This window comes from Mesoplodon densirostris, chromosome 8 (genome assembly GCF_025265405.1).
Source record: "Mesoplodon densirostris isolate mMesDen1 chromosome 8, mMesDen1 primary haplotype, whole genome shotgun sequence".
NCBI classification, from domain to species: Eukaryota; Metazoa; Chordata; class Mammalia; order Artiodactyla; family Ziphiidae; genus Mesoplodon; species Mesoplodon densirostris.
In genome coordinates this window covers 91,993,694-92,065,782 of record NC_082668.1, presented here as the reverse complement: position 1 = coordinate 92,065,782, position 72,089 = coordinate 91,993,694, and the positions used below count along the sequence as shown (strand labels likewise).

At 43.5% G+C, this 72,089-nt stretch overlaps 1 long non-coding RNA gene and 1 pseudogene across 2 annotated transcripts; both read left to right on the top strand.

Annotated features, from left to right (window-relative positions):
- Nucleotides 1–25,505: 25,505 nt before the first annotated feature.
- Nucleotides 25,506–48,412, top strand: LOC132495392 (uncharacterized). 2 transcript variants are annotated; one of them, XR_009533237.1, is made up of 4 exons: nucleotides 25,506–25,555; nucleotides 34,549–34,631; nucleotides 46,952–47,042; nucleotides 48,050–48,412. It is a non-coding gene; the product is annotated as an uncharacterized LOC132495392 (long non-coding RNA). The 2 variants fall into 2 exon arrangements; XR_009533236.1 differs by lacking the exons at nucleotides 25,506–25,555; nucleotides 34,549–34,631 and adding an exon at nucleotides 44,669–45,065.
- Nucleotides 48,413–51,716: 3,304 nt separating this feature from the next.
- LOC132494757 (DNA replication complex GINS protein PSF2-like) lies at nucleotides 51,717–62,231 on the top strand (annotated as a pseudogene).
- Nucleotides 62,232–72,089: the final 9,858 nt, after the last annotated feature.

The following is a 72,089-nucleotide window of genomic DNA, read 5'->3' as shown; positions in this document are numbered from 1 at the left end:
ATTTAAGGGCCTGATTTCTGACTTAATTTTGCTATTGCTCCTCTTTAGGGTTGGAATCTTACCTTGAGAGTAGGATGGGACAAGAGCATGGGGCTGGGTGGGGTAGGGGGAGTGGAATTGAGAATTTATCCTCACGTGTTGATTTATTTATAGAGAAGATGTTGAAACCCATATTCCAGCCCCAATGAAATATTCTCTAGAATCATTCCCAGAAAACACACACACATAGACACACACACGTTGAGTTGTGCCCAAGGGGCAAACTCTTTAAAGGTATAAAGGATACAACTTGGGGCAAAAAAACACATTCTAAACTTTAGCCCTAAGACTGGACCCAAAATGAACATCCCTTCCCCCTAAAAGAGTAAACAAAAAAAGTCCCCCCAGGGGCTTCCCTGGTGGCGCAGTGGTTGAGAGTCCGCCTGCCGATGCAGGGGATACGGGTTCGTGCCCCGGTCTGGGAAGATCCCACGTGCCGCGGAGAGGCTGGGCCCGTGAGCCAAGGCCGCTGGGCCTGTGCGTCCGGAGCCTGTGCTCCGCAATGGGGGAGGCCACAACAGTGAGAGGCCCGCGTACAGCAAAAAAAAAAAAAAAAAAAAAAAAAAAAAGTCCCCCCAAAACATCAAATCAACAAAACAGGCTCACAAACAACTGGCAGGTTCATAGACTCATTTTTGCAGCTAATGATACAAATACCAACCAAATCTGACTGAATCTTGAGCCATTCATTTGGATGCAGAAAATTCTCTACAGTGTGAGAGAAACTGACGATAAAAGAGCCACCAAATTATTTGAAGAGAAAATGAGCGAAACGCCCAACCAAACAAACAAAAAAATATGGAAAAGAAATGGCTGAATACACTGAGTTATGTAAGAGTCAGAGAAAGAATTCATAGGGTTTCTGGAAACACAATTTCATCAAGAGCTGAAGGAAAATGAAAAGGAAGACAGCAGGCGTGATTGCCATGAGCAATCGTTTCCTGCTGAGACAGAAGAGCTTTACCATCAGCTCTGTGAGAATACATCCAGGCAAATACAGAAAACATGGAAATAAATACTTCTCATAAAATCAGGATGGGAGGACAAAAGGGTACCCAGAGACATTCCATGTGTAGCAGAAAAGAGAGTGGGCAAAGGCCAGATAAGGTGATAATAGAAAAAGAGAAGTGAGACAATTACATCTCTGTGGGCATCATTAGGGTGAATGAAGGAAAGCAGGCAAATGGAAGACGCTTAAAATGTAACAGAGCAAAGCATCCGGAACGCCACAGGTCAAATCCTGTTAGAGCAAACGGTGTCACAAAGAAAATCCCTTTACAACAAAAGCGGGGGGGAGTGTAAGCTTGGGAGGGAAAGGGGCAGCTAGAAGTCAGGAGAATTGGGTCGGGATTCTGGTGCTTTCCCTGCCTGGCCCCATTTCTGTGGGTCCACTTGCTAACCTTTCTGGTCTGTAACATCAAGGACTTAGCCCCGAGAAGCGATCTGTAACCTTTTGGCAACCTGACCCCTTTAAGAATCTGATGAAATGTATGTCTTCTTCCGAGACAGGTTTACATGGGCTTATACTAGATATTTCATGCCATTTCCAGAGGGTCGTGTATATTTTGAAAGGAGACACTGGACGTTAAGTTTAGTATTGTAACCTTGACTGGTCTCTTATAGCTCTTCCAGCTTGGAAAACCTATGTTCTATGATTTCCAGGTGGCTAAGGGTCTGCTATTTGGAATAGTATTTAACTTAGCACAAGTCCAGCACAAGGCAGGTAGTTGGAGCTTGTGTAAAGAGTCCTACTATTCAGCGTGAAATGCAGATGAGGAAGGCACTGGGGGGGTTATTAAGTTGGTTTACAATGCTTCCTCCTTTCTTCCTTAGCAGCACCGGATTTTCTAATCCACTATTTCAGCGAAATTTAACCTCAGGGCGTGTCTTGGCTCAATCCTTTGTATTTTGATTTTCTCCTGTTCTTTGCCTTGCCCCATCCTCTCGCTTTCCTTTCTCTGAACTTCTCTCCTCATCCTCCTTTCTTTGACTTTTTTTATGAAGGGATGTGGTGATTAAAGCTAGTGCCTGGAAGGTGGACTTTAGAAAGAACTTTCCATGTGCCAGGGGTGGTGCGCGTCAGAGAGAACTGTAAAGAAATGAGACAATTCCTGCTCTCAAGGAATTTTTTTTAATAAAGTTATGTGTTTTATTTATTTATTTTTGGCTGCGTTGGGTCTTCGTTGCTGTGCACGGGCTTTCTCTATTTGCGGCGAGCGGGGGCTACTCTTCGCTGTGGTGCGTGGGCTTCTCACTGCAGTGGCTTCTCTTGTTGCGGAGCATGGACTCTAGGCACGCAGGCTTCAGTAGTTGTGGCACGTGGGCTCAGTAGTTGTGGCTCGTGGGCTCTAGAGCGCAGGCTCAGTAGTTGTGGTGCACGGGCTTAGTTGCTCTGCGGCATTTGGGATCTTCCTGGCTCAAACCCACGTCCCCTGCATTGGCAGGTGGATTCTTAACCACTGCGCCACCAGGGAAGTCCCAAGGAATTTTTTAATGTAGTTGGGAAGATATGAAGACACGAAAAGTGGAATAGTCATAAATTGTGAGATTATACGAGAGAAAATGACAGTGCAAGAAGTGTCTTCAAAAAGTATGCCTGTCATGTGGAGGAACCTCGTGGGTCATTCATGCTATAGGTTTAAAGGAAGGTGAGTCAGTGGGGCTGGGAAGGCTTCATGGAAGAGGTCCATCTTGGTGTTGGGCAGGGGCCAGGTCTGGAAGGTTATGTATGGTTAGGGTGGTTGGGAAAGTTCAGTGGAGAAGGAGGTGAGAGCTATAACAAAATACCACAGGCTGCGTGGTTTATAAACAACACAAATTTCTTTCTCACAGTTCTAGAGTCTGGAAAGTCCAAGATAGAGGTGCTGGCAGATTCAGTGTCTGGTGAGAGCTAGCTTCCTGGATCATAGACCACTGTGTCCTCATGTAGTGGAAGGGGTGAGGGAGCTCTCTGGGGTCTTTTTCACAAGACCCTGTAGTGATAGGTATCCCTCGGTAACCACGGGGGGATTGGTTCCAGGAGTCCCCTCTGATATGAAAATCTGCAGATGCTCAAGTCCCTTACATAAAAATAGCACAGTACAGTTGGGCCTATGTATCCCTGTTCTTGAGAGCTCCACCCTTCTGACCTAATCACCGCCTGAAGGCCCCTTCTCCAAATATCATCCCATTGGGGATTAGGTTTCAGCATATGAATTTTAAAGGGACACAGACATTTAGACTAGAGCATTCTTATTCAAATTCATCTTGGTTCTGTCTTTTCCAGGGCCCTGGCTGGAAGCACTGCCTCCCAGTCTGTAACTCAAATTACAGTTTAGAAGACAGTGAACATGGTAGACCACATAAAATGGAGCCAACCTTTGGAGTGAGGAAAAGAGCACTTTTTCTGCATCTACTAGGAAATGAAAGAAAAACTGGAGTGCCTACTTTTTAAAAAACCCATTCATTCATTCATTCATTCAGTATTCATTTAGCACCTACTATGTGTCAGGCGCTGTGCTACACTGTGGGGATACAGCAGTAAACAAAACAGAGGTGGCTTGACCTCTTGGAGCTTAGTGAAGGAAAGCCAGACACCAACTTCTGCTCTATATGCAGAGGATGGCTGACTGCAGCACTGTTGCTCTTCCTGATTTCAGGTCAATTGAGAAGTCTGATACAACCCACCTTTATTCTATCAAGAGCTGTTCCATTATTCAGTTGGTGGTTGGTTGGTGGGGGCCATCGTGAGCAGCCACTGATCCAGGAGCACAAGCTCTGATTCTGGAAAATGACAAACATACTGAGAGAACATACAGATCAAAACAGTAAGTGGAATTTCAGCATCCAGTTCCAGATTAATGAAGCTAGCAGTTTGGCAAGAATACAACATAGAAATCCTCCCGAGGGGTTGGGAGAGGTACATTGTAGCGATTGGTGGTTTTACCAAGAATACAAATAGCAGGTAGGAACAAGCAGGGCTTTTGAAAAAAATGCCTAAAACTAGGCAGCCCAACAAGAGATAAATGAAATACACAGTAAAGAGGCAAAATAATAAAATACTGTAATTTGGCCTCCCAGCATGAAGAAGGGAAGCTGAGAGTAGAAGAATGGATTAGAATTCATGAGTCTTTGTTTGGTTTTGAACTGATGGAGCTCTGGCTGATGGGAGAGCTGGTCGTTCTTCCTTCCAACGCCGGGATCTCTGCTGAGTAGACCTGCTATCTCGAACTTTCTCCTACGAGGCTAACCATTTTTTAAGCAACAACTTTGGGCCCGGCACTGTGCTGGGTGTTCATGTGTATTCTCATCTTCACAAAGTCCTGCAACAAATAGATGCAACTTCATCTTCACAAACTCCTGCAACAAATAAAGTCCTGCAATAAATAGTCCTGCAATAAATAGTCCTGCAACAAATAGAGCTCCCCGGGGCTTCCCTGGTGGCGCAGTGGTTGAGAGTCTGCCTGCCGATGCAGGGGACGCAGGTTCGTGCCCCGGTCCGGGAAGATCCCACATGCCGCAGAGCGGCTGGGCCCGTGAGACATGGCCGCTGGGCCTGCGCGTTCGGAGCCTGTGCTCCGCAATGGGAGGGGCCCCACAGTGAGAGGCCTGCGTACCGCAAAAAAAAAAAAGTGAGCTCCCCGAAGCCTTACAGTCTAGAAACATCCCTTCCCTTGGATAAAAGGCAGGGACATCCTTTTAATTACCTACTTCTGGGCCACCTTAAATCAGGGTATGCTGAGGACGTGAATTAAGAAACAGGTTGATTCTTGCAGTGCCAGAGAGTAGGAAAGTCCTTAAAGCCAAACCAAACCAATCCCGCATTGACTGGGGGCATGTCAAAGGGAGACTGGAACCCACTGAAAGAGCTTCAGCGGCCGAAGCTGGAAGATTTTGAGTGATAAAATAGTGTTGGATTATAACCCAAAGTATAAATAAATGTCCAAGAGTCCATACTGATATAAATAAAGGATTGGGTAAATAAACAAAAAGAGGGAAAGACACAAATGTCCTCTGCAGAAGAATTCCAAATAATTTATGTGGATTCTTCACCCTGATGGAGGCAGTTTAACTCTCCGCTCGTAACTGTGGGCTGTGCACAGTGACTGCTTTCCAAAGAGCACAGTGTGGAAAGGGGAGCAGAAGGAGTAACTTTATAGTGGAGAAATCTGACAGATATCACCTCAGCCAGATAATCAAGGTCAACATCAACAGTGATAAGTCATGTTGCTAGTATGCACTCTTGATACCATTGTGATGAAAACAGCACTTTACCTCTGGTCTTTCTCCCAGACCCCCATAATCCCAATAGAAGGGCATTCTGCAAAATAACTGCCAAAAACTCCTCAAAACTGTGCAAGTTGTCAAAGACAAAGAAAGTCTGAAAAACTGTCAAAGCCAAGAGGAACCTAAGGAGAGCTGATGGATGACTAAACGTAATGTGGGCTCCCGGATGGAATCCTGGAACAGGAAAAGGACATTTGGTTAAAACTAAGGAAATCTGAATAAAATATGGACTTTAGTTTAAAATAATGTATCAACACTGGTTCATTAATTGTAATGAATGTATCATGTTAATGTAAGATGTTAATAATAGGGAAAACTAGGTATAGGGTATATGGGAACTATCTATAACTCTTTTCATATTTAATGTAAATCTGAAACTGTTCTCAAAAATAGAGTCTATTTTAAAAACAGGTTAAGGGCTTCCCTGGTGGCACGGTGGTTGAGAGTCCGCCTGCCAATGCAGGGGACGCAGGATCGTGCCCCGGTCCGGGAGGATCCCACATGCCACAGAGCGGCTGGGCCCGTGAGCCATGGCCGCTGAGCCTGCGCATCCGGAGCCTGTGCTCCACAGCGGGAGAGGCCACAACAGTGAGAGGCCTGCGTACTGTAAAAAAAAAAAAAGAAAAAAAAAAAACAAGTTAAATTTTATTATCAAAAAAAATTTTTTTATTGGAGTACAGTTGCTTTACAATGCTGTTTTAGTATCAAGATATTTTGAGCATGAATTTACAATGCCTAATGTGGACAGGCAATATTGCCTCTGTGATGTTGTTTATCACAACTCCAGTCTTGCTCCTAACCTTGAACTCACACCAAGGACTGACTGGGCTGCCCTCCTGGCCTTTGGAAAGATTTGGTGAAGGCTTCCTTAGGAAGCCAGTGGGCACAGGAAACGAAGCCTCGTTCCTTCTTTATCCCTGGGACCCTTGCATCTGAGTGGCATGTGCTGTATGTAGAGAACAGTTTAGGGCCTTGAAGCTGAATTGGCTGGGACAGGGCTGGGCTGGTGGGAGCAGCCCCAGAAGCCAGGCCAGTTTCCTGCCTTTCTCCCCACCACACTCACTGACTCACTTTTTTTTTTTTTTATTATTTTTTGCGGAACGCGGGCCTCTCACTGTTGTGGCCTCTCCCGTTGCGGAGCACAGGCTCCGGACACGCAGGCTCAGCGGCCATGGCTCATGGACCCAGCCGCTCCGCGGCATGTGGGATCTTCCCGGACTGGGGCACGAACCTGTGTCCCTCGCATCGGCAGGTGGACTCTCAACCACTGCGCCACCAGGGAAGCCCTCACTGACTCACTTTTTTTGCCTACACAGCCCCTTCCCAGAATGCCCTTGTACAGCTTTGTCAACCCCAATCCTGTCTTTTGTTCTTCCTTCTATTCACTTAAACACCTCTTCCTTGAGCACTAATTATGTGCCTTGCAGTGTGCTAGGTGCTGGGTCTCTATAACACTTATATTCCAGTAGGAAAGACAGATGTTTAAGGTAAACTGATGCATGATTACAAATCATAAGCACCTTGAAGGAAACAGAGTGCTAAAATAGACCATAAGGAGAGGGGTCCTAATTTAGATGGGGTGGTCAGCAGAGGCCTTGCTGAAGGGAGGACATTTCATCTGAGGCCTGAAGGATGACAAAAAGAGGTCATGTGCAGTTCTTATAGAGGGAACAGCATGTGTGAGGGCTCAGAGGCAAGAAGGAGTTTTGCATGTTTGAGGCACTGAAAGATTTCCAGAGCGGCTGAATGTGATGACGGAGGGAGAGGGGCACAGGATGAGACCGTGGAAATAAATTCAGCTGGTACTTGATGGCTAACAAACACCTCACGCTTAACCCGCCTGCACAGACCTGTTAGTTCTTTCCCCCAGGAGTGGCCCATCTTGGTAAGGGGCACCACCATCCACACATCAAGGGGTTACCTTGCTTCTTCTCTTTCTCTTGTCTCCACATCTCCTTTGGTCGTTCCTGTCGGCTCCACTCCAGAATACGTCCTTCTCACCATCTCCATTGCCATGGCCATCCATGGCCCAAGCCACCATCTAATCTCAGACCGTCTCTCCTGCCTTTTCCCATTAGGCTCTGGCTTGCTTCTGGCTTTGAATGTGCTGAACTGGTTTCCACATCAGGCGTTTGCAGTTCTTCCCCTGATCGTTCCACGGCTCACTCTGCCTCATGACTCAGGTCTTACCTCAGTTCTCACCTCCTCTGAGAAGGCTTCTCCCTCACGTCTCCAACCCCAGTTATTTTCTGCTACATTAGCCTGTTATACCCCTTATGGTGCTTGTCAGAAATGGACGTTATCTGACCTCTTTACCAGTCTATTGTCTGTCTTTCACATGAGAATGTTAGTTGCTTGAGGGCAGACGTTGTCTGGTTTGGCACCCAGGGGGTGCTATCACCCCTCTCTCAAGTCTCAACAAACAGCCAGCCCAGGTGGGCTGTGGCTTCGAGGAGGGCCAGCTCCTCCCCCTAGCGACAGGCCGGAGGCTGAAGACCCCGATGGCCATGACGGTTGCTGTAAACTTGGACAACTTATTCCTTACGCCTCAGTTTTCTCCTCTGGAAAGCGACGAGTTTGAACTTGATGACTTCCAAGCGCAAAGATTCTATAACTGATTATTGCTCGTGAACATCAGCTGGGAAAGAGATTTGGCAGAGGGGCTTCTTAAACTACTAACCCTCCCTAAATGGAGTTGCTTTTTGTTTGTTTATGCCTGTGATTGGTGTAAAAGGAAAAGCACAGACAAGCATTCACTCCTCTTGGCTAAATAAAGGCTTTCCCAGTGAGCCCATCCCTCTGGAAAACTCCAAAATTGGAAGGTTCTGATTTGAGTTCTTGCCCGAAGACCTGCCTATAGACTATATGCGTCTCTTCTAAAATCAGGTTTTTCTTCAATTTAGAAAAATTTTCACATTTTATAATATTTGCCCCCAGTGTTTCCAGTTGTCTTAATGGTAAGTAGTGTTATCACTTATATTTTATTCTACCAGAACTCAGATTAAAGGAAATATAAACTATAGTTTATATTTTAAGCAGCAAACTCAAGTTGAAACCTCACTGTCTTTGGTTCTTTGACCCCTCCCAGAGAGAAAACTATGGTTTATGTGTTCTGTTGAATATTTGCAGTCATACCTTTTCCCCAAATACAATTAAGATTTTTTTTTTCTTTGCGGTACGCGGGCCTCTCACTGTTGTGGCCTCTCCTGTTGCGGAGCACAGGCTCCGGACGCACAGGCTCAGCGGTGATGGCTCACGGGCCCAGCCGCTCCGCGGCATGTGGGATCCTCCAGGACCGGGGCACGAACCCGTGTCCCCTGCATCAGCAGGCCCACTCTCAACCACTGTGCCACCGGGGAAGCCCTACAATTAAGATTTATTGATTTCCCCATTCAACAAATATTTGGAGAACCTGCTAGGTTAGAACAATTGTGTTACATGCTGATAGGAACCTCTGAGCGAACACATGAGGCTTGACAACGGTTTGTTTGTTTGTTTGTTTTTTCCTTTTTTTCCTCACTGTAGCGTGATTGGGTGGCTAGCTGGCTTTTTTGTTGGGGGACCCCCAAATTTTGGATTATTCTTTGACGCTGTTCAATTTCTCTATAAAGGAGCCCCTGAATCTTTTGTTGGGGTGTGATTGGGGTTGGAGGGAGGATGGCGGAAGTATGTGCCTGGCTGCCAGCATCCGGGAGCAGGACAGGGCAACGAGCCAGGGGTCTCACCATTCAGCAGGCAGACGTTCATGGAATCCCCATTTCTTGTCCTATAGCTTGCTCCCTCCATCCTTCATGCCTCTCTGCCTTAATTTCTCCAGGATGTATAGCTTTCATCTGTAGAATGGTAGGTGATTGCTGCTTGGGGTCAAAAGGGAATCTGGGGATCTACCCTGCTGTGCCTCAGCCTTCCACTCAGTTCCATGTCCCCCTCATGCCTTAGCCACACCGTCCTAGGCCCCTGGGGCTTCAGCCCCTTTGTCTTCCTGGGGTTTTGTGGGAGCAACTCAGTTTGCCCCTCATTGTCATCCCTCTCTGAAGGGACTCTGCTGAGTCAGATACCATTCCTCCATCCAATTTCCATCTCCTGAATTTTGTTGACATTTTTTTGTACATAACTGTGTCCTTATCCCCATGAGTTTTTATCTATTTCATTTCTTTTAGAAGGGAAATGAAGTACATACATGTGTTCAAGCTGAATATCTCACTGAGGATCCCTAAGTGTTAGCTCCAAGAATCTCTCTATTTCTCATAGCGATTCTACGAGGTAGACCACTTTACAGGAGGGGCATCTAAGGCAGAAGAGGAACAGGGTCTGACATCTAGGAGGGAACTAGGGTCCACAGGCAGGGTTTTCTGACTCCAAAGCCCAGACCCTTGAATATTATGCTAAATTGCCTTCTGTTAAAATGGAGTCCAGTTTGCTTTTAGCTTACCCTGATACCTTATCTTCTTACATAGAAAACAGTATGCTTCTTTTGCCAGGCAGGGTAATGGTGACAAGCTTAGTTGGTGGCTGGGGAAAGAAATATAGTCACAACCTCAAAAATTATTTCCTGTTGGACATACAAAATTTTTTTATTTTTCTATTTGAACCACAGTATTGCTATGGAAACTCATGTAAAAATACATTTGTCATTAAAGGAATTTTCTAGAGATAGTCAGCACAGAACTGTTTTCCTTTTTCCCCAAGAGGGCAAAATCACTGCCCAGGTGATGCTTTTCCTTGGTCCAGAGTCAACACTTGATGTTGGTTGAGTCGTACTTTTGCTTTGCTTGCGTGTGAGTCTCAGTGCTCGCACGCCAGGTTTTATAGATGGATCTTTGGTTGGTTCTAGGAAGGCTTACTCGAGTCTCATTGAAATCTGCACTTCTTCTGATGTTTTCAATATTTCATTAGGGAGTTGGTCTCAAGCACATCACGGTTAACAGAGAGTAACGGGCAATACTTTTTAAGTGTTTCTATTGCATTAGAGCATTTTGGAAATGTGACATGACAAAGTCATCTATAAAAGTTTTAAGTGACTGGTATTTGTTATACAAAAACGATCACTTTACATACTAAACAAGTCACAACATATTTTATGTTTTATTTCATGTAGTCCTTTTCTTTTCTTTTTTTTTTTTTTGCGGTATGCGGGCCTCTCACTGTTGTGGCCTCTCCCGCTGCGGAGCACAGGCTCCGGACACGCAGGCTCAGCAGCCATGGCTTACGGGACCAGCCACTCCGCGGCATGTGGGATCTTCCCGGACCGGGGCACGAACCCATGTCACCTGCATCGGCAGGCGGACTCTCAACCGCTGCGCCACCAGGGAAGCCCTAGTCCTTTTCTTTATACCTCATTCCAGAAATTGGAATGTGCAGCTTTGGCATAATTGTCATTCTTTGCAAAGCATTGTTTGTTTGGTTTTTTTTGGCCGCGCCGCTCCTTTTGCGGGATCTAGTTCCCCAACCAGGGTGCCTATTCTCCGTGCATTGAAGGAGAATTAGCTGGTGTGGGTTCTGGGTGCCAGAGGGGAGGTTCTCACCCTGCCTGGAGGGTGGTCAGTCCGGGAGACCCATTCTCTGCGGGCTCCCTTCGTGGGTCACCCTCTTGGGGTCAGCTTCTAGGGTCCCAGACCATCCCCTCACTTTTTACAGGCCCCAGTTCTGACCACCTCTTAGTCTTGAAGAGAGCCAGAGCTCCTTTTTCCCTTCACGTCTCCTCACAAGGATAGAGATGCAGAGAAGATGGAGGCTCATCAGAGGCTGACACTGTTGATGACAAGGTGACCTGATGGGAAAGTAAAGCAGGGTGTAGACCCTGCCCTGGGCTCCCACGCGCTTGTGCTCAGCCGGCAGCGCCCCGTGACTGTCTCCTCTCTGGGTCTAAGGCCCTTCCAGGCCTTGTGGGTGTCACCAAAGGGTTAGATAATGAGTCCGAGAACACAAGCCCTCCTCCTAGCTACCCTGCATCCATCTCAGCAGCCTCAGCGGGCTGCCACGTAGTTCATTCTTTTAGCCAGTAAGCCCTTGGGACTTGGCCCACTTGTCTCTCGTTTCCAGATTCTCCCTCTCCTGGAGCTGTCTTCAAAGCAAGCTGTGTCTTTTCCATCAACCCTACTTCCTTGCTGTCACTGAAATACATGCACAATATTTTTCATTTGTAAGGGCTTTTTACTGTTAGTCTCTCAGGGGAGCTGACAAAGTAACACATATTTGGATAGGAACGTAGACTAAGAAATAGCAGTTGTGCATTGTTCCAGGTTTTACCCTGAGTCCCACATGGCCTGGGCTTCTTCTCATCCCCTTTTCTACACCCGCCTTCTAGGTGGCATTGTGCTGATCCTCCAGGGTTTGCCTGTGGTGATTCTTCTGTCCAGCCTTCTCCAGGTTGGATGCTGAGCTGAACTTCTTAGATTTTGGGTTGGTGTCATTTCCAGGATTGACAGTCACATTTCCTGACAATAACTGGGCTCCCTGTGGAAGGCTCTTCTTTACCTGGATCTTGACTCCCTTCTGGCCTTCTTACCTGGATCTGGCAGCCCCCTTTGGTGTCTCTCGGTGGTCCTCGTGGCATCAGCCTCTGGACGTCCTCCCCTGGGCCCTGGCCCTCTCCTCTCTTCCCAGTTTGGTTTGAGCCTAACTGAGCCATGGGGAACTTGTTCCTGCTTGTTCCAGTCTTAGGTGAATAGGGCCTGCTCCTTCAGCTACTGTTTTATAAAATTTTGGGGGGGCCCCCAGAGGATCTTATGAATAATCATTGTTGCAAAATGACCCCCAAATGGGGGTAAGAGAGTCTAATGGTTAAAGGAGCAGGCTCTGGAGTCCGATGGCCTGGCTTGTGGCTGGGCTCCACCACGGAGCAGCTGTGTGACCTTTAGACATTGACTTAGACAGTTAAAATGGGGACATGCATATCGAATATATCGACATAGGTGGTTGTCCAGAAAGTTGCACATCAAGCTCTCGGAATAGGACCTGGCTTGTGGAAGGTGCTTGATCAATGTGGCTGTGATGATCCCTGCTTTAGAGGTGGGGAAACTGAGACCTGGAGAAACCAGGTTACTTCCTCAAGGTCACCCAGCCAGAAGTGGGAGCCGAGGTCCAAGCCCAAGGTGGACTGGCGCCGGAGTCCTCTCTCTTAGCCACTGTGTGGTACCAACTCACCTCCAAGGGCTGACCTACATCCGCTCCCCGTGACAGCTCCCACACGGCCTTCTAGCTTTTGGGCATGTTCCCTGCTCTGTTCCCAGTGCGCTGACCGGGCCTCAGGGAGACCGAGGGGCAGAGCCTACTGGCCGGCTGACCCCGCCAGTCCCTGCCGGCCCGTCACTCCCTCCACACGCTCGCTTTGTTCTCTGCGCTCCATCATCCAGGTACATCTCTTGCCCTTAGGGGAATGCTCTTTAATAATACCCAAAGCTTAAAACACACAGCACAGTAACCGGCACTATTTCCACCCAGGGAAGTGGGGGGCTCCTTTGCACAGGTACAGATGAACCAGTTCAGGGGCAAAAGAATGACATTTGGGGCTTTTGTCCAGAACTCAGAACACACGGTCATTCATTTATGTTTAGGTTTGAAATTGTTCAGGAAACAACGTTCCAGTTTTCCAAAGGCCTTGATTGTTCAGGTTTTGTCCAGGTTCATAAGGAAAGTTTTGAAATACCACAGGAAAGTTCAAGTCGGGGGAGAGAGTGCCCAGAGGAAGGAGTGGGAGAGGGAGCTTTTCTTAAGAGCGGGCAGGATGGAAGATCTGGGAACCTAGCCGGGCTTTGTCATGTTTCTGACCCCGCTGTGAAGCCTGAGCCGGTTTGGCCAAACATCAGCATGCGGGGGCGTTGCTTTGAATCGAGCTTTGTTGGGTAGGGAACATGCAGGAGAAATGTAATTTTGATACATTGCAAGACTGTGATCCTTTTTTCTTTTCGGTTTGAGAGTTTTAGCATTTTGCTAGAAAGGCAGTGTGGAAACAAGTAGGAGCAGTGACTCTGGCCGCAGGAAACCTGGGTTCCTGTGCGGGCAAGTCCTGGAACTCCCCGGGCCTGGGGTTCTTTCCTGGCCGGGGTGGCTGGGGCTTGTGCTCCAGAAGCTGGCACGGCAGCCACACCCGAAGGAGCAGTTTCTTATTATCTTGTTTCGGGGACACCTATGTCAGGAACCAGAGTCAGGTATAATTTCATAACTTGGAATTCCATACTGATGCTTCATGAGACATCCTTTCAGAACGGATACTGGCTCTTCACTTCAGGCATGATTATAGTTAAATGAATTTGATGAGAGAGCACAATTGCTACCTTGATCTTTTTTTTAAAATTAATTAATTAATTATATTTATTTTTGGCTGCGTTGGGTCTTCATTGCTGCGCACGGGCTTTCTCTAGTTGTGGTGAGCGGGGAGCTACTCTCTGTTGCGGTGCACGGGCTTCTCACTGCGGTGGCTTCTCTTGTTGCAGAGTACGGGATCTAGGTGCATGGGCTTCAGTAGTTGTGGCACGTGGGCTCAGTAGTTGTGGCTCACGGACTCTAAAGCGCAGGCTCAGTAGTTGTGGCGCACGGGCTTAGTTGCTCTGCGGCATGTGGGATTTTCGCAGACCAGGGCTCGAACCCATATCCCCTGCATTGGCAGGTGGGTTCTTAACCACTGTGCCACCAGGGAAGTCTGCTACCTTGATCTTTTAAATGGGGACCCATTACTCTAGTGGACATGAGGGGTAAAACGTTTGCTGCTCTTTAAAAAGCTTTTTAACACAATAGTTTATCATATTTACAAAATAGAAATTAGGAGAAACATTTAGAAAAGGATATGTAATGCAGTATTATCTTTTCATTTCTAAAAAGTTTTTATTATGGAAATTGTACACTTATACACAAAAGTAGACAGAATGGTAAAACGAACTCCTGTTGTGGACTGAATGTTTGTGTCCCCTTCTAAATTCATAAGTTGAAAGTCTAATCCCCAGTCATGGCATTTGGAGTTGGGGTCTTTGGCAGGTGATTAGGTCACAAGGGTGGAGCCTCAGGAGGAGATTAGAAAGAGACAGGAGAGAGCTTGCTTCCTCTTTGAGAAGCTGGTATATACAAACCAGGGAGAGGGAGGACTCTCCCCAGACACTGAATCTGCCAGACCCTTGATCTTGGACTTCCCAGCCTCCAGAACTGTGCGGAATGAAGGTTTGTTGTTTAAGCCACCTTGTCTGTGGTATTTTGTCACAGCAGCTTGAATTGACTAAGACCACCCAATGTACCCACTACCAGTTTCAACAGTTAGGATCTGTTGGCCAATCTTATTTCCTCTATGCTCCCTCACGCTTGTTCCTCCACATTATTTTGAAGCAAATCAGATATTGTATAACTTTATCCATAAGTATTTAATATGTATCTCTAAAAGATAAGGACTCCTTTTCCCCAACATTTTGTTAGGAAAAATTTTAAGCATACAGCACAATTGAAATTGGATGCTCAACCACCTAGACTCTACTGTTCACATTTTACCATCCTTGCTTTGTCACATACTTATCCCTCTATCCACCCATCAAGCCATCTTGTTTTGTTTTGGATGTATTGCAAAGTAATTTGCAGACATCTGTACACTTCCCCTTGAATACTTCAACATGCATATCATTAGATGTAAATATTTGTTTATAGTTTTTTTACCCATTGGATATGACATTTACATCAACAAAATATACGAATCTGAAATATACATTTGTTGCATTTTGACAAATGTAACTCAACCCCCCAACAAGACATAAAAAAATTACTAATGCCCCAGAGCGGTCCCTCATGCCCCTTTCCTAGTCAATCCCCACCAACACTCCCCAACCCAATCTGATGTTTTTCCACCTTAGATTGGTTAAAACAATATTTTTGAGGATTTTTCTTTTCTGTTGTAACAGAAAATTAACATAACATAAACTTTTCCAGGAAAGATTGATGTTCCCCCTAAATGTCTGGGGTTTTTAAAAAGTGCTTCCCCGGTTTTGGCTGGGGGAGTGGGCTTCGTGTTCCCCGCCTCATTCTCCTGTGCTGTCTGTGTAAGAGTTGGTATGAGGAAAAGGATTTATTGCTAAAGAAAATTTGAAAACCAATGCTCTGATCCTTTCAGCTCCAAGCTTATGTGCATTTGTAAACACATTTGGCCACAGGAGTCCTTGGGAAGTTGTACACTTAATAGTGTCCAGAATTACTTGGTCATGAGAGTCATCTGCCTAATCTTTCCCTTGCAAAGAAGTCCAAGGGCTTTCAAGGTTCCTTGGAAGTGTAGCCAGGAGGTATTCTGTTCAAATTATCTTCTCATCCCCATCTCCAGCCAATAAAACTCCAAACTGAAAACTTCCCCCAAATTGGCAATCAGACACGGGTTTTAGACCCTGTCTTTCCTCAAAGTGCCAAATTGTTTTGTAATTCCTTGTCCCCTGAAATTCAAATGAAATTGGATTGAATGCCATCTTGAGAGCAGGAGTCACCTCTGCCTCCGATGAGCTCTCTGGGCACCCTGGGGTGTGGCTTGTTTTCCTTGTCACCTCTGGCCTGGCTCTGGCATCTGCTGAACTCTTCAGTGTCTGGGTCACCTCACTCTCCTTTGAGAGTTTTCTTTTGGGTCTGAAGTGACGTTTCAGCCTGTTTACTAAAACCCACTCTCACAAGAATTTTGGGGTACATAGCAGATGTTTGTAAAGGCTTAGGAATTTGGAGATTTACGTCAAAGAAATGCAAAAATCTTTAACAATTTTAATTTCAGAGATTCCCATTTCTAAAGGACCGTTTATCTGTTTACTTGTTCATATTGCTCAGCTGTGTACTCTCCTCTCTCCCCTTTTCCTGAAACTCCCAGCAGGCTTCTCAAGACTATCTTCCTGGTTAGCGCTATAAGAGAAAGTGGAGTATCAGCATGAAGATTTTATATATATATATATATATATATATATATATATATATATATATATATATATATATATATATATAAAATCTCTAATCTTGGCTTTAGCTTTCCACAAGACACTTAACCTTCTGACTCTATATTCTCTTTTGTAAAATGGAAATGGAGCTGTTGCCAGCCTTAGTGAGGATCAAACGTGATAACATATTTGAAAGCATTTTGTAAACTAAAAAGTGTCTGTGCAAACAACCTAAATGTACGTCACTGGATGAATGGAAAAAGAAAATGTGGTATATACATATAATGGAATATTATTCAGCCATAAGAAAGAAAAGGGTTTTACCAAGAACTTAAAATATGCCTGGTAGATGCCCAGGGGTTGTTTGCTGAATCTGAATTATTTTTGCTTAATAGATTGATTGACAAGCAGGTATTGACTTACAAACCCATCCATTAGATTTCTTGTTCAAGTTCAATTGATATTCTCTACACAGTTGTGCAAGTTAAATTAGGAAGTGGTAGGAAATCACCTTATTAAGATGAGTTCTAAGCAAAAATTTGAGATGATGATAATAATAATAGCAATGACCACTTTTTGAACGTTTGCTAACTGCCTGGTATTATGCTAATATTTTATATATATCACCTCATTTAATCCTCAACATAGTTCTGCAAAGTCGATGTCATTATGCCTATTTTATACATAAAGAAACTGAAGTTCAGAGAGGTTAAAAACGTTGCCCAGTGTCATACAATCAGTGGTGGAGCAGGGATTTGAACCAGGCTTCAGGTGACACTAAACCAAAAGCTTTAGGTTGACATCAAACCCTGTGTCAACGATTTAGGGTGACACTAGCCAATCTATGTGAAAAGTGTTAAATCTCTTCTTCCCACTCAGGATCGCTGTGCTCTGTACCATTGATTTTGGGGAATGATCCCCTGACTCATGTATTGTAGCCTCATTGCTATACTCTCAACTCATACCTTGTGGGTGGCTGTCTCCTGAACCTGTGCTTGACTTTAAGTCTGCTTATCTTATAGAACAGGGCAGGTGATAGTTGTTAAAAGGGAGGGTCCTGCCTGGCCTGGGGTGCACGGAGGCACATGGGAGCGTCCCCTGCTGCGTCAAGAGGCTGAACCAGTGACCTGATGTTGGCGCCCATCAGGCCCTCTGTGAGGGCTGAGGGCTGGGGCAGTGAGATGGGAAGGAGGCCTCCCCTGAGGTTAGGTGACGATGGAGACGGCTGGAAAAGTAGGCTGGCAGGAGGAAAAGCAAGAGCGAACCTCATCCCCCCTCCTGGCACCAAAGAAAGCCGTCCCCAGCGGCTCCGGCAGCAGTGGAGGTGAGTGGATTGTGAGGAACGGTGTAACGAGCAGGAACTTAGTGAGAGGGTTGCAATTCACTGACTGCATCCTGACAAAATTCATAAGCTGAAGCCCTGACCCCCAGTAGCTAGCATGTGACCTTATCTGGAGAGAAATTTTTTAACCTTTACAGATGTTAAAATGAGCTTTTTAGGGTGGGGCTTAATTCATTATGACTGGCATCCTCATAGAAAGGGGACATTTATACACAGACGAATGTACCTTGACTTTGGACTTCCAGCCTCCAGAACTGTGAGACGGTAGACTTCCATGGTTTAAGCCATGTGCAGCCTGTGATACTTTGTTCTGGCAGCCCTAGCAAACGAATATACTCACGGATAGGCCGGCTTTTGGGGATTTGTGTATGAAGAAGCAGCCCTGGCTTTCAGAGGAGGTGAAAAGCCTGCCGGGCCACCCTCTGCTTCATTCCTCTGTTTGGAGACGGCTTCACGTAGGCCTTTTGCGGTCTCAGCTAAGCCTGACCTCTGACCCATGCGTATCATCTGTGAGGGCTTGAGCCAACTGATCAGCAGCTCTGGTCCTTGGGCTCTGCACCTGTAGGATGGGGCTAATAACGCCTACCCCATCAGGGTTATTGCAAGGACCTAGTGCTGTCAAATGAACATAGAAGGTACCTTCCCACCCCAAAAGCCATTTCATGGGAGTTACTCTGCTCACACGCCCTGGGCAGCGGAGTTATGTATCACGTGACGTGATCACCTCCACCTTCCCCCACCCCCTGCGAGCTGACTGGAGCAAGACCCAAGGGCAGACAGTCCGCAGGCCTGGCTGGCTAGTTGTGGAAAGATAGCTGGGTCACTCAAATGCCTCTCTTGGGAATCTGGACTAACAGATATTGAGATGAGTAGCTAAAGGTGGGCTCTTTAGCTGAAAAGTCATGAAGTGGAGTCAGGGGCCAAGAGGCCATGTGAAAGCTGGAGTCAGAAGGGGAAGCCCTTGTGGGTAATCTGAGAAGCTGGGTGTCCATAGAGCGGAGCTTCAGCCAAAGCAAAAGTACAGGGGTGGGAGGGCGGGGTAACTGCTTCTCCGGGTGTTGTCCTGGTCCAGCCCAGGTCTCACAGTAGATGTAGTGGGTGCCTGCTTCTCTCAACCAGAAGATTCCAGCTGAAACAAAGGAGAGTCTGTGTATTAAAGCACAGGCGCAGAGTGGGGTCTTGTAGTAAGTGCTCAGTCATGTTAGTTACATTCTGTTACCGCCTGCCAGGTTTTCCTTTGATCCCTATCTGTCAGGATAGAGCTGGGGCCCCAAGGAGTGCAAGGGGAGATAAGCCACTTAAACATACACGAGTTGCTGGAGGAGGACCGGGGATGAACTACAGTCAGTGGGTCCCTTCCTCCCTCTCTTCTCTTTATCTCCTCCCTCCCTCCTGCTCCCCCTCCCCTCTTCCGTCTGTCCCCTTCTTCTTGCAAACTGAATACCTACTATGTGCCCAGCATAGATGCTGAAGATACAGTGCTGGATAAGATAGACAAGATCTACGGTCTTTACTTTCTAATGGGAAAGACAAATGGTAAATAAGTAAACAAAGAAATACACATAAGGAAATTTAAAAAAGAGAAGGTGGGGGCTTCCCTGGTGGCGCAGTGGTTGAGAGTCCGCCTGCCGATGCAGGGCACACGGGTTCGTGCCCCGGTCCGGGAAGATCCCACATGCCGCGGAGCAGCTGGGCCCGTGAGCCTTGGCCGGTGAGCTCTGCGCATCCGGAGATGGACTGAACCGGGCTTGCGATTGCCACACCTCTGCATAACCTTCCCTGAGGTTGACCACACAGGGCACTGCTCATGGTTTAATGCTCTGCAGTCGCCATCTTAAAATTCTTAGTGTTTTTAACAAGGGGCTTTGTATTTTCATTTTGACCTGTCCCGGGTCCTGCCCGAGGGCAGAGGGGGTGACGGGGCCGAACGATCTGGGCACATGTTGGTGAAGCACGAACTGTCAGTGCGCAGAATCATTTTCTAATACAGCTGTTGATAAACCATGAACTGGAGGAGGTTGTAGATTCCCCTTTCTTTGAAGAGTTTTAAAAATGGCATAAAGCCTCACTCTTCTGCGATGTGTAAACGTACGCCTCTGCTTAATGGTGGGCACATGGGCATTATTCTGGAGGGACTGCCTGCCTGTCTACAAACCCTTTGTGAGAACAGAGAACTTCAAGGAGGGTCAGGAAATCCATGTGGCATTGGATTTTTTCTTTTCTAGTTGTTACATAAAAGTTTTGTGAAGAAACCATTTTTCCCTTTTTAGAGCCTGCATTGAACTTCACAAAAACTTGTCTGTGACAGCCTGAAATGATCCGGGAGATGCAAGGGAGTGTCCCCGCCCAGCACAACTTGCCTGTTCGTTCAGGGCACGTGGAATGCTTGCCAGGGCTGCTGTAAACCGTTGTCCAGGAAAGGCTGAGAGCATTTCTGATGACAGGCCCCACCACATATTTAAAAAGGAATTCACACTGAGGTCGATTCTGCCCTTCGAGACGGGTCCCAGGAACATCTGGTTTTCCAAAAATATTTGAAATGGTTGTTTGTTTGCCACGATGAGGGGAGAGATAATATATTCCTTCTAGAAACAAAAGTCCTAGTTGTTTCTGCAGATTGCATTTCAAGAAACCAATTCTGGGAGTAATGGGTGTGGGTTATACGATGCTAACTTTAATCCAGAGGTGGATTCGGGTTATTGCCATTCATATTATTTTAGAAACTTTCCTTTCCCTGTTGAAAAGGATAGGAGGACACAGCAGAGTGAAGAGATTTTGTTAAGTGTGTTCTCATACTAGGGGAGGTATTTTGGTGGCCAATGAGACAAATGTTGATTGAATTTCTTACCTTTAGTGATATTTTCTTCCACAGATCCCATTGCTTGGTATGTATTATGCGTGGAGGTAATTCGTATTTTTCTATTAGTTGCTTTTTTTTTTTTTTGAGGGGAGATGGTCAATGTTTTTATTTCTCCTCATCTAGGTAGATTTGAAGTTTATACCATGATGGGAGAAAATTACTAGACAGAGGTTTAAGGGAAGCAGCTACAGACAATTATAGAAATCATGTTAGGAAAAAAAAATACATCTTAAGAAACTCCACCTCTTATCTGGGTGGAGAAACAATTAGAGAACAATACGAGACAGTATATAATCAAGCACTAAATTGTGTGGTACGTGTAATGAGTGCTATAGGGATTCAGAGAATGGGAGCGGAAGACTGTGGAACAACTCACAGCATTTTGTGCCGACAACCTCACTTCCAGGAAGAGATGTCTGGGCACTTTCTTTGGGAGTTGACTGTGAGGCTCATCTGGCCCACTTTTTGAATCTATCATTAATGGGCAACATCAGGTCTTTTGTATGTTCGATTGCATATCGGTTCTGATGGAGCTGGGGTAAATGGGATGTAGAAACCAGTAACTTATAGAGAGTCCTCCCGTCTGGGCGAGTATGCTGACAAGATGGTCTCTGCATGACAAGCACCCGCTTCAGTCTCCCTGACAACAATTTCTGCAGAGTTGAAAGCCATTAAGGGGTGGATCTCTTCAGTGATAGCCTACATTTTCCAAGAGATAAATCTTTTCTGCTACAGAGGTTGGCAGCTGAATTTCGGTTCCCCTGGCCCCCCTCCTTTACACTTTTCACAGAGCAGCTCAAAGGCTAGCAGCAGCTGATGGGGATGGTAAATATTTCTCACAGAGTGTGAGATGGTGGGGGGAAATCTCTCCCGATTTATAATGAGACATCACCTTCTCAGTGTGAAGGGTTAAAATCAGTCAGGCTGTGAATGTCTGTAGCTTTCAGCTGTTCCCCAGGAAGTGCAATACCTAGAGATTTTAAAAGATCCTGACATAACCTAAGTTTTGACACACTTACATCCTAAAAGAAATTCTCCACGAGGTAAATATGGACCATTTTCTCTGACAGATGTAGGTGAGAACAAAAAGCTTCAGGAGAGCTGAACCATCCTGAGCAATCACTTTGAATCTATATTCAATTCAAGCTCCAATCAAAGAATGTTGATGAATTGACACCCGTTTAGCCTGTCTGCCAGCAGGATTGTTAAACTGTACCTCATTCCCTGTCATAGACATCAGTTTGGTTGAACTAGTTTGTCAATCATGGTTTGTAGTGGACACGACCTCAGAAGAGGCCCCTTCCCACCCCAATTTTTGCTTTGGTTTTGTTCTTTTCTGTACTGTACTAAGTATGGGAACAGGAACAAGCACATGGATGCCCAGCAGGTATTACTACAATTAGATTTTAATGTGCTTTAAAAAATTATTTTTGTGAGGTATTATTTTCTACCTCAGTGGGTAAAAAAATGTGATTGCAAAAAGAATATTTCATGTTTATTGCCCACAAAAAAACACTGCTGTTTTTATATCAAGGCCTGAATTCAGTCACTAAGTGGAATTAGGCTGTGAAAGAGCATCTTGCAATCAGGACCTCCCTGCCCTATCCCTTTTGGCAACCAAAGTACAGAACATTAGCTGGCAATTGATAATAATAATGATAGGTAATATTTCTTCAGCCCTTACCATGTGCAGATATATGGTTTCTCATAATGCTCACAACCATTATGCTGCTCATTGTACAGATGAGGAAACATCTGTAAAGCATAGTAACTTGCCCTGAGTTATAGTAGCTAGAGACTAGCAAAGCTGGGCTCCATCCCATGTAATTTCATGTCAAATCCATGCACTTGACCATTATGCCATTGTGTCCAACATGGTCTGGTTTGGCAGGTTTTGATGCACTGTGGAAAAATCTCTTGTAAATCTGGACACAGTTGAGAGCAAGGACATCTAGGTCAAGAAATCCAAGGACAATGGAGAGCTGCTTTGGTGAGAGTGAGGTTGATTGAGCAATGCCCTCTTTTTCTTTTCTTTTTTTTTTTTTTTTTTTGCGGTACACGGGCCTCTCACTGCTGTGGCCTCTCCCGTCGCGGAGCACAGGCTCCGGACGCACAGGCTCAGCGGCCATGGCTCACGGGCTCAGCTGCGCCACAGCATGTGGCATCTTCCCGGACCGGGGCACGAACCCATGTCCCCTGCATCGGCAGGCGGACTCTCAACCACTGCACCACCAGGGAAGCCCTGCCCTCTTTTTCTTGAGATGGATGTATTAGGCGATCTGCTTGCCTTGCTAGTGAAGAAGGCTTGGTCTAAGTTCTCCATCCCACAAGATTTTGAGCAGCTTCTAGCTAGTTTAGGTGACAGTCCTCTAAAGTTTTGCACTTACCATTGGGCAAAACTTGGGCCAGGGAACATCTCTATGAGCAAGAAAGGACGAAGTTTCCAAAGGAGCTGATTATACATAGTTGTAGGCTGGATAACTACTTCTATAACTTATTCAGGGCCAGTGAAGTCACTTGTTTGATCCTGTTTACACAGTCAAAGAAGGTTATTCTCAGGTCACCCAATCAAGGCTCTCCACATGCTTAAACAACACTACCATTATGGTAAAAGTCCTATTTGTCCAGTTATTATCTGACTTGCTAAATTTGCATCGGTCCTTCCTACATGTGCTTATAATACTTCATCATCCCTGTAAACATACGCAGCAACTTTCCATGCCTTTCATTCTCACTAAGCAAAAACCATTAAGTATTGATTTTCTTTTAGTGAATGTACTATAGAGTTTTCCCTTAAGAATTCAAGTGAAAACAGTAGAAATATTATTCAATATATCATATTTCTGGAAAGGTTACTACTGATTTTTATAAGATACACAGGCTGAATTCCTTTAAGCCCATTTTTATTCTCACAGGATTGGATCTGTTTAGCTTTTGCTTTCATGGCCTTTAAAGGACTTGCATGGCATGGCAGGAATGGATGTGAAACTCATTTCTAAAGAACTTGTCTTAACAGTAGTGTGGTCAAGCCGTACCCTAGAAAGATTTACGGTCTAGGAAGTCTTGTAATAGCTGGAGTGAAAAGCTAGTTAAAAAGAAAGCCAACGCTCCTTTGCAAATGACGTGGCCAATTAACTGGGTGAAAAGGAAAAGTCTTTCTAAGTGCTTATTTCACTAACTTATCATTTTCAAGTCATTATCAGGACAAGCAGAACTTACTCCAGTCTGATTTTGATGAATGGGAGTCGTCATTGCAATTCCTTGGTTTTCTGTGGGTTGTCCAGGATGCTTGAGGGTTTGTATCAGTATCATTAGAACCAGCATCTGATGGTTTTAACTTCAAGACCAACTCTAAATCCATTCCTTTATTTGGGGCCCCGCTTGTCCTGAATGACAATGAGGTGATTTTCCAAACTTGTTGGAACCATGCTGTCAGTAAAAATGTCACTAGCAGGCAAGAACGCCTCATCAAGACTTGAGCATTGCCTCATTTGCAGAGGGAGTTGCTGAACACCTTGGAAAAGACACCTGTCAGCTACTGCTTTTCTTTCAACACGTGAGCGCTCTCCCTGGGGCATTTTCCAGCAACTGCCTTTTACCTCCATTATCCAAGACTTGCCAAGGAAGCTTACATTTAGGCAATAACTCACTCTTGTCTGGCTTTGTTTCCTTGTCTCTAGGACTGAAGGGAGTAATCAGGCTTGAATCTTGGAGAAATTCCCAGCTAATACCAAAAAGCAATCAACCAATTCAAACTGTTGGTGAAGTATAGGAAATGGGGAAGAATGGTGGTTAACTTTCTTCCCTCATGTTTTGGAATAAACTGCATTTTTCTTTGCCTAATATAGAATCAGATCCTGTGCCCCAAATCCATGTTCATTTTTGAAATCCTTATCCTCCACTCAGTATCTCTTCCTGTTATATTATTTTTTCAGGGTCTAGAACTGAACCAAACCTGTGAACCACTCAATAAACATTATTGGATGCTGATTAAGTACAAGGCACCGTGGAAGATTAAAGATGGCTACAAATACTTTTATATGCTTTCATTGAAAAGTGGGGTCTGGGCTTCCCTGGTGGCGCAGTGGTTGAGAGTCCGCCTGCCGATGCAGGGGACACGGGTTTGTGCCCCGGTCCGGGAAGATCCCACACGCCGCGGAGTGGCTGGGCCTGTGAGCCATGGCCGCTGAGCCTGCGCGTCCGGAGCCTGTGCTCCGCTAATGGGAGAGGCCACAACAGTGAGAGGCCCGCCTACCGCAAAAAAAAAAAGAAAAAGAAAAGTGGGGTCTTTTCCTTCTCCCCTGACTCTGGTCAGGCTTTGGGACTACTTTGGCCAATAGAATACTGTCAGGGCCCAGGTCTCAAGAAAGTGGCAACTTCCACTTTCTGTCTCTTGGAGTACTCTCTCTGGGAGCTCTGAGCTGCCATGTAAGAAGTCCTATTGCTGACACTGCTGTTCTGGAGAAACCACTGGTAGGTGCTCTGGTACAGTCCCAGCTAAGCTCAGACTGTGAATAAAGCATTTAGAGCCCTGTAAACGAGGCCACCTGGCTCAGCCCATATTTCAACCCACAAAATCATGAGATATCCTGATTACTGTTTTAAGCCATCCAACAACCTCAAGTTAGGATAAATATTTTGCTAAAATCTGAACTATAATGCTGCTTTGAAAAACTGAAGTAGCAAATGAGCTAGTGTGAGTAAAGAGCTTACCACAGTGGCTGGCACCTAGTAAATGCTCAGCAAGAGTTCACTTTTGTAAGTATTACTGTAATAACATCCCAACTATTCTCCTTGCTCTTAGCTTTTGCCCCTTGGTTCCATGTTCCACATCACCGCCAGAATCAACTTCCCAAAGCATAGTCATATGTTTAATATAGCAGATACAGCTAGTTGTCTCTCCATTAAGAAATCCTGTCTTTTTCCTCCATAACAGAACCTTTGAATACTACTTGGGTATATGGAGGCACAAACTAAAGACTACATTTCCCAGCCTCCCATGCAGCTGGGTGGGGCCACACAACTAAATTTTGGCCAATGGTAGGTAAGCAGAAGTGGTCGTGCAACTTCCAGGAAGTGTCTCTTAAGGGAGAGCCATGTCTTTCTCCTCCTCTGTACTACTTGGAGTATAAATATGCTGCCTGGAGCCCACCTGCCATCTTACACAAGGTTCGCAAGGGTCTCATCCTTAGGGTGGCAGGGAATAGAGCTGGAAGGAGTGTGGGATCCTGACTCATTTGTGGAACTGCCTTAGCAGCCCTGGATTCTTATTTCTGGATTTTTACTTAAGAGAAAAAAACCTTGTGGATTTAAGCTTTTTTTCGGGGGTGGGGGTGGGCGGTGTCAAATGTAGCTCTACCTAATTTTAACTGAAACACCTACTACTTATTGGATGCAGACTATAAAGGTGAATAAAATGAGGCTTCTGCTCTTCTGGACTTCCATCTTCATGGGGAGATATAAATGAATAGAATAGTAAAGGGCTATAGAATAGATGGAGCAAATTTTATTTTACATTTTCTGTGTACCAGGGACACCTTTTCATTTATTCTCTCACCTTGTCTTCACAATGGTCCTGTAAAATAACCGTTGTTAAATCCACTTTAGAGAAGAGGAAAGAGACTCAGAAAGTTTGGGTCATTTGCTCAGGGTCATGTTCGTAAGAGGTGAACCCCAAGTCTACACCCTTCTCTTCTGGCTCCAGTTTGTCACTATTTCTGCCACATCACATTGCAATAAGGACAGTATTATTGAGGTTCAATCAATGAGATGACTTTTACAAAAATTAGTCCATATTTGGAAGACACAGTTCGGAAGGGAATTCCAGAAGGAAAGAACAGAAAAGCAGAAGTGGTACAGCATAGGCATGGCATGTTGGGAACATGGCAAGTCCTACAGGGGCTGCTGGAGAACTGAGAGGGGGTATGATTATGAAGGGCTCTGAACTTGTACTTTCTTTGCTTTCGTACCATGCTTTTCTACTTTTCTTGTATTCTTAGGCATGCTCTCCCCTCTGTGAGATTCGTTTTTTCTCCCGTATAAAATGAAGGTTGTAGTAACTCCCTGTATCAATCAGGGCAGTTAATGCTAGCTGCTACAACAATCAGTCCCCAAATCCTGATTGCTTGGCACAATAAAGGTTTATTTCCTGCTCTTATGAAGCCTAAAGCAGCTGTCACAGGGACCAAGAGTATGTGTATGTGTGTGTGTGTGTGTGTGATGAGGAGTGGAATTCTAGTAGAAGCAGTGACTCCGGTTTCCTTGAGGGCATTTTATTTGTGGTGCTGTCATATTCTGAGACCTTCTTGGAGTTCTCTGCTGGATTCTTTACATTCAGCTGGCTGATAAGCAGTAAGAAAGTGTGGAGGATTATATGGCTTTTTATGATCAAGCCTGAAAGTGGCATCCTTCACTTCCATCCACATTCCATTGACCAGACTGAGTAACATGATTCCAACCCAACTGCAAGGGAAAGAAATGCAATTAGGGACCTCTAGCAAGTATCAGCCACAAGTCTCCAACTTCTTCATGGAGGTAAGGTAAGGGTTTTATGAAATCATATGTGGGAAAGTACTCTACAAAACTCCTGGAGTATAATTTGCATTCAGGTCTCTTTCCTTCATGTTCACACGTCCAAATCCTACCTATTTTTCCAGTGTCACCTTCTTGTGGAGCCATCTTGAATTCCATTCTCTTTCTCTCTTCACACACCTCACTAGTTGAAGGTTATCTTTATCTTCTAACATTTTATTGTATTATTTGAATAGTTTTGATTTGCTTTATACATCTTTTACCTCTTTATGCATCTTTTTATCATAAGGACATGTGACCATGGTTGGCACAGTGTCTTGCAAATATAGTGTGAAAGTTGTGATAAAGGATTGATATTTTGAAATAAAAAGAGCAATCCAAAAGATTCGATCTCTAGGGTAACTGGCTTATTCCCCCAAACATACTTGAGTCTCTCATCACCTTTTTCTCCCAACTTGCTTTGTAAGGATGACATAATGTTGAATCAAGCATGAAAATGGAAACCAAGACTATACAAACTTGACCATAAACATTGGTTGGTTTAGTATGTATTTAGCCAATAGAGAGTAGGGACTGTAAGGCAAAGACTCCCATGGTCAACAGTAGACAATCACCTCTCATTTGGCTTCATTTTCCTCATACCAGTCTCCTGGCTTGAGGGCCGGGAAGGAGGGTGTGGGTTGCTTACAGTAAGACATCAGAGGGGCTTTGGAAATAGTGGCAACTGGGACCCTCTTGCCTACCTTGATCTCCTGAGGTAATAAGGAGATGATTCTGTCAGAGGGAAGCCTTTCTTTTTTTATCTACCATTCCGTTGGTGTCTAATTCTGGTGGTTTATGAATGCTTACGGTGAAAAAAAATCACTTCCCATTTATACAGAGACTTAGTTGCATATTTTTCTGGTCTTAAGAAATTTAACATAGGTTCTGGTATATCCATGTTATTCTATTTCCACGTGAAAGATACATTACAGGGGTAATTTTTCCCTTTCCAAAAGAATTCTCTACCGAATGATTTACGATATATTCCCTTAAATAACAAGATTCTCTATTATATTGAGAGTGTGATTCTCTTTACAAAAATTCAGTTAACGTACAGCTTTTTTTAAAAAATAAATTTATTTATTTATTTTTGGCTGCGTTGGGTCTTCGTTGGTGCGCACGGGCTTTCTCTAGTTGCGGCCAGTGGGAGCTACTCTTCATTGTGGTGCGCGGGCTTCTTATTGCGGTGACTTCTTTTGTTGCAGAGCATGGGCTCTAGGGCGTGCAGGCTTCAGTAGTTGTGGCATGCAGGCTCAGTAGTTGTGGCTCGTGGGCTCTAGAGCACAGGCTCAGTAGTTGCGGTGCACAGGCTTAGCTGCTCCACGGCACGTGGGCTCCTCCAGAACCAGCGATCTAACCTGTGTACCCTGCACTGGCAGGCGGATTCTTAACTACTGCAGCACCAGGGAAGTCCAACGTACAACATTTTGAGAACTCTTGTGTAACATAAACTCTTGCACTTACTTGGTGGCGTACTAGTTGGGCTTTGGATGGTAGCGAGTCTGTCTTCTGGTCCATTTCTAATTCTTCCTAGTTTTAAATGAAATCACTGGCCCCACTTACTTTTTTTTAAATTTTATTTTCCCATTAGGGAAGCACATGGCTCTCAGATGTGCTAAAGGAAATGCACCGAGAAATCCCAAGCAGGGAGCAATCAGTCACTATTAATGCTCACAAATATCAAAGCTACTTGAAGAAATACAGCTGCTTATGGATGGGTGATAAAATTGAATTCGTGAAGCAGTTCCTTCTCCCTGGGTGATTTCTTGGTGCTGAAGAACTAGAATTTCATGCACACTATGAGTGTCAGAACTCCACACTGCTGTTAGCACACTTTAAAGAACAGGTATTGAATTTTAGCTGAGTCTAGCATCATCTTTTTCAATTCCAAGGACACCTGTTAAATCATAAAATATTTTGAGATATAAAGCTCTTGCCTCTGAGAGATATTCTCTTTTTTCTTTAAGATCAACATCTATGAAATATTATGTGAAAGAGTTGACAACTTTAAAAATCAGAGGGTATTTAGTGGTTAGCTTTAGGTTAATATTAAACCTTTTAAAAATCAGTGACGAATGTTATAAAAAACGGGTTTGATGTTTAAGGAGCATCTGCTTAACCATGTAACCTACAGATATAGTCATTTGAATCTGGTTGATTGTGAAAGGAAATTAAAATAACACAAATCATTTGATGAAATCATCCTCACAGAATTCTAATTTAACTCAAATAATAAGTATTTTAATGGTTCTCCTGTGTGCTTATTTTTAGTCTCGTATTCTGTAAGTTATAAGAGAGTTGCTTTCATGCATGTGAAATGCAATTCTCTTCTTGTAAAAACTTGACACAATGCTTATCCATTTGATTTGATTGCATTTGCGTGTTCATTAATATAATTGAAACATGTAGCTTCCCCCAAGTTTTCACAGGTTCATCCCTAATTAACTGTTGGCATTTTCTCACATTACATATTAGTATAACTGAGTTAGGCCAATTTATTCATGAACTAGGAAAAAAGTTGAGCAGAGGAAGGGAGGGGTAGGTTCAGCCCATTCAGTACTGATTGGGGGCTATGGGCAGCCCTTGAAATCTCTACTATTTTAACTGCTGAATTAAAGCTTCCAGAAGAGATTCACATTCGCTCAGGTGATATGGACTCAAGAATGAAGGACTACCTCCAAGAGGTAGTAGATAACACTCTTCACCAACTGGGCCCCAAATCAAAGGAAACTCAATTTCCTAAGTATGTTCCATGTATTTCCAGAATATTTTTGAAGATGGATAGTGGTGATGCAGTGCTAAGATGTATGAGTTTGGAAGGAGAAAACAGCTGTTCTAATCCTTGCTTGGACACTTTTGAGCTCTGTGATCTTACATGAGCGAGTTAATCTGAGTGTATTTCCTCACAGAGGGCTATTGTAGGGGTTTCAATGTAATAATTATGCAATCAGTATACGCTCTTTCAAATACATGGCTTTTTTGGGAGAGGACATATAAAGGTAGGAAGTAAAATGCATAAAGGTGGTGGTCTATAAACAGACAAAAGAGCTTTAAATAGGGATAACTTTTGTCCTTTACAGAGTAAGATGAGGATATCTGACTAAAAGAATTAAAGAATCCCCACTTTTATTTTTGCTTCTTGAGGATTATACTCGTTTCACCATATGAAAAAATTAGATTGATTACTTAAGCAAAACCAATGAGATAAATTCATAGCAATCAGGGAACTTTTCATTTTAAAAACTCCACTTTTTGCTTTAATGACATGAAATGAAAAGAATTTGGCAGGCACCCATTTCTGATAATAGCTGTATTACTTTTTATCTTATATTGCTGTCCCATTATATGCTTATATTCTTTTGGAAGAGGTCAACCTAAGTAATAAAGCCAAAGATCTCTCAGCTCTCACCCATACAGAAGGAAAGATCTATCAGGGTTGATGCTTAAATGGGTGTAATCAGAGGAGCAGTAGGTTACAGAGATTCTCAGGTCAGGGAGGAAATGATGCCTCAGGACTGGGCCTGTTCAAGGAACACCATCGACATCACAAAGACAGTTTACTCTGTGAGAACTAGTTTGTCCCAAACAGTGGATAACCGCATCCTTCTGTATATCTGAAATTGTTGAAAATCTGTATTAGAATTAGCAGATACCTTTGGAGAAGGGATTGCTGCCCCTTGTGAAATGAAAAGGCTAAAGGAGCTGAGCTTTCCATCGGGTGGTTTCAGCCCTACCCTGGAAAGCTTCATTAGACTAATGTCTTTTCTACACAGGTAAGTTATGAATAAAAAAAGAAATGTTGAATTCAGCTGAGTAATCTGTTTTGTGTCTAAAATACTAAAAGGATCTGTTTGCTTCCTATTTTACCTGTTTCTGCTGTCTTGCAGTCATGTATAAATTAGGCAGTTCCTCACCCTGTGTATAAGTATATCACAAATCACTCCTTATGTTAAAATCAATTAGAATATATGATTTAAAAATGTGTTTGTGAGACCTGCATCTGAATTGTGGCCTAGATTATTTGAAGGGGGTTTGAGAAGGAAGCTTGCTGAGAGCTGCAGAGGGAACTGTGGTATTTACATAGTAGCTTCTAAAATCTAATTGTAATTTAAAATTAATTTATTTAATTTAAATTAATTAATTGTTATTAATTGACAGCAAAATATTCACTTCCCATTGTTGGCCCCTCTATCATCACATTTTACTCACTTCATTTGTTTCAAATAACTGTTCCGTGTATATTACATTGAATTAAATATTTATCCTGAAGAAAAATGCCCTGAGGAAGGTAGAAGTTCAGTCAGTGAAGAATGGTAGGCCAAGTTGCCAGAATATCATAGATTATTTAGGAATTCAAACTCAGTTCTTGAATCTGGAAATTGTAGGAGCTGGGTTTTTGTTTTTTTTTCTTTTACTTCTTTTTTTTTTTTTTTTTTTTTTTTTATTGGCTAAGTTTGCCTCAGATTCACAGATGCACAAGCTGTGGAATTATAGAACCCTAAAGTTGGCTGTTCCCAATTATTGTTTCACATGAGATGAGAAATATTAATGAGATTGGATCACCAAGAAATGGGACTATGGTGAAGACTTAGGGTGCAGAGAAAAAGAGATGAAAAACATGGGCCCATGAGTATCAGGGATTTGAAAAAAGCTAATGGGAAACACTGAGGAAAGCATGAAAAAGAAAGGGATTAAAAAGGTCAGTATAAAAATGAAAAATAAGGTGGCCCATTCAAGAAGAAGCTGTGAGGATTGTTTCAAGGAATTCCACGGTGGAAAGTTGAATGGAAGAAAACATTGCCAGAGCAACATGGAAGGTAAATGGAGTGCAGTTATCTTCACTGCAAATTTCAATCTCTCTGTACCACTGTAAAACTTCACTCTTTCTGAATTTAATCCATTATAGGTTCCTATACTTAATGAAATTACAACAATTCAACAAACAATATAGTAGCCCTAAATACTGCTTTTAATATAATTATGTGTAACTCACTGGAATCTGCTATTGCATTCTATAATATAATTATGACATATAATGTTATCATAAAATTCCTTATCAAATACATGCAAGTAATGCAGTTTATGTGTTACTCAGGTATTGGTGTTTCCATCTGACAACATCCAGGTTTTTAAAAATGATAGGAATGTAAATATATTTTTCAGTCAGCTGGGAGCAATGCAGGGGACCAAAGTGAGAGAGAAGATCAAGGTCGTTGTTTCTTAAAGTATGGCCTGCAGGTCACCTGCATCAGAATCCCCTGGGCCCTAGATAGAATGCAGATTCCTGGGCTCCCTGCAGCTCTTACTGAATCAGAATCAACAGGGCAGGAAATTTGGACTTTGAGTAAGCATCCCTGGGGGTATTCTTATGTACCCTGAAGTTTGAGACTTTCTGATCTGGATTTTGCCCCTCTCCATTATCATGTGGAACCCAGACAATGGTAAATCTGGTTGGGCAGAAGGGACATTTGTGACCTCTGTCCCCAGCTGTCCACCGGATGCATGCACTTGTGCCCCCACCAGGGCCCTCTCACTCAGGATGTTCCATGCCTCATGCCTGCTTCACCGCCTCTCTCCCTTGCTCAAGTTATGGCACCACCAACCCATCCAGGTGCCCAGGTGAGACACCTGTGAGCTGTCCTAACTCCTCATTCTAAACATTTCGCCAGTTATTGAATCTGGTCAATTTCACCTCCAACGTCATGTTCAAAAATGTCTTTTTTCCACGGTTTCCCTTTTCTACCACTTAGATCACAACTTTCACCATTTAATCATTCCTTTAACATATATTTATCTACTAATCACCTAGAAGTAGAAGGTGAGAAGACGAAAAGGAAGGAAGGGAGAGATAAAGAGGCACTGGGGAGTTTTGGGGAGAGGAATGACATGATTGCCATGTTTTAAAAGGATCCCTCTGGCTGCTGTATTGACGGAAGCCTGAAGAGGGAGAAACAGAAGCAGGGAGAATGGTTAGGGTGCTACTGCAGTATTCCAGGCAAGAGATGATATTGGCGTATATCAACCAGAGTGCTGGACAGTGGAAATGGCAAGAAATCACTGGATTCTGGCTATAAGCTAGAGGTGGGACCAACTAGAGCATTTGCTGATTGAAAGGATGTGAGATGTGAGAGTGAGTAGTCAAGGCTGCTACTAACCACTAACCAATCTGGGGCGGCTGTTGGGTCTGTGGTGGGAATGAGTAGGGAGGAGATGGGACCCATTTGGTCGTCATCTCTCACTGGACCACGCAACGGCCTCTCACTTGATTTCTCTGCCTTGAACCTTATCCTTCATAGGACTGTTTACATCAATGAAAAAAAAAAGGTTCCAACTCTCCTGCACAAAATCCTTTAGTGGTTCTCTGTTACATTCAGGGTAAAGTTTAATGGTATGGGACATATCAGTCTGTTTCCTCCTTACCTCTATAGTTTTCTAGCTCTGCGGTACCGTATGATACTGATGTGCTAGTAATTGTCCACAACACGGGGATATCACTCTTCTCTTCTTTACTTATGCCTCACCCTCTGCTTAGAATGCTCTTCCCATGTCTGTTCCTTGAGAGCAAGGCTGGCATCTTATTCATTATTTTATCCCCAGAAACTAGTACAGTAAACCAAACTGAAGTTCTCACTAGAGCTTTCTGTGGGAGGATAATCATAATTACTAACATCTCACAGATGAAGAAGTTGAGGTACAGATAAGTAACTTGAATTGCACTAGAATTGGTTGTTCCAAGGTCACAGAGTTGAACACAGATCTGTAATACCCCACAGCCATTTTTTCTCTACACCATACAAAACTACCTCCGTTTTTGCCTGGAGCCAGATCTGCCAGGCTCCCCTTTTTCTGGTTACATTTTAACTGCCATATTTACAGTTACAAATCTCTTACAACTGAGATGCTTCCCCTGAGGGATTCTTTTTGGTTACCAGGCAAACTCTGGCATGACAGCCCCCCTACCCACCCATGATGAAGAAAAAGTCCACAAAACAATAACACTCACACATCGTGTAAGTACTTGCACACAACTTTCTTTACTGTAGAAAAGATCCTGGACTTCACAATTTCTTTTGAAGCTATCTTGGAAGCTACCCTTTTATACAGTTAAAAAAAAATGCAATAAGAAAACATTATAGAAAGTCTGGAAAATAAGAGAAAAAATCACCTACTCTATTAACATAAAACTGCTTTCATTTGCTCATATTGTATATACTTTTATGAAGTTAGATTTTATGTGTAATAAATCAAATGTTTTTAACTTAATATTACAGCAGAAACGTTTTCCATTTCTACATAATTTTTAATTCCTGCATTATATCCTAGCCCATGGATGTGCCAGAATTTTAGATATTGCATTATGTTTTTGAATTTTTCACTGTTAGCCTCTGTGTTGGGTATACTTTCCTTTTTTTTTGAGGTATAGTCTATGTATGTTTTTTTGTTTTGTTTTGTTTTGTTTCTCATTTTGGAGGATTTCCTTAGGATAAGCTCCAGAACTAAGATGGACACTTTTTAATGATTATAATTTACAATGTGAAACAACATTTCAAGACAGCTGTTCCAACTGGAACTCTTTCTATTTTTTTCAGGGCTGTTTACAAAGGACAGGCTGGACCCCCATGGGACCACATCAAACTTAGAGAACTGCTTCCTTGGAGCCTTGCAAGAGAACGTGAGTACTGTACTGTAATATCGAGGTCTTCCAGGGAAAGGTGGGGCTACTTCCATCCTCAGGAAGCTGAGTTTTGGGAAGAACTTTCATCCCTGGCAGTGAGTGTCCCTTCCTTCTCTCCCTAAACCAAAATGATCCAGCGAGCAGGTTACCTCTTGGCCATAGACAGGTGTCCAGGTACCACCAGAAGATAGCCGGCTCCACTAAAGATTGATGGGTAGTAAATACTTGCTCCAGAATGTCAGCAACCCTGAAATTTGAGGCTTTTATCTTTCATTTCTAGCCTATAGCACAATTAGCAAAAGCAATACCTATACAATAATAGCTAACATTAATTATCTATTATATTATCTCATCCTCAAGGAAACCCTGTCTTATCATGAATCCCATTTTATAGACAAGGAAGCTGAGTCTTGGAGATGTTAAATGTCTTACGTAGGGGCGCTCATAGTTAGTAGCAGCAGAGCCAGGAAAATTGGACTCCAACTGAAGCAGAGTCCATAGAAGGAAAAAATCATTTTATCATATTATCAACATTGCTCTTGACATTATTTTATCTGGAACAGTAATATTTTTTTTTTTTTTTTCCACTTATATTACTTTTAGTTTATTCTACAGTAGAACAAAAACATTTTTTTGTTCTTATTTGTCATCAATTTTATACACATCAGTGTATACATGTCAAACCCAATTGCCCAATGCATCACAGCACCACCACCACCACCCCTGCAGCTTTCTCCCCTTGGTGTCCATAGGTTTGTTCTCTACATCTGTCTCTCAATTTTTGCCCTGCAAACTGGTTCATCTGTACCATTTTTCTAGGTTCCACATATATGCGTTAATATACGATATTTGTTTTTCTCTTTCTGACTTACTTCATTCTGTATGACAGCCTCTGTATCCATCCACATCTCAACAAATGACCCAATTTCATTCCTTTTTATGGCTGAGTAATATTCCATTGTATATATCTACCACATCTTTTTTATCCATTCATCTGTTGATGGATATTTGGGTTGCTTCCATGACCTGGCTATTGTAAATAATGCTGCAGTGAACATAGGGGTGCATGTGTCTTTTTTTTTTATTTTTATTTTTTTTATTAATTTTTTTAATTTTACAAATTTAATCAGTTATACATATACATATGTTCCCATATCCCCTCCCTTTTGCGTCTCCCTCCCACCCTCCCTATCCCACCCCTCCAGGCGGTCACAAAGAACCGAGCTGATCTCCCTGTGCTATGCGGCTGCTTCCCACTAGCTATCTACCTTACGTTTGGTAGTGTATATACGTCCATGCCGCTCTTTCACTTTGTCACAGCTTACCCTTCCCCCTCCCCATATCCTCAAGTCCATGCTCTAGTGGGTCTGTGTCTTTATTCCTGTCTTACCCTATGTTCTTGATGACATATTTTTCTTAAATTCCATATATATGTGTCAGCATACAGTATTTGTCTTTCTCTTTCTGACTTACTTCACTCTGTATGACAGACTCTAGGTCCATCCACCTCATTACAAATAGCTCAATTTCATTTCTTTTTATGGCTGAGTAATATTCCATTGTATATATGTGCCACATCTTCTTTATCCATTCATCCGATGATGGACACTTAGGTTGTTTCCATCTCCGGGCTATTGTAAATAGGGCTGCTATGAACATTTTGGTACATGTCTCTTTTTGAATTATGGTTTTCTCAGGGTATATGCCCAGTAGTGGGATTGCTGGGTCAAATGGTAGTTCTATTTGTAGTTTTTTAAGGAACCTCCATACCGTTCTCCATAGTGGCTGTACCAATTCACATTCCCACCAGCAGTGCAAGGGGGTTCCCTTTTTTCCACACCCTCTCCAGCATTTATTGTTTCTAGATTTTTTGATGATGGCCATTCTGACTGGTGTGAGATGATACCTCATTGTAGTTTTGATTTGCATTTCTCTAATGAGTAAAGATGTTGAGCATCCTTTCATGTGTTTGTTGGCTGTCTGTATATCTTCTGTGGAGAAATGTCTATTTAGGTCTTCTGCCCATTTTTGGATTGGGTTGTTTGTTTTTTTGCTATTGAGCTGCATGAGCTGCTTATAAATTTTGGAGATTAATCCTTTGTCAGTTGCTTCATTTGCAAATATTTTCTCCCATTCTGAGGGTTGTCTTTTCGTCTTGTTTATGGTTTCCTTTGCTGTGCAAAAGCTTTGAAGTTTCATTAGGTCCCATGTGTTTATTTTTGTCTTTATTTCCATTTCTCTAGGAGGTGGGTCAAAAAGGATCTTGCTGTGATTTATGTCATAGAGTAGGAACAGTAATATTTTTGATCAAACAATTCTTAAATAACATTTAACTAGAAGCCAGTTGGAAATGTGGTTCCCCCAACATAAAACTCAAGGTTGGGGTTTCACCTCCATCACTGAGTCTGAGGCAGGGTGGAAGCTGTAATGCCCATGTCAGAAATCTGGTGTTTTCTCCAGTTTAGCTTCTGAGAAATTCGCAGACCTGTAAGAGATGAAAACCAGGGACCTTTCAAAGTATGATTGCTTACTTTTCAATTTCCATCTTTCAAGTAGTCTAATACTTCCTGGGACCAATAGAGTTTACTATGGAAATGTCTTCTGTGAAGATGCAATTTAAAGACAGATTTCTTGTACTCTCATGAATGCATTGTCAACAAATTGCGTGTATTTATTCAACTTGTCCAAATAAAAGCCAAATAAGGCTCAGAAATCGATTTCTTGGCAATTTGACTTTCTGAGGCAGGGAGTATAGGAAAGACCTTGTGAGTATATTCTCCTTGGTTAAAAATTGAGTCAAACAAAGGGGCATGAGGCAATCTGGGAGGGTGATAGACATGTTTATTATCTTGATTGTGGTGATGGTTTCATGGGTATATACATCAATTAAAATTTATTAAATTGCACATTTTAAATAGGTGCAGTTTATTGTATGTCAATTATACCTCAATAAAGCTGTAAAACCAATAAATAAAAATTGAATCAAGGGCTTCCCTGGTGGCACAGTGGTTGAGAGTCCGCCTGCCGATGCAGGGGACACGGGTTCGTGCCCCGGTCCGGGAAGATCCCTCATGTCGTGGAGCAGCTCGGCCTGTGAGCCATGGCTGCTGAGCCTGCGCGTCCAGAGCCTGTGCTCCACAACGGGAGAGGCCACAACAGTGAGAGGCCCGCCTACCGTAAAAAAAAAAAAAAAAATTGAATCAAGCTATGTGTCTTTTTATCAAACTCGTTCAATATGTTGAACATTTTCCCCCCTGAATTATGCAAAGCTCATCCACAAATGGCCTAAAGATGACTCAAGTTGAAAACCATATCTCACTTTAAATGAATCTAACTGTTATGTAGGGGTAAGTACTATAGAGCTTGAGAATCATACAAAATTTTACTGAAACTGAGAGAATGTAAGGGGAGCTAGATAGAATTGTGCTTCTGGATCTGAGGCCTCATTTCTAGCAAATCCTGTTTCTGGCTGCTATTAACTCACACCTGACTTTGTATTAGCTGTGAAAAATCAGAATTAAGCAGAGATGCTGTAGAATCAGCAATAGACTCACTGAGTCATGGAGAAGGGAGGGGTATTAGAAGTTGATGTCCCTTATATCCCTGTCTTTGGGAAGGTGTATATCTTTTGTGGCTGAACATTCTATTTATACTTCCATTCTCAAAGCTAAGTATTACACTTAGCTCTTCTTCACTGATGAAAGGTATTGGTACAAAAAATATTTGGTGAATCTGGCTTTCTACTGTGAAAAACAGGATCTGTGAAAGGACAGTGTACTATGACCCACAGCACGCCTTCATTTGTGAGTGGCTACACTCAGGGTAAGAGCACTGTACTTCCAGGGTTAGAAGTGCCAATAAAGGTATGTCATAAATTTTCTACTACATGCACTAGGCCATTATTAATTCTTGGTCTGGACATACTATAATAGTCCTTTGGGTAGAGACCTTTTGGTTCTACTCTTAAATCTCAGGAAAGGAGATCTATCTGAATTTGGAGAAAAGGAAAAAGGAATAAGTATTGCTTGTCTGTCTTTTACAGGTTATCTGATTTTAGTACCTTTCATGTCACAAATAGACCCCATAGTAATTGCTAAAACTCAGCCCATCTGTCTACTGCTTGACCATTTTGTGGCAAAATGAAATAACCCATCCTTTTCTACCCAGATTATTACAACATGAGCTCCCATTGGCCTTCTTTCCAGAAATGAAGGCCCCTCAAAGTATCTTCTCAGTTATCACTGTGAACTGCCCAGGAATCTGGGCTCCTGATAACCAGGCGGAAGTGTTCCTGAGAACAAGTCCCTCTAGTTTTTCTTTCTGTTCAGGCTTCTTGTCTTGATGCCAGAATCTGCCCATACTACTGATGATTCCTAAGAGATAGCCACTTTGATGAGCTCACCTGCCTTTTCCCAGCCCACCTCCAGCGCATGCCTATTCTAGCCTTGGGGAGGGACCATTGCCCTCCTTACTTCTCCTCTGAGTAACTCGGTCAGGCTTGTGAACACAGAGTAGTTCACAGCATCAGCAGGGGCCACTCTTAAAGCCCACAAGCTAAAAATCTTCCTTCCTAATCCCCACAGACATCCCAGTGGTGGGGGCAGCTCAACCTCTACAATGGGAATTCCCAGGCGTTCCGACCTGGAGTCCAATCAGCTCCCAGTTCCAGAGAGAACCTGTCCTTCCATCCTCCAGTGCATGCCCACTCATTTCCTGCTTCTGGGTGATTGACAGTGGGGCAGATCCCTTTCCTCCAGAAGGACTTCCCATGGCCCCAATGAGAGTTCACCATGCATTTCCCTATGATGATGGACTCATTCAGCTGTGGGTAATACCTTTTGGGGACACTTCCCATCCAGGCTGGGCTAGTACCAAGGCTATAATCCAGGGTCTTCACTGTGTCACCAGAGTCAGGAGAGGAGGAGTTATGATCTGCAAATCCCTGAGAGTTCAGCCTCAGGTCCCAGCCTCCCACAAGAAAATGCCTGGAATCCAAAAGACACAAGATCTCCCAGGCTGTAGGTGGTCTAAATCTGGGTATGGGGGATAGTCTGCTGAGACTCCACAGAGAACAGTGCTGCTAAGAAGCCCAATTGACATTATAAACAGGATACTCAACCTCTCATGCTGAAGCCCTGGCCTTTGGGTCACTTCTCTACCTCAGGGTCTTCCTGAGAACACTGGGTAAGCTTTCACATTATATTTACATGACTAAAAGGGCTCATCAGACCCAACTAAATGGAGGGTCTTCTCTAAAAAACAAATTCCATTTTCTTCTCTTGAATGCAAAATTTGCTTGTCACCCACAAAATAGTAAAATACTACCTTAAAAGAAATTAAAGCTCCCAGCTGCACTCAGATTATGGCCACCTGATTTGTGACTGTGATCCATTCTCATGTCATAATCAGGGCTACTTTGACTCTAATAAAAACTCAGAGGGTGTATCCCAGTTGGAAATGATTCTGCGACTGCCCTCAGAGTGAATCTGTATCACAGGATTTCTCTCTTTCTTGCAAAGTTGCTTCAAATTTTGAAATGATTTTTACTCTTTGACAGACTTAAGAAGAGGAAATACGGTACAAAAAAAGAAAATAAAAACATTAAGAAAACACATCCTTATGGAAATAAAGCATGATATTTGAGGCAACATGAGTTAGCTATGAAAATGGGTGGGCTAGCCTGCAGTTTCAAATTGCTGCATTTGTCTGAGAGCTCAATTTTAAAGGGCAGGGAAAATGGTTGAAGGAAGCTAAGAGTGCTTAGGTGGATGCAATCTGCAGTGATAAGAAAATGTGATGGAATGGCTTCTGAGGTGGAGAGACTTGCTTGCATGGATGCATGATTGGATGCAGCAAATTTCTGTGTCTAAAACTAAGTATCAGATTTGGCAAGAGCATTATTATTATTATTATTATTATTATTTTCCATGCTGAGGAACAGACCCCCAGAGACATCAAAGGAATATGCTGTCAGGGAGAACAAAGGATATTTTGGTTCTTCAAGGAAAACAACTTGGTAGAACTTCAGCATTCTGGAGAAGGGAAATGATTAGACTCAATGGTATAGCAGTGAGAACTTTTTGAAATAAAAGAGTGAGAAATCTTCGAAGAATATGAATTTGCCAAGGACATTGTTCTCCCAGTATTTACCACCATTTACCAAAGACATTTATAATCAGTCAGGCATATAGGCTAGGTTAAGAAAAAATTTCAGACACATGACCCTAATTTAAATACAATTCCAGAATCGTCAGAGCCATCAAAGTATCCTTTAACAGTCACAAGATTTACCTGGGATGGAAGGTGTCTACTTTCCAAACACACTGTATTGTAGAAAGTTACCCTGGTTCAGCTCATTGGGCAAACTCTCTGAAAAGGAAGAGCTCTGATAGCTCTGTATTTACATTTTAAATACACGTTTTTAAAATCATTTGTGTTGGATAAACGTCTATGGTAAAATGCGTTTTTTGTTGCATCATCACTTGGGTATTTTTATTATTCAAAATGCATTTGAGGAACACAGCCCCAATTTTTAACATTCTGTGAGCAGGACATAAGGTTTTAGGTTCTAAATTAGAGCTTGCACAGTATGAAGCTTTTTAACAGATGTGGCCTCATTTAAACCTTGGCAGCCTGGAAGGAGGTATTTTCCTCACTTGAGGAAGAATCAGGTCCAGTAATTTGCCTGTGGTCAGTCACCAAGCATTATTATTTAAATACGGGTCTGTCCGACTCCCAAATCTCTGTTCTTTCCTATCTTAGAAGGCTGCCTTCTAGGAATTATGCAGTTAAAAAGTACTTTCTGACTTTCAGCCTAGCCAGCTTTCTTAATAGCATGCACACGTGGACACACACAAACACACACCCTCTCACACACACATACCTATACCTCCTGCACACACACAGACTAACCCTTACATCTTGAAGATTCTCCCTGATTTAAATCTTGATGATCTAATTTAAATTACTTGGAAATCACAAAGTACTTCAAAGTTTTTCAAGTTTCAAGATTGTTTTCAAAAATCATTGCTTTCTTACACTGGAAATTTTTGGATTGAAAATTAAAGTTCAAGATTTGGTTTAACTGAAAGGGTTCTGAGCTTTTCACAATCTAGCTGGACCTTCAATTTTTCCAAAACAATTCAGCATTTCTTCTCCTTTCCTCTTTCCTTCTTTTCGTCTTTAAAAAACTTGAGATTTGATGCTTTATAGGAGTATTTATATGTCTTACATTGAAAATTAGTAAAAATGTATTGAATGAGAAGAAAGTAACCTAGACAGATTCACACTGTTATTCTCATCTTACTGGAATTATTTTTCTGGTTTTGTTAGTCTGACTTATGTTCCAAAGTCTGATTTTGTTTGTGAAAATAAACTGCCCCCTGCAAACATAGCAAGCTATTGTACCCAGACTTAACTTATTTAACTTTCATTAGTTAAATGTAGCAAATTTTCTTTGTATAATGAGTGTGTTACAGCAGGTAGGTAGTTAGATATGAACAGAGAAAGGGAGGTAGGGGCCAGATGGCAGGAAACCACACATCTTGTAAACAGCATGGGTCCATGGGCAGACAAAGAAAAGCAGGAACCTCCAGACTGATAGAAAACCACACATTTTGGGGTGATAAGTGTCCTGGAGGCACACAAAGAAAGGTGGGAAAAGGCGGGACTCTCCAGTGTCCGAATGTAACCTTTTGCTCATTATGCTCTCATTACAATAGCCTTGCAGATAAGAAGTACCCATCAGGCACCTATGCCATGACACTTCCGATCAAAGCTAAATAAGGACAAGAATCCTTCTCCCCTCGGGAAGGTGGTGCTGGGATGAAAATCAGGGAATACAACCTTCAAACCCCTCCCTCCGCAATGAATATTCCTCCCCCTCGTTTGTACGCCCCACATAACCGGTTTGCCAAAGAAACTCAGGGCAGCTACTCACCTGAGACGGCCCACTCTCATCTCCGGAGTGTACTATTGCTTAAAATATCCTCACTTTACTTACTTTCCTGACCTCCCTGTCTCATTTCTGATTCTTTCTGTGATGAGTCAAGAACCTTTCCCTGGGAACATCTTGGAGACTCAGCCAGGAGAGTTCGGTAAGCCTCAGCGTCTCGCCTCCCTTGCACTTTTACTTCCGAGAGGCACTGCTTTACTTCCCGCCATTACTCTCTCTCTCACACTCTCTCCCTTACTCTTTCTCTCTTTTGCTTTCTTATTGTCTGTCGCCTTTTTGGACTTAGCCTCTCACTTCCTTTGGGCTTGAGATGCCCTGCCTTACTTCCCACCACCTCTCTCTCACTCTCTCCCTTTCTCTTTCTTATTGTCTGTCCCACTTTCAGACCTATTGTTGCAGAAATGTGGGCGTGGGTTGAGCAGTTCAAAGCCATTAGGGCGCCCACTGGATGGAGCACGTGTGGGAAGGGGTGGCGGGGAGAGTGGCACCACCCACAAAAGGGAAGGGACAAGAGAGGCTTTTCCAAAAACCATCTCCTTCAATGGCCAGTGCCTGTTTTCAGAAACTTACCACCGTTTTAGAGAGAAGAAAGCTGGGACTTAAATAGGTCCTAGAACTATGAGGATGTCCATTCCAGGGGAACGTGCCCTGGAACACAGGGATTAATCTATGGAGTCTATAGAGAAGCCTTCAGGAAGTTCACTCATCCTGGGTACTGTGGACGCCATGATTGGTTACAGGCCCAAGAACACTGGGGCCAGCAGGACGGCCTTATGGGGGAGTAGCTAGCCTCCATTTTGGCTAGGGTTGACAGGGCTAGGTGGGCGGGGATGCCTGGAACCAGTCCTGTCTTAGGGAGCCCCCATGGGACCTCCTAATGCTGATGCTCCTCTCTGGTACAGGAGCATCCTCTCCCTGAAGGAACGATGGGAAACACCTCCTCCATCCCCAAGGATTCACCCCTTGGGTGCGTTCTGAGTCACTGGGACAGGTTTTCTCTAGATTCTTTAAAATGAGAAAAGCTCATTTCTTTTGTAACACAGGCTGGCCCCAATATAAACTTGAGGACAATGAGGCCTGGCCAGAAAATGGGAGCCTCACCTATAATACTATCCTACGGTTAGACATCTTTTTCAAAAGGCAGGGGGAACGGACAGGAGTTCCTTATGTTCAGGCTTTTATGGCCCGAAGAGAGAACCTGGAGCTATGCAAGTCCTATGTTAGGGAACCTTGCCAACTGGGACCCATTCACGCTACACAAAGCCCTCTCTAGTGGCATCTCTGGAGGAACATGAGCCCCAGACAGAAGATCATGTCCCAACACTCTTTCACCATCTTCAGCCTCTCCCCTGCCCTATAAGCCTCTTTACCCTTCCATACCAGAAGTGCAGCCAGAGCTTCTTGGCCCCCTTCAGGAAGTAGTAGGCGGGCCTAACTCGGGAGTTAACCCGAGTCCACACCCCTTTTTCTTTGTCCAACCTCAACCAGTGCTGCACGTGCTTAGGCTGATTCTCGGAGGACCCTAGCCAGTTCACCGAAGAATTCCAGGGACTAACTCTCTCCTTTGACCTTACTTGGAAGGACATAAATATTGTCCTTTCCCACTGCTGCACCATTGAGGAAAAGACCTCAGTGTATTTGGGCACAGGCTCAAACATATGCTAATGGATTACATGTTGCCCAACAATATCAGTACCTGTGGGCATGACAGCAGTACCTCTAATGGATCCTCATTGGGACTGTCGGCCAGGCCAAGCTGGTATCCTCTGCCTCATTGAAGGGATGAAACAATGCGTAATTAAACCTGTTGACTATGATAAGGTTAAAGACATCACCCAAAGCCAAGATGAACATCTAGCCCCATTTCAGGCCTGATTGGTAGAGGCCCTCAGAAAGTATAGGAATGTACACCCAAAAACTTTCGAGGGACACACCGTATTTGCAACCCACTTCATTAGCCAATCAGCCCCTGACATCCGTCGAAAGCTTCAAAAGCTTGCCATGGGGCCCCAAACTCCTCTCAACCTTCTTGTTGACACAGCCTTCAGTGCCTTCAACCATAGAGACCAGGCTGAGGAGGAAAGGAAGGAACAGCGTGACTTAAGGAAGGAACGACAACAAGTCAGGCTTTTGGCAGCCATCATGACAAGACCTAACCCACCTCCTGGTTATCCCGAAAGTACTCCCAGAGGACCTCGTCCAGGAAGGGGAGCCTGTTTTAGCTGTGGGAGCCCTGAACACCGGAGCAAGGAATGCCCAGGAAACAGGTCCCAGCCTACACCCAAAACACCATGCCCGCTCTGCAAGAAGATGGGCTATTGGAGGAGGGAATGCCCCCAGTTCCAAAGGGAGCAAGGAAGTTCCCCCATGCCAGTCATGGCAGTGGTTGACTGATGGGACCCAAGACCTCCCAAGGCTCCCAAATAGACCGTCATCATCACACAGGAGGAACTGTTGGGTGACTACGGACGTGGCAGGTAAGCTTGTCCAATTTCTAGTGGACACGGCAGCCACTTACTCTGTTCTGGCTTCTCACGCTGGGCCCATTGCCCCCGAAACCTGCTCTATTGTTGTGGTAGAAGGAGGGCTTAAACTAAAACATTTCACCACCCCACTAACTCACACCTGGGGAAAGACCCTTATAACTCACAAGTTTCTTGTCATGCCTGAATGCCCCATCCCGTTATTTGGAAGGGATTTTCTCTCAGCCTTGGGGGCGACTCTTACTCTCCCTGAAAACCAAAGCCAAGGAGTGTTTTTGGCTGGACTATGTATTATACAAGGCATGGACAGTCCAGCCCAAAATATTCCACTGGAAATTGAAAAATTTATAGATCACAGGTCTGGGATCAGGGAATCCCAGGGAAGGCAAAGTTTGTCACTCCTATAAAATCACCTTAAAGGAAACTAATAATATCCCTTCCAGGCACCAGTACCCCATAAAACCAGTGACTCGACAAGCCCTCCAATCCCTAATCACAAAATTTATCACACATGGGCTTTTGGTGCCATGCCAATCTGCCTATAATACTCCAATCCTACTTGTCCTCAGACCAAATGGGGATTATAGAATGGTTCAAGATCTCCGAATCCTAAATGAAGCTGTAATTCCCCTTCACCCAATCGTTCCCAACTCATACATAATCCTTACTCAGATCCCAGAGGACACAGCCTGGTTTACGGTCCTTGATCTTTTTTTTTTTTGGCGGTACGCAGGCTTCTCACTGTTATGGCGTCTCCCATTGCGGAGCACAGGCTCTGGACACGCAGGCTCAGCAGCCATGGCTCACGGGCCCAGCCACTCCGCAGCATGTGGGATCTTCCCAGACCGGGGCACGAACCTGTGTCCCCCGCATCGGCAGGTGGACTCTCAACCACTTCACCACCAGGGAAGCCCTACGGTCCTTGATCTTAAAGATGCCTTCTTCTGTACACCTGTTTACCCTGATTCTCAATACCTTTTTGCTTTCGAATGGACTGACCTAGACACAAATGAAACCCAACAATATACCTGGACTGTCCTTCCTCAGGGATTCTAGGACAGCCCACACCTGTTTGGCAATGCCCTAGCTAAGGAACTAAGGGAACAAAAATTAGAGACGGGGCTGTTATTACAGTATGTAGGCGACCTCCTTACCTGCAGCCCATCAAAGGAAGCTTCAGACCAAAACACCATACAGGTCCTCAATTTCCTGGGCTCCAAGAGATAGAAAATATCCTCATGGAAAGCCCAAGTTTCCTCCCAGAGAGTCACTTACCTCGGACACGTTCCAAGCCCAGGGAAGCGTGCCCTTGCGACCCAGAATAAGGAAGCAATCCTCTACTTAAAACCACCACAAACAAAGAAACAGCTCAGAGCCTTCTAAGGAATGGTTGGATTTTGTAGGACTTGGATTCCCAGGTTTGGTCTCATGGCAAAACCATTGTATGAGGCCCCAAAGGGATTGGACATGGAACCCCTAGATTGGACAGGGAATTTACAAACAGCATTTGATCAGATTAAGACTGCCCTAATTAGCGCCCCAGCCCTAGGGATCCCAGATCTTAACAAGACCTTTACTCTACCTCAGAAAAACAGGGAATTGCCCTGGGAGTTCTCACCCAAAAAGTAGGGCCAATTCCACGACCAGTGGCATATCTCTCCAAGCAACTGGACTCGGTGTTCTCAGGATGGCCAGGCTGTCTGAGAGCCTGGTATAATCAGGTACAATCAAGGGAAGCAAGAATGGGCTGAGATCGTTAAGGGGTGATTCCCAGTATACACTTGGCTTCTTCCATTTCTAGGTCCCATAGGCACTCTATTTCTCCTCCTTCTCTTTGGTCCTTGTATTTTTAACCACCTAGTTGAACTTCTATCTTCTAGAACACAACAATTCCTACTTCAAATGACGCTATGCCAGGGATTTCAACCCATCCCACCTGAAGAAGGGGACCATCAACACCTGCTGGACAAGGTTGCTGCTTCTTTCCACTCCCCACTCTCCACCTCCGCCACTGTAAACAACCCCGAGACCTCTATCTCTGACAGACACCCGTGCTCAGGTTGAAGCAGTTACAGAAGGCGGACCATCTGCCCTTTGTCTCTTAAAAGATTTTAAGGGTCCAGGCTCCTTGGGGGTGAATGTTGCAGTAGGCAGGTAGCGAGCAAAGAAAGGGGGGCAGGGGCTAGGTGGCAGGAAACCACACATCTTGTAAACAGCGGGGGTCCATGGGCAGACAGAGAAAAGCAGGAACCTCTACAATGATAGGAAACCACACATTTTGGGGTGATAAGTGTCCTGGAGACAAAGAAAGATGGGAAAAGGTGGGAATCTCCAGTGTCCGAATGTAACCTTTTGCTGGGTATTCGCTCATTGCGATAAAATAAGCCTTGCAGATAAGAAGTACCCATCAGGCACCTATGCCATGACACTTCCGATCAAAGCTAAATGAGGACAAGAACCCTTCTCCCCTGGGGAAGGTGGTGCTGGGATGAAAATCAGGGGATACGAACCCCAAACCCCTCCCTCCCCAGTGAATATTCCTCCCCTTCATTTGTACGCCCCACATAACCGGTTTGCCAAAGAAACTCTGGGCAGCTACTCACCTGAGACGGCCTGCTCTCACCTTGGGAGGGTACTATCACTTACATAAAACCTCCCTTTACTTACTTTCCTGACCTCCCTGACTCCTTTCTGAAGTCTTTCTGCGACGACAAGACACTGGGAAGAAGTGTAGCTCCGTTACTAATGAGAATGGTGGAAGGACTCTGGCAAAGCCAAGATCGTGCGTGTGTGTGTACACACTCTTGCACGTGCATGCACGCACACACACGTGGCACGCACACGCACGTGCACACGCATGTGCGTGGCCATGCGGGTGTGAGTGAGGGTGTGTGTCCTGTGGGATGTTTAATTAAAGGTGGAGGCAGGCTTGGCAGGGAGCCCTGTTGGTAAACAATGTCTGTTTGTAACCTCCTCAGGAATTACCTAGGAAGTGGAAGGACCTGAAAAGATTGTGCGTGAAGTACCCCCTTGGCCGTCCAATGAAGTGTCTGTTATCAGAAGGAAATGTGTACTTTTTGAGGCGAGATCAGTTATGTGCTCTGAACCGAATGATTTTTTGTTTTTTTTTTTCTGATAACAAGCTGGTGGTAAGCTTCACTGAACTGAGAAATTGTAAACTCTTAGAAAAAGCTGTCTAAAGATAACAATTCAATGTTTCTCCGTAATGTATTCTGGATGAATCTGATCATTTAAAGCCCACTTCACCAAAATGGGAGCGGTGCTGGCATCCTCTTTATCTTCAATTACGTCTAATCTGTTTCCAATTCAAACACTGTGTTGCTGTTGTCAGATCAAATATAGATTTTAAATGTTTTATGCTTCTCCGCTGGGAAGTTTTAAAATGAACGCGGGCTGTCTGTCAGGACGGTGCCAGTTGAATCTAATAAAGTTTTAAATAAATTTAAAGGAAAAAAAGAGTACTTAAAAATGAAATGATTCATGGTTCATGAGATGGAAGATGTTTAATGAATGGCAGTTGGGGAAAAGTTATGGTAGAGTCTCCGTGGATCACCTGCTTCACCTCTACAGAACTCTCCTTGAATAAATGCATCGTGTCTTTCAGCTCACAAGGCAGGTTAAAAATCAAGTCATCTGGGCTTCCCTGGTGGCGCAGTGGTTGGGAGTCCGCCTGCCGATGCAGGAGACACGGGTTCGTGCCCCGGTCCGGGAGGATCCCACATGCTGCGGAGCTGCTGGGCCCGTGAGCCATGGCCGCTGAGCCTGCGCGTCCGGAGCCTGCGCTCCGCAACGGGAGAGGCCACAGCAGTGAGAGGCCCGCATACCGCCAAAAAAAAAAAAAAAAAAAAAAATCAAGTCATCTTTAGGTTTGATGCAAACAGGGCCTCTTAAGCATATGGGCACCGGGACTATAATCCACGGGTTTTCATTCCACATCATGACACTCTGTCATAGCAAACAGATTGGAAAACACAGTTGCAGTTTTCAATTACCGCATAAGATGCAGTTCTTACTGTTATTAGAATTGTTTTTTTCTCCACTGATTTATGTAGATGCACTCCAGGTAGCTGAGTACTGTGGAATACCAAAGCAGAAAAGTGTTCGAGGATAATGTTGGGCATCGTCTGACCTGGGACCCCAGGGGCTGTTGCTGGGGTTATATTTGTAGAAATGCTACCCTGATAAAACTTTTGAGACCTCTTCTTAGATTTATTAATTTAGAGAAAGCAAGGAAGAAATGTTTTATTAGAGCTCAGGAAATGTTTCTGTCTTATAAAATGGCCATTTCATAGTCAGGAATGTTTAACTGGGGCTTAAAGGTGAAGACACTGGAGCAATTTGTCATCATGTAGATTTTTCTTGGGTTTGCTTCTAATCCTTTTTGGACTGCCAACGGGGATGTCTTTTGCTGCCTTGGATGTCTCTCCTGATTTGGTTTTGGAAGGGTTTTTCCAGAGTATCCTTTAAATGATAATTAGAATTTGTGCTTAATAGCAAAAGCCTTTGAAGTTTTAACACCATAATCCTTCTAGGTCCCCATCCTCCCTCTCCCCCAAGTTTATCTTAAGAGCAACTATATTTTTATCTAGGGTAAGACCCTAGCATGATAAAGAATAGTAGGACTAAGCTGATTCTTAGGAGGAAAAAAAAAGTCATTTTACTGATCTCTTAGCTCACTTTGGCTTGACCCATTTACAAAACTGACATTAAAAAAATGTAAGAAAAAGGGCTTCCCTGGTGGCGCAGTGGTTAAGAATCTGCCTGCCAATGCAGGGGACACGGGTTTGAGCCCTGGTCCGGGAAGGTCCCACTCTGGCATACAGAGTGAAGTAAGTCAGAAAGAGAAAGACAAATACCGTACGCTAACACATATATATGGAATTTAAGAAAAAAAATGTCATGAAGAACCTAGGGGTAAAACAGGAATAAAGACACAGACCTACTTGAGAATGGACCTGAGGATATGGGGAGGGGGAAGGGTAAGCTGAGACAAAGCGAAAGAGAGGCATGGACATATATACAGTACCAAACGTAAGGTAGATAGATAGTGGGAAGCAGCCACATAGCACAGGGAGATCAGCTCGGTGCTTTGTGACCACCTGGAGGGGTGGGATAGGGAGGGTGGGAGGGAGGGAGACGCAAGAGGGAAGGGATGTGGGAACAGATGTATATGTATGACTGATTCACCTTGTTATAAAGCAGAAACTAAAAAAAAAAAAAAAAAAAAAAAAAGAGACATGGGCTTCCCTGGTGGCGCAGTGGTTAAGAATACACCTGCCAATGCAGGGGACACAGGTTCGAGCCCTGGTCCAGGAAGATCCCACATGCCACGGAGCAACTAAGCCCGTGCCCCACAACTACTGAGCCTGCGCTCTAGAGCCCGTGAGCCACAACTACTGAGCCGCATACCACAATTACTGAAGCCCTCTTGCCTAGACCCCACGCTCTGCAGCAAGAGAAACCACTGCAATGAGAAGCCCACACACTGCAACCAAGAGTAGCCCCTGCTCGCCACAACTAGAGAAAGCCCGCCTGCAGCAACGAGGACCCAATGCAGCCAAAAATAAATAAATAAATTTATTAACAAACAAACAAACAAAAGAGTCATGTACCACAATGTTCATTGCAGCACTATTTACAATAGCCAGGACATGGAATCAACCTAAGTGTCCATCGACAGATAAATGGATAAAGAAGATGTAGCACATATATACAATGGAATATTACTCAGCCATAAAAAGAAATGAAATTGAGTTATTTGTAGTGAGGTGGATAGACCTAGAGTCTGTCATACAGAGTGAAGTAAGTCAGTAAGTCAGAAAGAGAAAAACAAATACCATATGCTAACACATATATATGGAATCTAAAAAAAAAAATGATTCTGAAGAACCTAAGGGCAGGACAGGAATAAAGATGCAGACATAGAGAATGGACTTGAGGACGAGGGGAGAGGGAAGGGTAGGCCAGGACGAAGTGAGAGAGTGGCGTGGACATATCTACACTACCAAATGTAAAGTAGATAGCTAGTGGGAAGCAGCTGCATAGCACAGGGAGATTAGCTCGGTGCTTTGTGTCCACCTAGAGGGGTGGGATAGGGAGGGTGGGAGGGAGACGCAAGAGGGAGGAAATATGGGGATATATGTATACGTATAGTTGATTTGCTTTGTTATACAGCAGAAACTAACACAACATTGTAAAGCAATTATACTCCAATAAAGATGTTAAAAAATATCATGGGCCCGTGTGAAGCAAAGTGATTTATCAATGACAATTTAGAATAATAGGTAGAGAGGAGCTATTTTTGTATTTGTTATTGTCCATCAGGGCATGGGAAGATTTGATTCATCACAGTGTCAGGCACGATCTATTCCTATCAGATCCAGACGCCATCTCTTTGTGTTCTTTATTGTTAATTGCACTGGACCTAGATAATTTTGTGTCTCCCATGCATGATGAAAGGTAGCCATGATGTTATTATAATGCATGGCTCTTCAGAACCTGCTTGTGGTTTGCGGTTCCCTAATACCATTTATTTAATTCTGGTTACAGCATCACTCAGGAACCCATTAGTTCAAGGAATGTCCATCCCCTGTCCAGCATGGCTCAAGATGAATCAGGGAAAGCATGGCATTGCCACCCCCATCCAAGGCAAGAGACATAGGTTGGAAGGGCCCCTGGTATAGGGAACAACAGGCTCAAAAACCCTTGGAGAAAAAGTGAGTCTCCTTGAGGACTGCCTGACACGTGGCACAGAGCCCGTGGAAGATACGGGGTGCCCCGCCTGGGGTCCAGCAGTGGAGTCACATGGACTAAAGGATGCCTGCCACCACCCCTGCCGCCTTCAGGTGCCATGGGCCAGAGGTAGTACCATGGTTGGAGCCAAGTCACACAGCTCAAGTCCAGAGGGTCAGCAGTGGACCACCAGTAATCCAGCACCCAGAACTCATCCTCCTTCGCTGACCCAAACAAGCCCCAATTCAGCACCATTCTGGCAGCCAATCTCACAGGATCCAATGAAAGAAATGCTGTGCTACCAGCAGGAGAAAACTGCTGCCAGGACACCCTCGTGGAGCCAGAGCCGAGTCACAGGACCCACAGACATGAGGCTCTGAGCTCCTCGAGGCAACAGCAAGGGTAGAGGGTCAGAGAGAAACAGAAGCCCCCCAGAGTCCTGGTCCTGGCTCACAGCAGCACTGCAAGCCCACTGGCCTCAGACACCTCAGGGGGACTGTGAAATTTTTGAGGAAGGCACCTAAAACCCAAGGCCCCCTAAGTGTGGGGTACGGGGCAGAGGGCCATTTGTCCCTGTCTAAGGGTAGAACAGTAACTCACCTCACAGATCTCTCCCTGTTTCATGTGTATCCATTTGGTATTCACCCTTGATCGGGAATTCTTTAAAGAGAAGGATTACTTCACAAACGATTTCTGTGTCGGTCACAGACCCCAGCACCATGCTAGATTCATAACTGATGCCCAGTGGGTAACTGCAGACCAGGGACTGGCTGAATTGTTTCCCTGGAAGCAGAGTCAGAGAAATGCTGGCTTGAGGGGGGCGGGGGTGACATTTGCAGAAACACCACACAAGAAGCTGATGTTGAATCATTAAATTTCCCCTTTGCGTGAACCTTCTGGTCTGGTGTGCAATCATCAAACAGCCTCTTTTTTTTTTTTTTTTTTTTTTTTTTGCGGTATGCGGGCCTCTCACTGTTGTGGCCTCCCCCGTTGCGGAGCACAGGCTCCGGACGCGCAGGCTCAGCGGCCATGGCTCACGGGCCCAGCCGCTCCGCGGCATATGGGATCCTCCCAGACCGGGGCACGAACCCGTATCCCCTGCATCGGCAGGCGGACTCTCAACCACTTGCGCCACCAGGGAGGCCCCAAACAGCCTCTTGTATGACAACTAGGACTCCTGCTGTTCCATCCATATGCTTCTACACTAACATTCTGAAATATCCTTTTAGCAATGCCTAAGAATATGGATGTTATCTTGTAGCCTAGAATCTTTTTAATACTCTGAAAAATCGTTTTCTGTATCTATGTCCTAATAATATATCTCATCATCTTTTTGCGACGAGTGTATGTTTCTGTGTGTGTGTGTGTGTGTGTGTGTGTCTGTGTCTGTGTCTGTGTCTGTGTCTGTGTGTATTTCTTCCACTGGCTTTCATGGGAAAACACTGAAACAATTAATTGCTCTACTCAGGCTTCTACTTCTCTTTCTCTCTCCTGCTCTCAATCTTCTGGACAATTTAGCCTTTCCCTCCTGTTTTGCCATTTCACAGTGAAACGGCAGTGTTTCCACTTTTGAGTGTCATTTCATTACATTTCTAAAGCAACAATCCTGCATCCCCAAATTAACTCTTGTCTGGCGGGAAGTGTAAATGGCTTATGAACGCATAATGCACTGCGTCAAAAAAAAATCCTCACTGTAATGTATATTTCCTCCTTGTTGTGCTTGGGGCATCAATTAATGTCAAAAGCCTGACAATCCCCTGAACACATCCCTTTGACTACTGATACTGGTGTGACATTTCCTGACATGTGGACAATGTTTTCTACATGTGGCTCACTCCTCTTGCCCTTGATTTCCATGACACTCTTGTACTTGTTTCCTATTCCCTTCTCCTTCTGGGGACAAAGAGTGTAACAGAAGTGGGTTCTTCACAGACTATAAACCCCATGGTATTTCTTTCTCTTTTTCTTTCTTTCTTTCTCTCTCTCCTTTTCCATAAGAAACTTACTCAAACTTGAAAAATAGTAAAACAGTACTATTTCAACCCTTTCTCCTACATTCTCCTAGTTATTCAGTGGTTAGGTTCTAAAGAAAGTCTTCACCCACTAAGCTTCCAAAAATGACAAGTTCAGGATAAGAGGCCAAGATTTTCTTAGTTTTTTTAAAAAAAATAGACTATATATAACAAAAAGGACTTCCATTTTCAAAGGATATACATGGAATACTCTCCAAAAACAGAAACTGAGACTAAGCAGACCCACCCTGAGTCAGTTAGACAGGGTAGGGTTGACCCCTAGGAAAATAAGCCTGATTCACTTTCCTGTATGCATAGACAGAAATTGTGCTGGGGTGGAAACAGAGAGAGGAGTTCAGAGATGAGTTACAGGGAAATCGTATAATCTGGATTCACAGGGGACCACAGGCAGCATTTCTTGTTCTAAAGGCCCTACTGGCCACTGGCATTCTGGAAAACCCTTAGAGAGAGCCCCCTGTGTGCGGGTACTCGAGTACTCTGCCCTCATGCCTGCATCCTCTCTTGTTCTTCCTAGTTGGAATGTCAGTGGTAACTTCAGTCACAAAAGCATAACTGATGCCCAGTGGGAAAATCTAACATACACTTTTAGAACATAGAATTGTTTACTCACTGAGCAGCCCTACACATCTTGAGATGGATGGAAAACACAAGCCAGTCAGAAAGAAACCAAAGGGAAACACCACTACAAATAAATGGGGAGATTTTTCTTGCATTCCTACAGAGTTTGTGTGAGAAAAAAAAAATTGCTTGTTTATAGAAATTTGACCTTAAAACCTCAAAATAAAGAAAGATGCAATTTGAAAGAAATGCCTTTTTCTTAGATTTTTAAAATAATTATTAGCTTTTCTTTATTTAAAAATTCATTTATTTATTTTATTTATTATTTTTGTTTATTTATTTATTAGTTTTGGCTGTGTTGGGTCTTCGTTGCTGTGCGCGGGCTTTCTCTAGTTGCCGCGAGCAGGGGCTACCCTTTGTTGCAGTGCACGGGCCTCTCACTGCGGTGGCCTCCCCCGTTGCAAAGCACGGGCTCTAGAGTGTGCAGGCTCCAGTAGATGTGGCACGTGGGCTCAGTAGTTGTGGCTCGCGGGCTCTAGAGCACAGGCTCAGCAGTTGTGGTGCACGGGCCTAGTTGCTCCGTCTATCCACCTCATTACAAATAGCTCAGTTTCATTTCTTTTTATGGCTGAGTAATATTCCGTTGTATATATGTGCCACATCTTCTTTATCCATTCATCCGATGATGGACACTTAGGTTGTTTCCATCTCCGGGCTATTGTGAATAGAGCTGCAATGAACATTTTGGTATGTTCTTCATTCTTTTTGAATGATGGTTTTCTCAGGGTATATGCCCAGGAGTGGGATTGCTGGGTCATATGGTAGTTCTATTTGTAGTTTTTTAAGGAACCTCCATACTGTTCTCCATAGTGGCTGTATTAATTTACATTCCCACCAAGAGTGCAAGAGGGTTCCCTTTTCTCCACACCCTCTCCAGCATTTATTGTTTGTAGATTTTTGATGATGGCCATTCTGACTGGTGTGAGGTGATACCTCATTGTAGTTTTGTTTTGCGTTTCTCTAATGATTAATGATGTTGAGTATCCTTTCATGTGTTGGTTGGCAATCTGTATATCTTCTTTGGAGAAATGTCTATTTAGGTCTTCTGCCCATTTTTGGATTGGGTTGTTTGTTTTTTTGATATTAAGCTGCATGAGCTGCTTGTATATTTTGGAAGGCCCATGAATTTTATATATTTTGTATATTTTGGAAGGCCCATGAATTTTATATATTTTGGAAGGCCCATGAAATTTATGTTTTTAAATCAAAATGAAAAATAGTTGTCTGAGATCTCAAACACCTTAGAGATGTCCCTGGCAGGGTTTAATTAAATACAGAACTAGTGTTCTAACTGCTTATCACAGATTTAGTAAGCATTTACTTTATTATAATTTTTTAATTCTTAAATATGAAACATTTTAAAACCCAGAAAATATACAAAATAAAATAAGACTTATGAATCCACTACCTTACCATTTTGCTAATATTTGCTTCAGGTTTTCAAAATAAGTAAATCATGATGAATACAATGAAAATGTACCCCCAATCTCTTCCCCCTTCTTCCTTTTGCAGAGGTAGCCTGTCTCCTGATGGCGGTAACATCTTAGTATGAGATCCTCTAGAAGCAGATCCAGAGGCAAGGATTTGAGTGCAAGTAGTTTATTTGAGAATTGTGGGGTGGGGAATTGATACTGGGAAGGAAAAGAAGTTAATGCATGTGCTGATGAGCAGGTTATCCTTGTGGGCAACTGGGACTCAATCCCATAAGGGACTTTGGGGGCCTGTGTAGACAAGCCTCAGAGTTTTTCCATCTGAGGGCTAAGGAAGCTGGTGTGTTTACCCATCAACTCCCTTTGTCATTGGTTGTAGACTCCTTGGCATTCAGGCCTGCCCCGTGAGGGGCTGAGCATTCTCCTCCAGCCTTCAGGTAGAGTGGAAGGTGTTTGCACTAAGAAGCTGGAGGGTTCAGGAAAAATGAGCTTGGAGGAAATATGGGCGGGGTCCTGCCAGCACCTGCTGTAGCCAGTACTATTCCCTGACATGGTGTACTTTCTACATCTGTATATATCAAAAAGACAACATAGAGTATTGTCCTGTGGGTTTTTAAAGTTTTAAATAAATGGCATCATGCTGAACACATTTTCTACAACTTGCTTTTTTTTTTAAACTCAAAATTATATACTTGAGATTTATCCATGTTGAAATATGTAGATGTAAATCATTTATTTTAGCAGCTCTTTGTGTTCAAGTGTTTGAATAAACTACTTTCCATTTACCCAGTTGATAGCTTGTTTCCATTCGTTCTTATATAATAGACATCTTCACATCCACGTGAGCTCGTGTTTTCTCTATGAGATTCCTGAAAAGCAGATTGCTGCTCACAGGGTAGTCACAGCTTCACGTTTACTGGGTATTGCCAAATTGTTCTACACGATATTTATGCCAATTTATATTACAGAAAGCGGCATGAAGAATTTCTTTGTCTGCACATCTATGCCAACATTTCTGATATGATAAGATTTGTTCATTTTTGGCGAGTCTCAGGCTGGCCCTGGGCGCAGCCACGGTCGCGGCTGAGGTGGAGTTTCTGGCCGAATAGGATCCGGTCACCATAATCCTGAACTTCAGTCTGGACAAGATCCACCTCATCGAGGGTGGCCTGGGGCCTTTCAACCCCGGCTTACCAGTGCAGGCGCCTCTGTGGCTGGCGATCAACCTGAAACAGAGATGGAAGTGTCGGCTGCTCACCGCCTGCCCCACCAGCCCCAGTGGATGGACGTGGAAAAGTTGGAGAAGATTAGGGATCATGAATGAAATGAAGAAACTTTTACCCCTATGCCCAGCCCTTACTACATGGAGCTCATCACGCGCCTGTTAAATCACGCTTCGGACTATATCCTGAAAGCAGATGAGATCGGGACCCTGATCAAGGACGTGCGGGATGCTCGTATAGCCAAGCTCTGGGTGTCTGCCAACAGCTTCATGAGACAGCAGGAGGCACATGCCAAGCTGGATAACCTGACCTTGACAGAGAGCAACACCAGCGGGGCTTTCCTCACACAAGCGCTCAGTCACATGTACAAACTCCACGTGAACCTGCAACCTTCTGACAGTGCCCAGTCTCAGCACTTCCAGGGAGGGACTGGTTTGTCAAAGCCTGTGTCTGCCAGCAGGAAGCTCACTGGGTGGTGTTTGAGTGCTCAGGGTGTGACAAAGGTACTCACATTTCTGGAGTTTTAGAACAACTTTTGAGTGTATGAAAAAAAGTGTACTGAAGCAAGGAATGGGTTTATAACCTTGTTGGAAAGAAACAGGCTTGTGCTTAGTCCTCGAGACATTCTGTAACTCCACATCTGTATCAGGGAGCCAGGTGTCCTTTTATGGGGGAAAAGAAATTCATTAGCAGAACAAGTGATTTCCCTAGCAGAGCCCCATGTCTCCTGCATGGGACTGTCACATGCAGGTGAGTGTTCGGTGATGTCAGGTGTTGCTTTTTTTTTTTTTTTTTTTTCGGTACGTGGGCCTCTCACTGTTGTGGCCTCCCCCGTTGCGGAGCACAGGCTCCGGACGCGCAGGCTCCGGACGCGCAGGCTCAGCGGCCATGGCTCACGGGCCCAGCCGCTCCGCGGCATATGGGATCCTCCCAGACCGGGGCACGAACCCGTATCCCCTGCATCGGCAGGCGGACTCTCAACCACTTGCGCCACCAGGGAGGCCCAAGGTGTTGCTTTTAAGGTAGAGATATAGCAGGATGGTGACGTGGCTTCGGCCTTTTTTTTTTTCTTCCCTTCTTTTTTTTTTTTTTTTTTTTTTTGCGGTACGCGGGCCTCTCACTGTTGTGGCCTCTCCCGTTGCGGAGCTCAGGCTCTGGACGTGCAGGCTCAGTGGCCATGGCTCACGGGCCCAGCCACTCTGCGGCATGTGGGATCTTCCCGGACCGGGGCACAAACCCGTGTCCCCTGCATTGGCAGGCGGACCCTCAACCACTGCGCCACCAGGGAAGCCCTTTTTCTTCCCTTCCTGATCCTGATCTCTTGGGCTAAATTTAGAATTTCCTACAGAGGTTGTTCACCCAGAGAAAGACAGCAGATGAGTGGCTAGTGAGGGTGACCTATGTTTATCATGTACGCCCTGATGCACAATGAAGATGGAGTAAACCCCCCCAAATGAAAGAAAAGATTTATTAATTTTTGCCGATCTGATAGATTGAAATGGTACTTTATTATTATGATGTTTTAAATGTTCATGTCCCTTAGTTCAGGTGAGGTTGGGCATATTTTGTTACGTGTATTGGGCATTTGAATATTCTCTTTTGTGCGTTTCCTGTTCATCTCCTGTGTCTTTTTTTTTATTGGGTTGTTCATATTTTTCTTAGCAATTTGTAGACATTCTGTACATATCCAGGACATTAATACTTTGGGAAACAAACATCTCTTTCTGTTCTGTGGCTTATCTTTTCACATTGTTTATGGCATTTTTCAATCATAAAAAATTTTTAATTTTAATGTAGTCAGATCTAACAGTGTCTCCCTTTATACATTGTTCGGCTTTTCATTTAAGAAATTTTTCCTTATCCTGATGCCATAAACGTATCCTGTGTTTGCATCTAAAAGTTCTAGTCTCATTTTTAATCTATGGGCCTTTAGCCCATCTACGGGGTGAGGTACGAATCTAATTTTATAGCCCGTGGTCTTAGACCCATTTATTGAGTAATCCATCCTGTTCCCATTGACTTGTAGTCCCACTTTGGATTTTCTTTTTTATGTGAGTCTGTTTCTAGGCCTTCTTTCTTTTCATTTGTCTTTACTTGCACTGATTTAAATATTATAGTTTTATAATAATCTTTCCTATAGGGTGACTCTACCTTTATTGTTTAAATTTTCTTGGCTATTCTTTGTTCTTCACTCTTCTACCTGAATTTCAAGATCACCAAATTATGTGAAATACTCTTTTAGATTTTGATTAAAAGTACATTGAATTTCTAGCATAAATTGGGGAGAGCCATCATCTTTACCTATAGAGTCTTCTTTTTTTTTTTTTTGTGAACACGGTATATGTTTATTAGAGTTTTATAACTCTCCCTTGTATATCTTTTATTAGATTTATTCCTAGATATCTTAAATGCTTTGTTGCTTTTGCAATATGTATTTTTAAAAATTACTTTGTCTAGGGCTTCCCTGGTGGTGCAGTGGTTGAGAGTCCGCCTGCCGATGCAGGGGACCCGGGTTCGTGCCCCAGTCCAGGAGGATCCCACATGCCGTGGAACGACTGGGCCCATGAGCCATGGCCGCTGAGCCTGCGCGTCCGGAGCCTGTGCTCCACAACGGGAGAGGCCACAGCAGTGACAGGCCCGCGTACCGCAAAAAAAAAAAAAAAAAAAAAAAAAAAAAAATTGATTCTGATGAACCTAGGGGCAGGACAGGAATAAAGACGCAGACATAGAGAATGGACTTGAGGACACGGGGAGGGGGAAGGGTAAACTGGGACGAAGTGAGAGAGTAACATTGACATATAAATACTACCAAATATAAAATAGATAGCTAGTGGGAAGCTGCTGCATAGCACAGGGAGATCAGCTCAGTGCTTTGTGTCCACCTAGAGGGGTGGGATAGGGAGGGTGGGAGGGAGATGCAAGAGGGAGGGGATATGGGGATTATGTATACATATAGCTAATTCACTTTGTTATACAGCAGAAACTAACACAACATTGTACAGCAATTATACTCCAATAAAGATGTTAAAAAAAGTAAAGTACAGAAAACAACTTAGAGGACAGCCAGCTTTTTTTGTTTAAAGAATGTTCATGAATTGTTCAAAATCAACTTAGTAATCTTTAGTATAGTTGTATTATCATTTTCGCTAATAAGGTATGTTCTAAGAGGGGGAAAAAGACTCATAGATGCTTCCTTAAATAAAAAGTATTTGCTTACGATACTAGCCTAGTTTTCAACATCACTTTTCACAAAGGAACTCGGTGGAAGCATTTTCTCATATTTACTTCCTTCTTCTTCACCGCCCCCCCCCCCCCGCCCCCATCTCTACCTCTGGTCATAGATTTAGTTCCAACAGATTAAATAAAAGAGCAGCACTTGGAAGAAGCATCCAGAGACATGGTCAGGATGAGACTCCTTCTACTTCAGATCAGGCAAAGAAAGGCAAAGAGAAAAAATCTCAAAAGCTATCCTTTTTCTCCTTTATTACTTTAAATACGTTTCTAGATTAGAACACAAAGTATGTCTCAAGTAAGGATAGGGCAGCTTTTCCCAACCTGTATTTCACTGAATAGTACTTCACGAGATTTTAAACAGTGTTTGGGTGAAAAAAGGTTTGGAAAGGGGTTCCTTTCAAAGTTCATAAAAGGTTCTGAGACGTCCTGCAGTTGAAAACCTACTTAACTGTATTTAACCCAGCCTTTCCCAACATTTATTTGATTATAAAATCCTTTTGTATGGAGCACCTATTAACGTGCTGCAGAAACACATCATTTGGATAAAAATAGTCTGATTTGAGGGCAGATGTTTCACTTAGTAAAGATTATTCTGAAGTAGTAAAGAGTTAATGAACATCTTAAACCACCTGAAAAGCAATGTCAGAAGATTTAAAAAATGCTGTCAAGAACTCATAAAATATACATTATATTGTGTAGCAATATTGTAAAATGCTGTATGATACATTAAAATCATCAGATTATACCCCATTACCCTACAATCTTCTAATCACATACTTATACATTTTACATTGTATCTGCAAAATGACTCCTGTTATAAATATTGTGCTTGAATTACAGAAGTATGCTATAACCCCAACTATGAAGGATTCCATGAACTAAGAAAGTAACAGCTTCAGATAATAAGAGTGTCAGGGCAAAAGAATGATTAAAAATTATAGCATCACAGAATTTTAGAGCTAAAAGGAACGTTAGAGATAATTTTAATACAACTCCTTCATTTAAGACAAAAGGAAATTGACAATCATTTATGAGGTCCTCAAGAAGAAGAACAGGTGGCAAAAGTGTAGAAAAGATGGAACACTGGGGACAGCATTTTCCCTTATGCGAGAGGTAGAAGAAAGGGTGAAGTGCTCTGGGAAGATGAGGTTAGAATGTTGTGAGAAGGAAGTCTGGATACACGATGGTTGACATACTTATATATGTCAGTATGAAGGTGAAGAATTACACAGACAAGCAATATGATCAGCACAAGACACTCACCTAAGCAGACCAATGGGTCATGGTGAGGACAAAAGGGTCCTGAAGCCAAGAAGCATCAAGACAGTGACTTACATTTAACCAGTTGCTCACAATGACTACCTAAAGTAAGTAGACACACCCATCTCTGAAAACAGCACTGCTCACCTAGAACCCCATCAAGATCGAATTCAGCCATGCTAATGCTCCACAGTGTACATGCGTTCTCCAGGGTTAGAGACAATTGGATCAGAAGTGGACACTGGCCCAACTTTAACCTCCTCCCCTCTGTGGGATGTGCCTAAGCTGCTGGTGTGTCTAGAATGACTACCTCCTGCCAGCTGTCTTCTTCCTCCTCCACTAAGAGGAAGCTGTATTTTTCCAGGTAAGTGGAGGGTACATTCCGAAGGGAAACACTTTTCTGTCAGCTCATGGGGTTAGGTTTCTGGCAGATCGTGTGGCCCATTTGCCATTCACTGCAAGTATCTTGAAAGTCTCTATCAGAGAGCAAGCTTTGCACATCTGTTGAATCCAGTGATTGCTTTATATTTAAAGGATGATGTCAGTACTCTGAAGCTGTCAAGTGAGGATGATGGTGCTACATCCTCTGAAGCGGCTCTTTCAGGGTGATTTTTAAATGGTAGATTATTGGGGTTCTTACATGAGAAAAGATTCCAGAAGGGCTAATAAAAACATCCAATGAATAAATCTGTTCTCACACATTAGATAAGCGCTCAGTGTGCCCAGCACATGGCAATCATAATAAACATCTATATGCACTCATTATATTGTATATAATATATAATATTATATTATTGATTATATTATGTCCAATTCCCTTTAAATTGTTTAAATTTTAAAATAGTAATGAAAAGTAAATTGCTGGGAATTCCCTGGTGGTCCAGGGATTAAGACTCGGTACTTTCACTGAGATGGCCTGGGTTCAATCCCTAGTTGGGGAACTAAGATCCCGCAAGATGCGTGGCGTGAACCACAAAGAAAAAAAAGAAAAGAAAAGTAAATTGTTGAAAAAAGTGACATTTCTGTGATGAGATTTCTTAGGCATATATTTGTAAGTGGAGTTTGTGTGCCTGAAGGAACAAATATTTAATATAAACAATAAAGTCCAGATATATTTCTTTACTGCACACTTACATCTAGGGGAAAACCAAACAGGCTTAAGGGAAGAGGACTGTGGAGGACAGTGAGATGCACCCCCAGATGCTCTTTCAAGGGACTTGTTGCCCTGGCTGCTGGGAGTGCAGCTGGCACATAGCCTTAGCTGTCAGCCCCTTAGCGTTGCCTCAAGAGTAAAGAGCCACCTCACTAAGGTCATGCCCCTTCCCAGGGCAGCCCACATCCAGTGGCTGATTGATACAGGAGTAAAAGGCTATCTTGCAACAAAACCAGGAGAACCCTCAACTCCTACGACTGGAGGGCTGAGAGAGCTGTGGACCAGGCCCAAGACATAATCATCAGAGTAACTGAGCTCCAAAGATGAGATCTCCTGACCAAGGTAGGACTTCTATATCAAGGTCAGGGCCCCAGTTAGGAAAGAATGGGACCCTGACTACCAGGACGAAGACACTGAGGCTGATAACCTCCCAAATCTTGAATTTTTATGGATGCAATTACTGTAATTGCAATCAGTGGCAAGGTCAAAGTGGATAGCCAGGGGATCCTGACATGCAGAGAATGATGAGATGGCTAAAAGAATGTGATGGATGTGCTTGCCCCCCAGGTGGTCCACTGGTCCACCAAGGGGTGGGTCTTGGTACTCCTTTTCCAAGTTTGATGGTGAATGGGCAAGAGTGGCAACTTAGACCTATCAGGTATGAGGGTCCTGGTCACACCACTCACCCCTCAGGTAAGCCACTGAGCTCAGTGGAGATGCAGCCTGAGGGGGAGTTGAATCTAAAATGGTTAGTAGAGGAGAGTGAAGATGAGAGTCATTTGTGGTCCTGAGGCTGGCTACAGCACTGGAGGCTCTAGTTTCCTGCAGGAAGAGTGGTCCACTGGGATCCCAGAGGAGCTACTTTCAGAACATACATGAAATTGTGGATCCTAGCAGTACCAGTAGTGGCTGAGGTAGACTTACAGGTGTGCTGTGCAGATCCCCTCTCAGTGAAGGACTTGCAATGTGGGCAGACAGGCTTTCCTGTAAACTGGAAATCTAAAGGCTTGATTGGACTGGAGTTCAACATTTTTTGGCAAGAACACATTTTGAAAGAGCTGCCTACTTCACACTCTGTTCCCATTCCCAGAAGGTTGTCCCACTTGGATGCTGCCAGGGTTGATCCTTTTTTTTTTTTTCTTGGCAAGACTACTTTGTAGGTAGTGGTGGATTCCACGAGGAGGCTCATTGTGTATGACTGTCTGTCTTTCTGTGATGTGAGCACCCACCAATGATTATTGCCTTGATTCATTTATCTGTTAGAAGTTGCAAAGCGATAATTTTCTTATTCCACTAATTATCCTTTATTTTTCAGCTGGAATACTTCTATAAAGAGAAAATTTCCCTTGTCTACTGTTTGATTATCATTTATATGGGAAAAATGGCATAAGTGCTCAATTCTTTACCTTTGTTTATTAGTTTTCAAAATAATGAATTTGTTCCCCAGCCTCCTCCAAATGTGACTAAGTCATGGTGATTTTTTTTACTATCACTATAATTTATGGATTGTAAATAATTTCAATTTCTTGACGTTATTATTCTCTTTTATACTTAAGTTGTGTCCACCTTGGTCAGGGGAGCTTATTCAAGTTAGCACCTGAGTCCTTTTGACCTGACCCTACTAGTCTTTGATAGCTTCCTAGGTATGATCAGATGTTTTATTTACCACTAGTGCAGGCCTGGGCCCATCTAGAGGATGTTTCACATTAGCAGGCAGCTGGCTTATTCCTGGAAAGCATAGTTTGAAAAAGCAAATGGCTGTAACTTCCAGCTCAGGCTGTAAGAGGAACTGTGGATTCAGCAGGATTTCCAATTGCTCTCCTCACTGGCAAAGGGAAAACAAGTGCCCTCAATTAAGGGAAGTGAGATCACCCCATCACAGCCTTGAGCAGCACTAAGGAAATATACTGCATGGCAAATTACACGTGTCGGGCAGGGGGGTCAAGTAGATTTGTAAATGCAGGCATGGAAGGCAGTGATCATTGATATGAATGAAGATGGTATTTGGAAGCAGGCAGTTCAGGTTTGCTTCACTATCCCAAAGCTGTACATTTAATTCTGAAGTAGTCCAAGATACGATCATGGATTATTCCATCTGTGAACTGTTCATATTACAGAACTATGATATTTCAGAGGAAGAGTTCAGGCTTGATTTTAAGTCTTGACACTCTTGCAAAGTGAGCACAGACTCATTACAATAACCGCGTTCAGGCTGTGTGTGAGGGTGGTGTCCGCTGGACCGGCAGTGGATGGCAGAAAAGCGTGCGGATGTGTGTTGCCCAGAATCTGTGCTGCCACTCTGCTCTCTGGCTATGTGGGGGATCCTCTTCCCAAATCCAGAAAGGCAAATTCCAAAGGGTCTAGGCTCTTGGGCAGTTTTTCAGGGTTAGCAAATATCTTTTATTCCCTCTATATTTTGGTAAAGGGATAAAGATGGCAGGTGGCCACCATAGTCCCTTTGCTCTCTTCATTCATCATTTTCTTCTCAATGAGCCTTTTTTATTTTTTAATTAAAAATGAGTGTGTAATAAACACTGAGTGCAAAGGTTGGAAGTCCAGAGGTGAGGCGGAGACAAGGCACGGCTGCAGACAGGCAGCTTCTGTGAGTCTTCAAAGCGTAATGCTTTAGCAGAGTTCTCATTCTCGCCCCCTCATTTCTTCCTCACAAGGAGACCTTCCCCTGCTTCAGCAGCTCTTCTTTGTCAGAGCCCCCACGGTGACTTCTTCTGCATTGTTTTGGGGTTCAAATCTTCCATATCTGAAGGGCATATGGGTTCAGCTGTTCTGGATCATAAGGGAACACATATGAAATGGACACTTCACTGTGATGACACCCCCCGTGGAAGCCAGTGGGGAGATAGGAAAGGATGCTCCTTCCCCATCCTTTCCTAGAGGTGGGGTGTGGGCAGATCCCTGGCCCAGCCAATTGGATGCCCCTGGCTTGGACCTGGCTCTGGAGCTAGTGAGCTGAAGAAGCAGCATCGAGGGCTGGTCTGTTGACAGCGGTGGTGGTTCTCAGTGTTTAGGAACAGGGCAGGGGGTTTTAGCCATGACACTGGAAACTTCACTTCCCCTGTTCCAACCTCTAGTGTCAATGTGGCTTTTTAGTTTTCCTGGAGAATCTGAGCTACGAACACATCTTTTCAGTAAATTCTTACCTTGCTTACATCTGCCAGAATTGGTTCCTGTGGTTTGAAGCTAAGAGCCTAGACCGATCCAGGAAGTCATCTCTTTCCGTGAAAGCATTGATATGTCTCCCAAACACCTATCCTGTAAGCAGGTCACGAATTCCATCTGACCGTGAGCCAGAATTCCCCTCAGAGCTTGTGTTTTTGTAGAGCACGTGATGCTGGCCCTTGGTAGTCCCACTTGCTGCTGCAGCGGGCTGTTGAAAACTGTCCCACAGGAACTGTCATGTCTTTGATTTCTGAGGGGTGGTTCTGCTTGGAGCTCGTGCTCTTCTCCGAAAGGCACTCTTCCTGCTAGGGTTTGAAGAGCACCTCCTGTCATCTCAACACGAGAGAAAGAAGATCAGCAAAGAGAATAGCAACCCAGAGGGCTCACATGAGAAGGGCAGAAAACTCGGCCTCAGAGCAACAGCCAGCGTCTTGGAAAGCCCATGGAGGGAAACAAAGGTTTCCACAGAGAACAAATGAAAAACGCTCAGTACTTGATGTCTACTCCTTGAGTGACTGCACCAGCAAAAACCAAGACCTGGTGCAAATTCCCCAACACGGGGAGTGAACACCCATGTCCAGCTGGTGAGGGGCCAGAGCAAAGAGATCTCCCCCGAACAGAAACATCTCTGTAGTTTTGGGTGAGGGCCACCACCAGTTCCTCAGTACTGTAAATGCTCTACAGGATGAAGCCTGGAACCACGGACAAGAAGGTAATCTCTCAAGCTTTCTTTCAGTTTCCAGTCCAGGATCTGTGGCAGGACTGGTCCCATAATTCCCACTTTCTAGCCCCAGGTTCTCCTCATCAAATAACCCTATTTATTTATTTAAAATATTTTATTATGGATCATTTTGAACATACACAAAAATAAACAGAATAGTATAATGGATGCCCTCTCCCAAGTACCCATCACCCAACTAGAACAACCATGAACGCCCAGCCAGCCTTGCCCTGTCTACACTGTCATCCATTCCCTCTCACCTGTACTATTTTGAAGCGAATTCCAGATGACATATTTTTTCATAGCAGTTATGACACTCTCCCTTTTTTTCATCTTCCTTTCCCCTATTTATTCTTAACAAAACCACAAAGCCCACTAACACATTTAAAAACACTACTTTTTAAAATATCATCAAATATTAAAAAGTTTTAATATCATCAGATATCCAGTCGGCATTTCAATTTCCAATTAACCCTGGTTAAGTCACTCATACTGGGTCCTTGTAGATCTTATAACCTGGGACAAATTTTAAGCTGTGATTTTTTTTTTCATACTTGCTTCATGACACATATACATTTTGAAAACTGGTACATCCAAGTTCAAGAGGGTGCACATGGTGGAGGTGTTTCAAACAGGATTATGTTTGTGTTTTCTGTCTTTGGAGGCATGTCAGAACCCCCAGAAGGACCTATCATGGAAAGGTATGTTAACGGATTGAAGGGACTGACAAAAATTCTGAATGAGAGTGGGCAGCAGAGAAGTCAAGATGCCAAAAGAAGAGACAGTAAATGATTCAAGGGTAAGGTCAAAAGGGGCTGAAGAGATGGCAGTTTCAAGAAGGTCAGTTGTATGATTGGGAAAAATAGCCTTTGGCTGCTCATCTGTTGCTGGCATGATTTGTTGTCACTTCTTATAGGCAGTTTTCACTGGCCACAATCAGAATTTTCCAGATCATAATGTAATATGTAAATAGAGTAGTGATTTTGGTAGGGAATGCAGTTATTAGGAATGGTCTAGAAGCGTTATGAAAAGGGGCTGAAATGGTCTCAATAAAATAATCAAACAACTGTAAAATTTGGTGTAGGTTTAAGTCATTGTGATAATGGAGAATAAAAGGAGAAATGAGCAGGGCTAGGACTCATGGATGCAGGCTCAAGACCTTAGCGTGCGTTTTATTGATAGTGCAGATTTCCATTGGCCTACCTTCAGAATTGTTGGGAGCTCTTGTGTGACTTAACATCAAGACATCCATAAGTGGTTGCTAATTTTCCTAATTCATCTTTCTTGATATATCTGCCTTATGTCAGCATTTCTCAGACTGGCTTCTGAGCAACACTAGGTATTTGGTGACTTTTCCAAAGTCAGATAAGTTTGGGAAACACTGTCCACCTCATGTCCCCACTTAGAGAGTTACAGTGCCCGCTGAGTTGATAGATGTTACCCAATGCTTTCCAAACCTTTTTAATCATGGAAACTATTTCTATGGAATATCTATTAACATCACCCAGTATACTAGTGTCCTGCATAGGACATACTTATACTAAAAATTTTTTTTTTGTTATTTATGTGATCTCAAATTTGACTGGGCATCCTGTATTATTACTTTCCAAATTTGTCAACTCTATTCTGTCTTCATGTCCCTCTAATCCATTGTTTCAGTGGGGGCAGCCATGTTTGAACAAGTGACACCTCCTCTTGGCCACAAGTGATTGTTTGAGTTGGGCACCTTATCCAAACTAAGTCAATCGATTCCTTTCTTGGAAAAGTGGAATTAGTGGCAAGAGTACATAGGTCTGGATGCTGCCTTGAATGGAGGAGAGCACATCACTGAGCGAAGTTCTGGTGATGACCATTTTCTACCGTGAAGACTGGGAAACAGAAGAAGGAAGCCGATGCTGAGAGATGGAAAAAAGTCTTTCAGTGTTCCCTAAAATGTTCTAATTCCTGCTTCTTGCCCTCTCTGAAGCTTGGCTGTTTAACAACTCTTGAATTCCTCAAGATACCCCAGAATTCTTATAATGCACATTTCCTTTGCTTAAGCTAGTTCAAATGGATTTCTATTTCTTGCAACCAGAAAATATCCTAATAAAGTGTGATTTTCCCAGAGGGAAATTGATTTCCTCTATCATTCATGATTTGCTATAATAGGTCTGGCATAGAGTGCTGACATGCATTTTGAGAATGAGATAGCTTATCTTTAAGGAGAACATTTAGAAATTTAGGAGGAGTCTGGATAAATGATGACATAGGGGGGCAGTGCCTTGGCCATTTTCCCAGTTAGCTCCATCTCTAGCTGGGAGATCTCCAGCTTCTAGCAAAGAAGGGAGATCTTAGGAAAATCACAAAACCACCACACAGGCTCTTTCTCTGGGTAAACGGACAAGTTCACTCTACATACCAGGTTAGGATACTGTACTTTAAAATCCTGAAGTTCCCAAGACTGGAATCCTGAGTTGAAAATTGGACCCCCCAAGGTCCATGGCTGTTGGCCTTGAGTTAAGTGTCACCCTTTGTTCTTACCATGGGAAGTGCAATTTAGAGCAATTTGGAATGATTCCCTCCAGTCTCAGGGCATCATTAGGTATTTCAAGGCTGGTGGTTAGCTTGGTAAAAACCACTTACCCATATTAGAAGATCACAGGGACTATTGAAAAGACATCACAGAGTGTATGATTTTAAGCAAGTCATAGTTTTCAGATTACCAGTATTTTCAGACAGTTTAAAAAGTGCTTGTATCTTATATGTAAACACAATCTATGTAGTAAAGCTCACACTGACCTTGGAAAAACCCTCTTTAATGCAACATGGAAGTGTTGTGGTCTCCTTGGGTATCATGAGGTATTCAGGATTATTTTATTTATTTTATTTTATTTACACACTGTGGTTTATTTTATTTTATTTTAAAATTTTTGGCTGTGTCGGGTCTTATTTGCGGCATGTGGGATCTTTCATTGTGGCACGCGGGCTTCTCTCTAGTTGTGGCATGTGGGTTTTCTCTCTCTAGTTGCAGTGCGTGGGCTCCAGAGCATGTGAGCTCAGTAGTTGTGGTGCGTGGGCTTAGTTGCCCTGCAGCATGTGGGATCTTAGTTCCCGGACCAGGGATAGAACCCAGGTTGATTGGAAGGGGAATTGTTTATCACTTACCAGGAAAGTCCCTATTTTATTTTATGTTAGTTTATTTTCCTTAAGGCTAAGATGGGAACAAATGAGGGTGAACCTTGATGAACAAATAGGGACCTCAGATTAGGGGTTAGTAGCTCCTTAATTAATCTTCTATTAAATCTTGGGCATGATTTCTGTTGCTGTGAGGTTGTTATTTTTAACATGTGTTTATTGTTGGTAGCTCCAGAGTATGATTCTCATTTTAATCCTGTAAGATCCACTAGAAGGAATCAATAGCAGTATAACTGAGGCAGAAGAAAGGATAAGTGACCTGGAAGACAGAATGGTGGAATTCACTGCTGAGGAACAGAATAAAAAAAAAAAGAATGAAAAGAAATGAGGACAGCATAAGAGACCTCTGGGACAACGTTAAACACACCATCATTCACATTATAGGGGTCCCAGAAGGAGAAGAGAGAGAGAAAGGACCCGAGAAAATATCTGAAGAGGTTATAGTCGAAAACTTCCCTAATGTGGGAAAGGAAACAGCCACCCAAGTCCAGGAAGCGCAGAGAGTCCAGGCAGGATAAACCCAAAGAGACACATAGTAATCAAATTGACAAAAATTAAAGACAAAGAAAAATTATGGAAAGCAACAAGGGAAAAATGACAAATAACATACAAGGGAACTCCTGTAAGGTTAACAGCTGATTTTTCAGCAGAAACTCTACAAGGTAGAAGGGAGTGGCAAGATATATTTACAGTGATGAAAGGGAAGAACCTACAACCAAGATTACTCTACCCGGCAGGATCTCATTCAGATTCAACGGAGAAATCAAAAGCTTTACAGACAAGCAAAAGCTAAGAGAATTCAGCACCACCAAACCTGCTCTACAACAAATGTTAAAGGAACTTCTCTAAGAGGGAAACACAAAAGAAAAGGGCCTAGGAAAAAAACCCAAAACAATTAAGAAAATGGTAATAGGAACATACATACTGATAATTACCTTACACATGAATGTATTAAATGCCCCAAGCAGAAGACACAGCCTCACTGAATGGATACAAAAAAAAAGACCCATATATATGCTGTCTACAAGAGACCCACGTCAGACCTAGGGACACATACAGACTGAAAGTGAGGGGATGGAAAAAGATATTCCATGCAAATGGAAATCAAAAGAAAGCTGGAGTAACAATACTCATATCAGATAAAATAGACTTTAAAATAAAGAATTTTACAAGAGACAAGGAAGGACACTACATAATGATCAAGGGATCAATCCAAGAAGAAGATATAACAATTATAAATATATATGCACCCAACATAGGAGCACCTCAATACATAAGGCAACTGCTAACAGCTATAAAAGGGGAAATTGACAGTAACACAATAATAGTGGGGGACTTTAACACCTCACTTACAGCAATGGACAGATCATCCAAAATGAAAATAAATAAGGAAACAGAAGCTTTAAATGACACAACAGACCAGATAGATTTAATTGGTATTTATAGGACATTCCATCCAAAAAGAGTGTTTTTTAGCCAGACAACTTCAGTGTATTTGGAGTTTTCAGCTGCTAAACTCTTAATGTGGTGAATGGAGTATGATATTATATCCAGAAGATATTAATGGACTCATGCACATAATACAGTCACCACCACAAATAGGCCACATCAGCATTGAAAGGTCAAGCTGCACTGAAATTACAAGTTGAGATATATATATATATATATATTTTTTTACAAGTGATTCCTTCTTCTGAGACTTCAAATGAGGTTTCCTTCCATTTCTTTCTTTTTTTTGGGGGGGGGGTATGCGGGCTTCTCACTGTTGTGGCCTCTCCCGTTGGGGAGCATAGGCTCCGGATGCGCAGGCTCAGCAGCCATGGCTCACGGGCCTAGCTGTTCCGCGGCATGTGGGATCTTCCCGGACCGGGGCACGAACCCGTGTCCCCTGCATCGGCAGGCGGACTCTCAACCACTGCGTCACCAGGGAAGCCCCCTTCCATTTCTTAAAGTGTAGCTAAGAGGTAAGAGACATCCACCCTTGAAACACCTGTACATTAGAACTTGTGTTTGGGTGATGGAGGAGGGATTTTGGAATGCTGTGGTCTGAATCTTTAACATATCCTTCTGAAGCTGATTTGTAAGTTCAGATTTTATCAGTAAAAAGCAGTTTCTAGGAAAGAAGTAGCCTGATAATAATATGATTTTAGATGAGGAGAAAAAGTCTGATATCTGAGATCATACACAGACACACAATATTGAAAAACAGCTATGTTTTTAAACATTTTCTTAGAATATTCTC